Source organism: Oncorhynchus nerka, linkage group LG20, assembly GCF_034236695.1.
Source record: "Oncorhynchus nerka isolate Pitt River linkage group LG20, Oner_Uvic_2.0, whole genome shotgun sequence".
Taxonomy (NCBI): domain Eukaryota; kingdom Metazoa; phylum Chordata; class Actinopteri; order Salmoniformes; family Salmonidae; genus Oncorhynchus; species Oncorhynchus nerka.
In genome coordinates this window covers 65,800,222-65,872,310 of record NC_088415.1, presented here as the reverse complement: position 1 = coordinate 65,872,310, position 72,089 = coordinate 65,800,222, and the positions used below count along the sequence as shown (strand labels likewise).

Sequence of the window (72,089 nt, the reverse complement as noted above, 5' to 3'; positions counted from 1 at the left end):
AATTAATTCCCTTTCAGTGAATCAAAGAGCTCTCTCCTAATTTGTAATAGCATAACTCTACTTTACACATCTTAGATATACTTGATATGTTTTCTTTCTAAGTGTGATATAGCTTACATTATGTTTGTCTTTATAGCTCTATCTGCCTATTGGAAGTGAGGCAGACAGGGAGTTCCCGTGGTGGTTTGTATTTCTCCCTCTAGCTAAACTTGAAAGACAAGTGAGCCATTAGTTTACCAGGCTTGATATTACACACAAACATGCTAGGTTGTTTGGCTGGGTTAAAAAGACGTGACTCAGCAGGTCAGATCAGAAGACTGGAGGCGTGGCTTAGTAGGGGCCACCCGTGAGATTAACTGTCATTCCTGATCAGCTGTTCTATTGTATTGTTAGTAGCATGGTTTTTAAGCTTTTATGAGGTTAACAGAAGTAAGACTCATAAAAGTGTATGCACTTCTTAAGAGCCTGTGCAATTCCCAATGTTAGGAAAGTTACCACTTCATTACAATATGTAATGAATCATGTTAATATTATATAAGAATATTTAGGGAAAATGTCAAATTGCAGTATACAATCTTAACATGTGAAAAAAAAAGAATGATCTGAAAGCCACGCCCCTAATAAGCCACGCCTGAAAATAAACCACATTTAAATTAACCCATTTTTGGGTAATCCCAACAACCTAACAAATTGGGTTAATCACGCAACTCAACGGGCTGGGCCAAAATAACCCAGCGTGTGTTCTGTCCATTATTTACCTAATGCTGGGTTAACAAAAAACTAATTGGGTTGTTTTAAAGCAAGCTTTTTTTGTTGTTGACTGTACTCACGGTAGGGACAAGGTTCATTCGAACAACCCAGATGACTGGTAAAAAAAAACTATCAAAACACTGGGGGATAAAGTCACTGATGGGAAAATGGTTTCTCGGAGGACATTAAAACATGAAAATGTATTATTCATTTTATAATTGTTTTATTTTATACGTCTGATTTGTCTCTGGAGACCACTGTGTAACAAGTTTGCTTTTAAACTCAATCAGAGAGTTACTAAAATGGTAACACTTTGCAGTAAAATATAGTGTAAAATATACTTACAGTATCTATATCATTAAGGACATTATGAGAAAAATGTTTTTAATTTCAGTCTCGGGTTTGACAGGTACATATCACTATTATGAGCTACATCACAATTAGCTAGAGATGAATTGCTTGAACAGTCTTCAATCTAATCATACACCGTGGTAAAGTGCAATGTGCTGTAACTGTTCAGGAGTTCACTTGCCAGCACTGACACCCCCTCACCCATCTCAGGCCAAAGCCTCCTCCTCTGCTTCCCACTAATCTCAGTCTCAGTGTGGCCCTTTTTGTGTGCGAGCACTGAATCTGTGGGCTTTGCCGGCTTTCCACTCCACAACCAGGCAGGCTGCTGACTCCACACTCTCATCCCTCCATCCCCCAGCATCCTGTTGACTCTGTGTAGCCGTGCCACCTCAGAGTCACTCCAGACCACCAAGGTCCTAACGGATGCGTGGGATTGGCCGGTTTAGCGACCGTCGCCACGGGAACGGTAGAGAGAGGTGCTGGAGTGGGCAGATGAGTGGCACTGATGGTCGCTTAGCGGTGAGGATGTTTTACGCTTTGGACCAGGGCGAGAACCAGGGCGGGAGGAAATGTATGATTAAACTAAGACCAGTCACTGACGTCAAAAAAACATTGGGGTTGGTATGTGAGTAGAGCGTGTGGCGGGTGGGGTGAACTCTACAGTTTCACTATGGGTCTTTGTCTTCAGAACGTGGCAGAGACACAATACAAGTTCTAGAATGAATTGTTGAAAGACATAAGTTAACATTGAAATGATTGCCACTGTCCTGTCAATCTAACACGGCCATTTCTTGAAACACATTTAGTGGTTCTCTCTCTCTCACACAATCCTTCAATATGAGACGTTTTTATTCCCGGCCTCTGCAGTTACATTTTATTACAGCTCTTTACTTGGCTGGCGAAAAGTGTTCATACCTCCCTGCTTCAATTTCCTCTTTTAGGTATGAACGTAATTGGAGATGTTGTTTTTTGAGGGAAAACAAGAGCTCATGATGGCCTCTGATATCATGGCAGTTATTGTTCCAGAGCTTTTGTCACCCTCTCGTGGTAGGAGTCGCCTCTGCCCTCTTCTCAATCTGTCAGCATTTCAGTGTTTTCTCAGAGAGCTGCCACAAATGGGACCACAGCTTGCTCCATCGCATCTATGTTTGCCTATATGGACACAGTCATGGGTGGTCCTGCTGCTTCTTTACATTGTTGAACTCCTGACAGCAGCAAACATCTTAAGAAAGCTCCCGTTCAGTCTTCTGAGTCTGCATTTCAGGCTTCAGTCTTCTGCAGTGAAAATAGTTCTGCCAGGGTCAGTCTGTCAATGACTCATCAAAGCAAACAGCCCTGGCCATGGCAAAGCAAACGGAGCATGAAAATGTAGAGGACAACGCTTCATTGCCAGAACATTCTATTCTCAACCAGAAGTTCTGCTGCCATTGTGGAACTGACGAATGAATGGTGCTGCTAGAGTAGGAGGGGTGTTTAGCTTTCTGTTTTGGAATGAGTTGTCCTGGATATGAGGTGTTTGTGGCTAGTTTGAGGAAAAGGGGCCAGATTTCCAGGCAGACAGAGATGCTGGATGAAAGGTTGAAAGGGGGTTTTTGGGGAGGGATACAGGTGTGGGTGCATTAGCCCCTGGTCGGAAAGCAACCACTCTGCACTAATTTTTGCTGAGTTTCTGGAAAGTGGGTTTGAGAGAGAGAGAGAGAGAGAGAGAGAGAGAGAGAGAGACAGAGAGAGAGACAGAGAGAGAGAGAGAGAGAGAGAGAGAATCAGCGGAGAGTTTCCCCTTCTGCGCTGATGTGTGCTCCAGTACTTGGGCCTGCAGGTCCTGATGGCCTCCTGATGGTCTGCCAGATTGGGGAGAGGAGAGAGAGGGCTCTGCTGAGACAGTGCTGGGGGGTGAGGGGGATGGGGAGGCAAGTGCCACAAGGTGGAGAGAACATAGAGGAGGGAGGTCAGAAGCAGAAGGAGCCTGTTTTCCAACATAGAAACCCTGCTTGTGTTTTACATACTTTCTGTGAGTACAGTACAAGCATTAACCGACTGAGAAAGAGTCCCAATGGGGTCCATCTGTCTGTACAAGTGGACTTTATTCCCATTGTTGATATTCTCAGAATATTCAACATTCCATGCATGGCTCCCCCGATATCCTGAGATTCTAGACAGGAAGCCTTGAGTATACTTCTACTTGTTATTTTGGTTGTCCTCTACACAGCCTGGATGCTCTCACCCCGACTCTGACAAACTGGGGCGGGGGCATGACATTTTAAAAATCTGCTACAAAAAAATAAATCAGACACTTTCATGGAAAGAAAAGCATTTGAGCCAAAGAGACAAGCCCAGCCAGTAACAAAACCTGGAACAGTGGGAAAAAGGGGGGAATTGTGTGTCCTGACTCAGAAGTGTTTGTGTAGGGTATTCCAGGCTGACTGTGAGTGTGACAGCCACAGGATCAGGATGTGTGTGGGCTATTGTTCCCCACTTCTACCTCAGCGCTACGGCTTCACTTACTTCCTCCTCTCCCACGGGCCGCGTGGTAGACGTCCTGGCCCACACACACGCACACACTCAAATGTGATTGTGCAAACATAAATATGATAGTTCACTCTAATTCTGTTGCATCTGTAGATGTGAGGGGAGGCGATGTAGTGTACAAAATAGATTTTCAATCGCAAATAAATGTATCATTGTTTTTGTGTTATGCAAAGACAACTTCTAGAACTTGTAAAATGATGTATCTTATGTAACTCACTTTTGTGTGTGATTTGAGCCTACTTTAATAAACTGGGGGAAAAAAGTGATCCTACATAGTATAAGAACAGATTATTCAATCACTTAATCAAATGTAAAATGTAAAAATGTAATGCATTGTTTCATCCCAATCCCAACCTATTGAGAAGTGTTTGATGAATGCAATTAAGTATTATCATATGTGTGATGAGACTTCTTTGACATACCAATAATGAAGAACTTGTCATTTTGACATGGCGGAATGGCAATAAGTAATACATAATGGCAATAAGTAATACATAATGGAAATAAGTAATACATAATGGAAATATGTAATACATAATGGAAATAAGTAATACATGATGGAAATAAGTAATACATAATGGCAATAAGTAATACATAATGGCAATAAGTAATACATAATGGAAATAAGTAATACATAATGGAAATATGTAATACATAATGGCAATAAGTAATACATAATGGAAATAAGTCATACATAATGGCAATAAGTAATACATAATGGAAATAAGTAATACATAATGGAAATATGTAATACATAATGGAAATAAGTAATAATGTCTCATCCTTTACAGTTTACTAATGTTGAACAAGCTGTAATTTCATTACAACTGCTGCTCATGTGTAAGAACATGTCGTAATAAAAACAGCATTTCCCAACAATACCAAACCTCTCAACCTGTAAGTACCAATAACAGTAATATCATCGACAACGCCACGGAACAGACACACAGAACACTACATCTTTATGTCTGTTCTGCCACACACAACACATAAATGTCTCTCTCACACAGGCTGCCTTTGTGTGGTCAAGTGTATATGGTCAAAAGAATGAACCACAGAACTGTGTTGCTCTTTTCCTGTTTTCCTTGTCTAAAAGGAGGTTAGACCCTGGTCTGACCAGGAATGCCAATCCAAGAAAAGACCGTGAATCGTGAACCCGCTCTGCCTCTGACAGGAGAGCATAGCCAAAGATCAGTGATTCCACCCAAGACCAAGAGGCCAGGACCCACACTAACCTATCTACCCACTATTTCTGTGTGTGTGTGTGTGTGTGTGTGTGTGTGTGTGTGTGTGTGTGTGTGTGTGTGTGTGTGTGTGTGTGTGTGTGTGTGTGTGTGTGTGTGTGTGTGTGTGTGTGTGTGTGTGTGTGTGTGTGTGTGTGTGTGTGTGTGTGTGTGGTTTGTGTTTGTGTATGTGTCGTTTGTGTTTGTGTATGTGTGTCCCAGAAAATAGTTATTTGGTTGCCCAATAGAATTGCAGGGTACAGCGCTTTAGTAACAAAAGCTGCAGTCTGCGGTGCAAAAGGTTGCATTCCAGTCAGATTTCACGCTGGGCATTTTAATGCCGCAGCACCAACAAGGGACAAATTGGACTGAGTGAAAACCAATTAAAACCAGTGATCCCTGATGTCACATCTCTCCACTTCACCTCAGCCGCTTCTCTCTCTGACCATGTCTCGACTTGTGTCGTCTGTACGTCTGACTGTCCATCCTAGCTATTTGGAGAATCCTTCTCTCCTCTCCTGTCTGACTTTCTTTGTGGGAAACCTTTTACACCACAATAGCTGCGGCCGGGCCGGTCGGTCAGCTTGGGCCTGCCATTGGTTGCCTTACAGGACATGGTGTTTGTGTTGGCAGGGGGAGCTATTTTTGGGAGTCATACAGACAGAAAACAGGATAGGAGCTGGAGTTTTTTCCCCCCTGCGTACTTACGGTCCCGGCAGCAGAGGGACCGTCCAGGCTTCAGCTCATCAATCACTCAGCACTGGGAGGGAGGACAGTCTCTGTGGGTGGGATGGGAGGACATAGCAGAGAGATGGATGTGTATGTACTTTATGTATGTAGCCTATGTACCAGTGTGTGTGTGTGTGTGTGTGTGTGTGTGTGTGTGTGTGTGTGTGTGTGTGTGTGTGTGTGTGTGTGTGTGTGTGTGTGTACACGTGTGCATTTGTGTGTTTGTGTGTGCAATTAAACATAACAGAGGGGTATGTTCGTGGGCAGGATAATTGGACATGTGCGTGGGTAGGAGGTCAGAGATATGAGAGATGACCACTTTAAATGTCTGGTTCAGAGGTTCTGAGCTGACCAAACCTGAACCTCAGCCCACATAACATGCCTTGATGGTTTGAACCATCCCTCCCTGCAGTGGTGCTGCCCAGAGACCTCTCAGCAGGGCTGGCTGGCTTAACAGAGACCCCGTGCAGGCCCAGGGGTGAGCCAGGTTGATGGATAAACACAAGGCTGATGGAGAGGGCCCTATTGTGGGGAGCCCCTGACCAGCGGTAGGTCCCAGCCTGGAGATGATATGGAGCCACACCGCTGGGTGACCCAGCAGCAGGGATCCTCCGAGATCATTAAAGGGAACCTCGGCCTGGTCATTTGATCAGCGCTCTGAAAACACTGGACACAGCAAGCCGCTGTGTTTCCCCTACGACTGCAAATCAATCTGTGTGTGGGTGGGAGGAGGCGCTTGTTTTCATTTCATAAGTCATGTTTTAACCGTTCTTGAAAGGCGGCTCGAGCACTCGTAAAAGTAACGCACATGTACTCACCACATGATTCTTAAAAAATCCATACGGATAATGATGGTTAAACAAATATAACCATAAGCAATCATTGCAAGTTCAAAGGTTGGCCTATTTTTTCTTTTAACTTCTGCTCTCATGCAAAATCGCAATTGACTGAGTAGTGTGGTAGAATGTCATGACTCAAAAAGTTCTATCTTCATGAGAACACGGTGCTTGGACAGAGCAGACATCGTCACTGGGAGATATCCAGGTAAAAGGTGATAAATTAGGTTGTGATTGAAAGGGTTAATGAGATAGTTCCGTCTCATTGGTGGCGAACCTCAGCGGTGTTAAAAACAGATCAGTCACCAAGCGCTGGACGTTCCCAGCGCTGGACCTGACGACACGTGTTCTGCCATTAACTGAGCATAAACGCTGTTCGGTCTGTTCCTCTCCCCCTCCCCTCACGCCACGCAAATCTGAACCACCTGCCCTACGGCCCTGAGAACCACAAGGCTCTCCTTTTCACCGGATCTCCACAGAGCAGAGAGAGAGAATATAAGAGATCGGGAGAGAGAGAAGAGAGAGAGAGAGAGAGAGACTACCTCCAGGGATATTCTTTGAACAGAACAGAGAATCTTCCCCTTGACATCCAACCCCCTCTTGGCCTCCCAGTCTCTCCTCCCTTATGAAGAGTGCAAGATAGCCAATATATTTTATTACGTACAGGAAACTCCTGTTACAAAGGACACTTTGTTAGCCGATCCCATGTGGGGTTGAGACTTGTCCTCTCTTTCTCTTTCGCTCTTATACTCCATCTTTTTCTCTCTCTCTCTTCACTGTTTCCCTCCCTCTACTCCCTCTGTCTGCTCTCTATGTATGTGGGTGGGTGGTAGGCATATCGGCTGACCGACTGTGGAGCGCACCACGCAAGGGCCTTGGGTGCTTTCTCAGAGCCAAGATGGCACCTGGGTCTCCCAGCGCCTCCACCTCCAACCAGCTCCCATTGCCTGCCCTGCACCCTCACCACAACCATGCCCTGCCCTGACGTAACAAACCCCCTCCAGTCTCTGCAACCAGTCTACACACACACACCCGCTATACGGCAGCAGTTCAGTTGAACAGCCACCAGGAGACCAGGGGCCTGGACAAAATGAGCCACTCATATTATTCCCCATCCCTCCCTCTGCTCCAGTGAATACTTTCAGACTAACTTATTCACAGGAATGCATTTTGTTATTTAACAAACAGCGAGAAAGGGGCAGACATCATGTCAGTAAAGCTGCTTTTTTTCACCTTTTGTGTCTTTGCTCCGGTGGTCTGTAACTGACAGGAACTCAGGCACTATTTGTTATCTTTAGGCCCAATATGTACATCTGGTTCTGGTTTGGTTCCTCCACATCGCCCCTGGAGATGTGGATGGAGGGGACGCAGGGGTGGGGGAGGGTGGCGGGGAGGAGAGAGGGATTTCTGTGTGGGAGCGTGGGTCTTTTTTTTCTCCTCAGTCTTAAATTGATTTTCTCACCATCCCAAGCTGGGCCTTGGACCAGGGATCTAGGGCTTCTCAAGCCTATCACACAAAACTCTCTGTTTAGCTAGCTCCCAGGCCCTCAGGCTCTCAAATACAACGTGAAGGGAAAAAAAACCTGGAACGAAATCAGTTTCACCTGTTTAGCCAAACGATTGCATGTTCAAAGGAATAAGACATATTAGCTAGATCACATGAGGTAAGAATGGCTCAACTCTTTCTGAACCCTCCCTGTCATGAAACCATTTTTGTCTGTTGTTGGTGATACGCAGTGCCTGATGGTGAAACAATAATATTCAGTTCCCAGCTAGCCAAGATGAAAAGAAGAGATGCACTGATATTTTGTTGAATTATACTTTTGATTGCGTCTCTCATTTCAATCAGGAGGTAGGCCTACTTGTTTCCAAGCCAGTATCACCGTTTTCTCATACTTTGAAAGAGAAAACTATGTAAAGGTTCTTGTGTTCTGGAGCGAGAGCAGTCATATACTGGGAAGACCAACTTTACCTGAGGGCCTCACACTGTCTTGGTAGGAAGATTCACATTGGAAGAATGGTGAAGATGGCCTCTCCTGGGGTTTAGCTGGCTAGCAGGCAGCTATAGCAGAAGGTAGCTAGCAAGTCCAGTTAGCCAGGAGGTGATCTTGCTAGCAGTTACGCAGGAAGTCATCTGTCCCTGCTAATGTTTCATGTTTACCATATGTTAAGTAGCTTGTTCTACCATAGAATATTGTTATAAAATGCAGTAACGTGTTGGAATCACGGGTTTATGCACTGCTGTTTCGTTTTTAGATTTTAAAATGGCGGGAGTTACTGCCGGTTTGAGAGTGGCAACATGGGTAATGTTTAAACATTGTTTCTACTTGTTATTACTTGGTTTTTAAAAAAATGTATTCTTTATTCAGCATTTACTAACACTAACTGTTACTGTCTGAAATGTTAGGCTAACTGTTGAAGATGTTAAGAATAAAACCATTAGCTTAATCAGTAGTGAGCGCCATGAGGTCTTGGTGGGGGACTCTAACTTGTTTCAATAATTGCAAGCTGAGGCTCATAAAAATGCCACTCTCATGCACAGTCACTACAAATCTCTCATACTAATAAAGGCATTTTAATTAGTTATATGAAGAGTGCCTTGGTCCTCCTTTCTTTTTGATGACCAATTTACCCCTTTTACCAAAGAGCACCTTCTATCTACCAAAATGTACTATTGCGTACCTTAGTAGTGCTTACCTTCCTCCTCTTTCTGCCTCATTTGTTAAGTTTGACATTGTGTATCAGAACAGCAGGCTTATACACGATACCAATTTTAGCTCAAGGCGCCCGCCAATAAAATTTATTGGCACATCGAACCTTAACTCTTAACAGACACCGAAAAAGACGGCTTAGAATCCAGACTACATCCAGATGATAACAGTAAGTACTACATTACCAATAACAAAATCACTACCTTTTTTATTTCTTCCTTAGCTACCGGAGTATGACTAGTTGCCATTATCAGCATCTTTCCCACTGTCCAGACAGCAGCCAACCAAAGGAAGCCTCATACAGGAAGTAATAAACACAGACCAGACCAGACTAATCAATTCATAACAACCCCAGTTAACCAGTCACTAGCATTTCTCTCTCCTGGGCCATCCTCCTAATTCAATCATCTTTCTCATGACATCATCAGGACAGACGGGCCAATCAGAGCTGGACGGGCTAGCAGGCTAAGTGTTGGAGCTGACAGGGTTGATTGTTGTCCTTTGATTAGCTCTCCTTGTGTGGTATGGCCCGGCCGAGACGAGGCGCATAACATTGGGCTACAGTAAGTGCCAAGTCCAGCCCAACACAGGCATGGTTGTTATAAGCTCAATTGAAATGCTGACGGTGGTAAAATGGAGAGAGAGATAACAGAACTAGACAGGGGGATAAGGAGGTGGTTGTGTGGATTAGATTAGATGGCAGCGATCAGGACGGGAGAGCTGAGATACCCTAAAGAACCCCTTTGTCCCTCTGACCTCACATGCGCATGCACGCACACACACACACACGCGCGCACACACACACACACGCACACACACAAACACACACACGCACACACACAAACACACACACGCGCACACACCCGTGGTTTTCCTTTTTCTTCACTTTCTGACAAATTGTGTGTGTGTCTTGACAGTGAAAACATGACCATACATATTTGAAGGGCTAGAGCTTTCTGGAAACAAAACATCTTAATAAGTGGAAATGAACAACACAAATTCCTTACCAGGTGCTTTCACACACATACACTCACACAGACACAAACGCACATACAGTCCCGTGAAAAAGTATTTGCCCCCTTTCTGATTTTCTCTATTTTTGCATATTTATGATAGTGGATGTTATCAGATCTTCAACCAAAACCTAATATTAGATAAAGGGAACCTGTGTTTACAAATGACAAAATTAACAAAAATATCAAATTGATACTTGTTTTATTTATTTAATTAACAAAATTATGCAACACCCAATTCCACTGTGTGAAAAATCAATTGCCCCCTTACACTCAGTACCTGGTTGTGCCACCTTCAGCTGCAATGACTGCAACCAAATGCTTCCGGTTGATCGGTCTCGCACGTCGCTGTGAAGGAATTTTGGCCCACTCTTGCATGCAGAACTGCTTTAACTCAGCAACATTTGGGGGTTTTCAAGCATGAACTGCTCGTTTTAAGTCCTTCTACAACATCTCAATTGGGAGCTGAGGTGCAGCTGGGTCAAGACTATGATGCATGAAAATGGCTAAAAAGCAACAAATTGGACATTTTGGAATGGCCTAGTCAAAGTATAGACCTATTCCCAATTAAGATGTTGTGGCAGGATTTGAAACGAGAAGTTCTTGCTTGAAAACCCACAAATGTCGCTGAGTTGCAGCAGTTCTGCATGGGAGAGTTGCTGAAAATTCCTCTACAGCGACATGAGAGACCGATCAACAACTGTAGGAAGTGTTTGTTTGGAATTCATTGCAGCTAAAAGTGACACAACCAGTTATTGAGTCAAAGGGCGCAATTACTTTTTCACACAGGGCCATTGGGTGTTGCATACATTTCTTTATGAAATCAATTAAATAAGTATGTAATTGTTGTTTTATTTGTTCCCTAAGTTTCCCTTTATCTAATATTAGGTTTTGGTTGAAGGTTTGATAACAGTTTGTATCAAAAAATATGTAAAAGTAGATGAAATTAGAAAGGGGACAAACACTTATTCAGGGCACTGAACACATCCACTTTCTCTTTCCCTCTCTTTCTGTTCATTCTGTGTTTCTCAGCCCTTCCTCTGGCCCCTGTTAAAAATCCCTGATTCCCACTTTTTCCCAACATAGCTCAGCTAAACCCCATCCACCAGCAGCACCAGCACCCCACCCCACACACTGTAGTCCTCTGTTTATTTTTTCAGGTGAACAAACTGTATCCCACACACTGGCTCCCTCAGTTGCTTTTAATTAGGCTTCTGGAATCTTCTGTGCTTTCATCTGATTTCCACGGGTGTGTGTGTGTGTGTGTGTGTGTGTGTGTGTGTGTGTGTGTGTGTGTGTGTGTGTGTGTGCGTGCGTGCGTGCGTGCGCGCGCGCGTGCGTGCGCGCGTGCGCGCGCTTGAGTGCATGTGTGGTGACTCCTGGCTGAGGTAAATAAAAGTTAGAACAGAAATAGCTTGAGACAAGATTGTGTCAGAGGCAGCAGGGTTAACGAGAGGTTGAACTGCCAAGCCAAGGAACATTTTGCTCACATCAGTGGATTCTAACAATAGTTATCTTTAATTGATCAAATCCATTTACGTAATAGAGATGTGCATGTGGTCTGTCTGTGGGTGCGTTAGTCCTTCTGACACTTTTTCACCCCCTCAAATACAACCTTGCAAAGCCTGAACACTCAACTCATCACAAACAACAAGGCTGTTTTCATTCCAACCCTAAATCGAAACAGATCTCACTCAAGGATTGCTTTCGCCTAAGCTTCTAATGCGAGAGACCATAGATGGACTTCACTTACTGGGGTCTGCCCTAGGGTATTATGGGGCAAAGGTGTTAGGCTAATCCACACCATCCAATATCATTCATCTATAAAGGGCCATGACCCTTGATTTTCTTGGCCAAAGCATTACTAGGCCTAAGGTTAGGTTGAGAGTTCAGGAGGATTTGGTTTGACCATGGTGGCCAACCTGGTCTCAGAGCAATTCGTATTCTTCTGTACGTAAATCAGAGTCACTGCATCTAGTATGAAAGATTGCGTTTCGTATTGTACAGTAGGTATTCATTTGTGGATGTCCATCGCCCATTTCATATGATATGTTTTACGAATTACAATTCATATCATATCTTAGCTAGGCTAGGAGTTAGGGGTTAAGTTAGGGTTACGTTTAGGAGTTAGGTTAAAGGGTTGCAATTAGGGTCAGGGGAAGGGTTAGCTAACATGCTAAGTAGCTGCAAAGTAACAAGAAAAATAGTGCCTTTGATATTTTAAGTAGAAAACGTGCTAATTAACTCAATTCTAAAGTTGTCTGTGATGAGATTCGAACTCGCATCCCTTGGGTTGCTAGATGTTCTCGTTATACACCCACCCATACACCCACCCATCCTACTTTAGTTTTTAGCTTTAAGTAACCATCTGCCTTATGTAACCGTAACAAATGTAACATATCATACTAATTGTCCCGTATTGACATGTATTATGTTTAGTCTATAAGACCAGGCTAAGGTGGCATTCTCTGTGTGTAGCTGTCGCTTGCAAACCTACGACAAGTTAACTAAATGGCATCAAAACAACAATGAGTTATATTTTACATGAACTTTCATGAGGCCATTCTTAATTAAACATGTTTACAAATAATTAAATAGCTAGTCATGCTTAAAAATACGATTTATTAATGCTTATTCGTGAAATGTATTTTATGCGTCACCCAATAACAATCCTAGTCATATAATCAGAACTCAGGAATGATCCCGTGATCCAAACCATCAATTTATTCATTTCAAATTTGTTCAGAGATTTTATCTAACACCCAAGAAGCGTTTTATAATGAAATTGGCCCCAACTTCCAAATGTTCATTGTGTCCCCCAAATCAGGTAGGGACATTCCTTCATATGACGTGGGAGTGCCCTGCAGTTAAATGCTTTTGGGACAAAGTCACAAAATTCATTTCAAAGAGAATGAATGTAAATTTCAAAGCTCCCCTGCTGTTATGTTACTTAATGATAATAGCCCTTTGAATCTCTCATTTAATCAGAGAAGATTACTGCTGGCAGGCAGCACTGCTGCAAAACATGATGGGGCTCTAAGATGGCAGCCACCTCACTGTCTCCCATTTAACCAGTTAGAAATAATAACATCACAATTATCCACAACGACAATGAATGGTGCTAGTCAAGGAACAATTGAGGCATTGACAAATATACTTACCTCTGTAAAAAAAAAACGATGTCAACTAAAGCCTCAACATACAAACCAACGATATACTGTATATTTAATGAGACTCTGGTCATTGTGGGGGGGGGGGAGGGTTGATTAGGGGAATATAAGGGGAAACTCAGGGTATGGATGGGTGGGAGGGGACCTCGGTTGCCTGGTGGGACAGGAGGGGGTGGGAGGCATGCTTTCTTTGGGTCGGGATGTGGGGGGTAGGGGAGATGAAGATGAAGATGCGGGAGGAGGGGAGCTAGGCATGGTGGGAAGGGGTGGGGAACATGGTTTTCGGGTGGGGGTTGGAGGATGCGGGTGGATGGGGACTGAGGGGGTTGGGGGTTTGGGGGGGGCTTGGGAAGGGGGAGCCTTTTTTCATTTTCATTTTCATTGCATAAGGAATATTTCTGTTGATGCTGTTCTTTTGTCTTTGTATGCATTTCTTTGATTGTTTCTTAAATGATTCTTTCAGGTGGCAGCCCACAGGAACAGGAAAGTCGGTTATATGAAATACAAATATCATAACTGAATGTATGAATATATCTGAATTAAAATGATGTTGAATGTTCTACCTGTATCTGTAACCACCTTCTGAAAAAAATGACAAACTCAATTTGAAAACTTGGTAATGAAGAGGCAGATCGACAAATGCTACAGCAGCTACAGCCATGAACACTTGCAGCAAATGGCTATTGACAACCCATTAAACCAAGGAGATATACTGTACCATCAGACCTGGTCTTAAAAGTACCTGGGTCGTTCCATGAAAAGAGTGCCTTTGATATTTTAAGTAGAAATTGTGCACCGATATTGCATTTTTAAGAGCCTGTTATATTCATCGATATAGACCACATGGAGAATTCAATAAATCCCTTGGTCAACCCTGCGTCACTTCTAGGACGATTTTAACCCACTTAATCCCAACATGTATCCAAGTTTCACAATCAAAGCCCTACTTATGTTGTAGCCATTTCTGAAGATGATTAGACATTTAAAGTGATTAGTGAATCATTTCTGAAGATGATTCGTTATGTAATGTGATTCGTGAATCATTTTACGCCTGTACATCATTTTAAGTTGAACCCTATACGTGAACTGAACTCTCATTTTAATATGGTGGAACTATTCCTTTATTTTATTATTCTAAAGAAACATTGAACATTTAATAGTCAAATCATAGAGTCAAACCAGGTAAGCTGGTTCTACTCCTTTTGGCCATTTTCTGATGTTTTGTGGTGGTGAAAACTGAGTGGGTTGAGCGTAAAACATCAACCCTGTTACACACAGATAAACAGGCTAGCAATGTTTGAATTGAATTTGCATTCAATTGCCACTCACTGTTGCTTAAAACAATCTTCCATTTTCCCTGTAACAAGGGAATTTATGGATGATTTAAGAACAAATCGTCAACCCTGTTACTTTATTTGGCACTTATTTGGTACTTGCTATAGTCCATTTTTTATTTCACCAAATGAGATGGGGGGGGGGATTTTTTATTTTTTATGACTGAATGTTAAAATTAGGTCGACTAAATTACACTGCTCAAAAGACACCAAATTGGTTGAACGACCCACCTGCTGCAACTTTTGAACATTGCTTTTGTTTAAAAGGAGAGCCTAATGAGCATGACTGAGTAGACCTACACGGAGCGTACAAAACATTAGGAACACCATCTTAATATTTCGTGGCACCCACTTTTGCCCTCAGTACAGCCTCAATTTGTCGGGGGGCATGGACCCTACAAGGTGCAAAAAGCACTCCACAGGGATGCTGGTCCATGTTGACTCCAATGCTTCCCACAGTTGTGTCAAGTTGGCTGGATGTCCTTTGGTTGGTGGCCCATTCTTGATACCCATGGGAAGCTGTGCAGCGTTGCAGTTCTTGACACACTCAAACCGGTGTGTCTGGCACCTACTACCATACCCCGTATAAAAGGCACCTAAATATTTTGTCTTTACCTGCTGAAACGGCACATATTTACATTCCAAGTCTCACAAATCCTTCTTTACCCTGTCTCGTCCACTTTATCTGCACTGATTGAAGTGTATTTAAAAAGTGACATCAACAAGAGATCATAGCTTTCACCTGGATTCACCTGGGCAGTTTGTCACGGAAACAGCAGGTGTTCCTAATGTTTTGTCCACTCAATATATATCTACATTGAAATCCTGAGTAGGCTACGGATTTCTTTCCTAGTTTTACTGCCCTCTACTGGACACATGTGGTCAATGGAATTAAAAACCCATTGGGATTGGTTGAGCCTCGAAGCTACAGGAGCTACAGCCAGGAAACCAACAAAACACCAACACTGTGATTGACAGAAACTCAGAACTAAAGATTTGTTCTTACTTTATGTTGGGAATACAACACAATTAGATTTTAAAATTAAAAGAGAATTTCAATGAAAAGACACGTGTGATAATGTAGGCTGTCATTGTAAATAAGAATTTGTCCTTAACTGACTAGTTAAATAAAAGGTAGAATACAAAAATACAAAACTTAAATGTTAATAAAGGTGATTTTTCTTTCGCTGTAATATTTATTTAAGTTTTAATGCTCCAAAACTTCAAAAGACACATTGAATTCAAAATGTGTTTCACTCCATTGCTGAGATCAGATTATTATTGTATTTTTTTATTGTACTCTATCCTTCAAAACAATGACAATCAGTGTCCAACGGACTAAAAAGACAGCAGTTTTACTGTTTACACAACTGTAAACCTAAGATAGATATACACCATAGAGGAAAAGTGTAATATATGAAATACTAGCCTTATTTAATTATAATAGCTAGTATACTTTCCAATAGCCAACATTCATGGAAGGTAATAAAGTAGTTTTATTTTTAATTACAAAATGATAACATGTGGACAAGCATTGAGAAAAAGTTTGAACAAGTAACAATAGTAGCTATGGAAACATTTATGCACAACCCTACACATTGAAATAATGATGTATAATGTGTCATGTATGTACTATAATTGGTTTTACTGAGCACATGAAAGCAAAAAGCATGCTTTCATTAAATAAAAAGTAACAAAGGCAACATTTTAAAAAATCCAAAGAAAACAAAGAAAATACTAATACAATAAGATTATTTGAATACAAAGTAAAACTGTTGGGGATATATATACATATACACACACACATTAACAAAATAGAATGAAATAATGCAGGGTATGACTACAGGCATAAAAACATAATTTCTAACATGGTATTTTCTCTTAAGTGCCAGGATTAGTTTTGATAAATTCATCTGATTTAAACAAATAGCAATTTAAAGTACACATCCTAAAGCTTATAAAACCTGACCAGACAAGATCCATTCAACCCTTTTCATACTGTAGATTTACAAATATACTAGAACATAGATAAAACATCCCGAACATTGTCAGATTATTTGAGATTTAAATGTATTAATATCCTTGCTTGAATTTAGGCCTTTTTTCTTCTGTCTGTGTGAAATCAAAAAATGAGTATTCCTGCGCAACTATTTCCATTTTCTTTACTGAAAGTACATCTTTTTCCAAAATACAATATAAATTATCAACAGCAATTTATATTCTATAATTCTATAATGGATCGAACGATTTCAAGAAAATGAAAACTGTATAACAATGCTTTCCCAGACTCATTACTAAGTACCCCAGGTCTGCATTAAAAGTTTAAGCAAAGCATCAACACATTTGATCTATTTACACCCAATATCAAGAGAGCACAAAACAAACAGCAAGCATCAACACATTTGATCTATTTACACCCAATATCAAGAGAGCACAAAACAAACAGCAAGCATCAACACATTTGATCTATTTACACCCAATATCAAGAGAGCACAAAACAAACAGCAAGCACATGACATGTGTCTGTCTATCAGTCAAGTTGAACGGAAAAATCCTTTGGTTTGATAAATACGCACACAGTCCGAGGAAAAGTGGGGTACAGTACTCAACACGGAACTATTTTACGTGAACAGAAAATGAGATGAAATGGAGAGCAGCATCACAGCATAAACGTTGAGATGCATTGTGGATAACTGAGATGGAAATAAAGCTAATGAAAATGGATTCACACATGAGGGAAGAGAACAGTACAACTGTACGACAGGGAAACAACATTGGCTAAAAGTTAAAAATAAAAATACATCTGGAATCTAGTTTGTCTGACAAAATCAAACCCCCAAAGTATTTACAAGATACGAGGTTAGAGTTTGGTGTTATGTCATACTAACCTTGCGTTGCAGATGAAATTCACATACTGTACCTAGCATACTATCTGTCACGACACCCTCCAGTCTTCTAAGCTTTGGCATCACACTGAAATAGCACTTTTACAGTACATGACAACCCACTCAAAAAAGTACAGTATGACTGTCAGGTAATGTTTCCACTAAAACCAATTCCTTATTTTTGTCTAATTTTTGAACTATCCTTGGATATACGTACAAAAACCAACAAAACAGCATATCTAGTGAGCTAACAGTTGTTCAGGTAACATGTATCGTCCAACCATCACACAGCTACGGTAGTTCTACAGGTTGTAGTTCTACAGGTTGTAGTTCTACAGGTGTACAGACAGGTAAGCTCCAGTAATTCTACAGGTTGTAGTTTTGCAGGTTGTAGTTCTATAGGTGTACAGACAGGTAAGCTCCAGTAGTTCTACAGCTGTACTTCTACAGGTGTTTAGATAGGTAAGCGCTGGTAAACATGCAGGTGTACAGCAGGTTTGGTCCAGGTGGCCACAGCTGGCGCCGTCTAGTCATCATGCTCCTCAAAACATAACGGGATGGGAAACACTTCAGTTTCAGCAATGTCAACATTTTTGGGCTGTTTTGCTCTAATCTGAATTTTTTACTGCCTTTATGCACAAACATTGAGAAAATGCTTCCCCCTGGTGGTTCCTAGGAGGACATTACTTTATTGTGGAGATTGAGAGCTGAATCCTGACTTGAGACGTAGCATTTTGGGAAAGAAATGTGCAGTAGGAAGTAGATATAATTTGTGATGAGGAAGGTTTTAGCGTCTTACCTCAACTCTCTGTAATGGGTACGCATGAAGATCGCCGGGAACAGTGGCACATGTTCTTCTATAAAACACAAAGTTAAGTCCAATACTCCATAACAATTAGAAACAAAAACACTTCCTAACCTCAGCAAACCAATCAGTGCCTGTTTGAAAAATAGAACTACACCACTTCATAATATAGCAATATTCTCTAAGGTAGTAAGCTGTTTCAAGTTAATGTCACATGCACAAGTTACGGTGAAATGCCTTTTTTGAAAACTCAAAAACCCAACAATGCAATAATCAATAACAATGCAATTGTAGAAAAACATAAACACACGAGAAATCAGAAATCTGAAGAACACAATGCGTAAGCCTACTATATACAGCAGGGGTCGGCAACCTAAGGCACGTGTGCCAGCCTTCGATACATTCATTTCAAATTTGCGTTGGTATTCACTGCAATGTCATAGTTTCCAAGGTATGTCAATCCTGATTAGCCAATGGGCTTTCACGATTTTGCAGGAGTTTCATATTATTAGTTCAGTGCAAGACAACCCACCTCACCTCTCCCACAAAATTCAAAACCAAGGCAGCACTGAAGATGAGAGATTCGTTTTCACATGGCTAGCGGCAAGCACGCCTTCTTTTCTTATTTCAAAAAGTGCAGGGCACAAAATGTCATCAGCAAAGAAAAACAAGGCAGATGTCCACTCATTTATTGCCTCGTGGACAAATGAATAATGATTCGTTTTACTGATGCGCCGGTCTATTTGCTCTCTTTGTTGTAAAACTGTTGTTTTTGTCGGACATCAAGTGTGCGGCATCATATTTGGAACGAGACATGTGCATATTTACAATGTGCAGGGATACTGGAGTGATGGAGGTAGATATCTATAGGGATAAGGACTAGGCAACAGGATATAAGATTAACAGAGTAGAAGCAGCTTGCACAGTGCCTTCGGAAAGTATTCAGACCCTTTCACTTGGTCCACATTTTGTGGCGTTACAGCCTTCTTCTAAAAACCGATTAAAGAAATAAAACATCTCAGCAATCTACATACAATGCCACATAATTACAAAGTGAAAACAGGTTTTTAGAAACTGTTGCAAATATATGTAAAAACTGAAATGACTTATAACATAGTATTCAGACCCTTTGCTATGAGTCTCGAATTGAGCACAGGTGCATCCTGTTTCCATTGATCATCCTTAAGATGTTTCTAGTCCACCTGTGCTAAATTCAATTGATTGGACATGATTTGGAAAGGCACACAACCGTCTATATAAGGTCCCACAGTTGACAGTGCACGTCAGAGCAAAAGCCAAGCAATGAGGTCTTAGGAATTGTCCATAGCGCTCCGAGACAGGATTGTGTCGAGGTACAGTTCTGGGGAAAGGTACCAAAAAATGTCTGCAGAATTGAAGGTCCCCTAAGAACACAGTGGAATCCATCATACTTAAATGAATGAAGTTTGGAACCACCAAGACACTTCCTATAGCTGGCCGGCCAGGCCAAACTAAACAATTGGGGAGAAGGGCCTTGGTCAGGAAGGTTACCTATAACCCAATGGTCTAGGTAAGAGCTCTAGAGCTCTAGAGTTCCAATGTGGAGATGGGAGAACCTTCCAGGTGGACAACCATCTCTGCAGCACTCCACCAATCAGGCCTTTGTGGTAGAGTGGCAAGACAGAAGCCAGTCCTCAGTAAAAGGCACATGACAGCCCCCTTGGAGTAAGCCAAAAGGCACCTGAAGACTCTCAGACCATGAGAAACAGGATTCTATGGTCAGATGGAATCAAGATTGAACTCTTTTGCCTGAATGCTAAACGTCTCGTCTGGAGGAAACCAGGGACCATCCCTACGGTGAAGCATGGTGGTGGCAGCATCATTCTGTGGGGGTGCTTTTCAGAGGCAGGGACTGGGAGATTGATCAGAATCGAGGGAAAGATGAACAGAGAGATCCTTGATGAAAATCTGCTCCAGAGCGCTCAGGACCTTAGACTGGTGCGAAGGTTCACCTTCTAACAGGACAACAACCCCAAGCACACAGCCAGAACAATGCAGGAGTGGCTTGTGGAGAACTCTCTGAATGTCCTTGAGTGGCCCAGCCAGAGCCCGTACTTGAACCCGATCGAACATCTCTGGAGAGACCTGAAAATAGCTGTGCAGCAATGCTCCCCATCCAATGACAGAGCTTGAGAGGATCTACAGAGAAGAATGGGAGAAACTCCCCAAATGTTACCTTTATTTAACTAGGCAAGAACAAATTCTTATCTTCAATGACGGCCTAGGAACAGTGGGTTAACTGCCTTGTTCAGTGGCAGAACGCCAGATTTTTACCTTGTCAGCTCAGACATTCAAACTTGCAACCTTTCGGTTACTAGTCCAACACTCTAACCACTAGGCTTCCTGCCGCTCCATAAATACAGGTGTGCCAAGCTTGCAGCGTTATACTCAAGAATACTCGAGGCTGCAATCGCTGCCAAAGGTGCTTCAACAGGGTAGTGAGTAAAGGGTCTGAATACTTACGTAAATAACATATTTTTTATATATTTTTTTGTAATAAATTAGCAAAAATATCTAGAAACCTGCTTTTGCTTTGTCATTATAGGGTATTGTTTTATAGATTGATGGGGGGGGGAATAATTGTATCCATTTTAGAATATGGCTGTAACCTAACAAAATGTGTCAAGGGTTCTGAATACTTTCCGAACGAACGTATGTGAGTGGGTGTGCGTGTGTGTAGAGTCCGTATAAATGTATGTGCATATTATGTATTAAGTGATCAGATGATGGAGTGAGTGTGTAGGGTCCTGTAAGTGTGCATAGAGACAGTGCAGAAATAAAAGGTTGATGCTATTGTTCTCTATAAGGAGTGAGTAGGTGTCCTGTAAGTGTGCATAGAGACAGTGCGGAAATAAAAGGTTGATGCTACTGTTCTCTATAAGGAGTGAGTAGGTGTCCTGTAAGTGTGCATAGAGACAGTGCGGAAATAAAAGGTTGATGATATTGTTCTCTATAAGGAGTGAGTAGGTGTCCTGTAAGTGTGCATAGAGACAGTGCGGAAATAAAAGGTTGATGATATTGTTCTCTATAAGGAGTGAGTAGGTGTCCTGTACCTTTTCATGAAGTCGGTGATGGAGGACTGGGTCAGAGAGCCAAGGATGCCTCAATGCTTCAGAGGCACCTATCCTCCAACTGCACAATAACACACAAACACAAGCAGTGAGATAAATGTAGAAACAGATGTAAAGCTCTGTCTCTTGGCAGACATTCCCCTGAGAGATAGATTTTAATATATTGTGGAATGAGGCAGATGTATGCAGGGGAGAACGTAAGGTGGTGCGGTCCGGTACGGCGTCCTGGCAAAATAAATACTGTGAGCCCTTTGACGTGATTGTTTGACAATCAGATGAAAACATCATGACTGGTTGTGTTTATGCCACAAGAAAAGCTAACACGGTGTAAAAGTTCAATGAAAAATCTTTATAATTAGGACCATAGAGATGCTATAGAATTTATAGGGATTCTAAATGTAATTCTTTGATTTAGGTCCCCACGGCCGGCCCGCCCATTAGGTAGGATTAGGCAGCCGCCTAGAGCTGCAGTTTGACGAGGGAGGTATTTTCCGAGCTAAACTGACCAAGACGCACCTCCAACAACACATAACACCTCACATTACTCTGTCTAAAAACAATGATAACTTCTCTCACCCAGTGGCATGAGGGCTATTTAGGTGAGCGGTGATGCCGCCCCATGAAATCAGTGTCCACTTTGTCCATGCCCAGCGCGCCTCTCCAGGGTGCTGTTAGAGAGACACAGTGCTGCGGTGCTCCACCAACGCTCCATCAGATTAATTTGACATAAATGATGTAGCCTACAATGGAAAGAGTAGTAGCCTATGTGGTTTTTCTGTAGCTCATAGACTGGAGACTAAAATGTATAACAATGTCATGAGACAGACACTTTTTAAATCATTAACTCATTAATGAGGAAGTCAAAGAAAAAGGCAGTTTTTGATTGGCTGCGACATAATCAAACAGCGGTGGACAGCAAACGGAGATGAAAGTAATTAATTTTAACAATTGTCTTCATTTAATTCGACTTCACTAACAACAATAGGGTTTTGCTAGAGTCTATTTTCCTATATAAAAAGAGGTAAGCCTACCTGATTGACAGACGTAATTATGCTGCCCTTAGATTTATCGGTATAGCCAAATCCTCCAATACCGTCACCATGCATTCCTTAAATACCTCCGTGTCTGGGAAGGGCTTGGTGGGTTTGGTTAAAACCAGGGCTTGAATTTAGTGAGGGTACAGTGGCTTGCGAAAGTATTCACCCCCCTTGGCATTTTCCCTGTTTTGTTGCCTTACAACCTGGAATTATAATGGATTTTTTGGGGGGGGGTTGAATCATTTGAAGTTACAAAATATTTTTCATTGTGAAACAAACAAGAAATAAGACAAAAAAACAAACAGAAAACTTGAGGGTGCATAACTATTCACCCCTCCAAAGGCAATACTTTGTAGAGCCACCTTTTGCAGCAATTACAGCTTTAAATCTCTTGGGGTATGTCTCTATAAGCTTGGCACATCTAGCCACTGGGATTTTTGCCCATTCTTCAAGGCAAATCTGCTCCAGCTCCTTCAAGTTGGATGGGTTCCGCTGGTGTACAGCAATCCTTAAGTCATACCACAGATTCTCAATTGGATTGAGGTCTGGGCTTTGACTAGGCCATTCCAAGACATTTAAATGTTTCCCCTTAGACCACTCAAGTGTTGCTTTAGCAGTATGCTTAGGGCCATTGTCCTGCTGGAAGGTGAACCTCCGTCCCAGTCTCAAATCTCTGAATGACTGAAACAGGTTTCCCTCAAGAATTTCCCTGCATTTAGCATTCCTTCAATTCTAACCAGTTTACCAGTCCCTGCTGATGAAAAACATCCCCACAGCACGATGCTGCCACCCCCATGCTTCACTGTGGGGATGGTGTTCTCGGGTGGTGAGAGGTGTTGGGTTTGCGCTAGACATAGCGTTTTCCATGATGGCCAAAAAGCTCATTTTTAGTCTCATCTGACCAGAGTGCCTTCTTCCATATGTTTGGGAAGTCTCCCACATGCCTTTTTGTTTGCTTATTTTTTTCTTTAAGCATTGGATTTTTTTGGGCCCCTCTTCCACAAAGCCCAGCTCTGTGGAGTGTACGGCTTAAGGTGGTCCTATGGACAGATATTCCAATCTCCGCTGTGGAGCTTTGCAGCTCCTTCAGGGTTATCTTTGGTCTCTTTTTTGCCTCTCTGATTAATGCCCTCCTTGCCTGGTCCGTGAGTTTTGGTGGGCGGCCCTCTCTTGGCAGGTTTGTTGTGGTGCCATATTCTTTCAATTTTTTTATATAGATTTAATGGTGCTCTGTGGGATGTTCAAAGTTTTGGATACTTTTTTATAACCCAACCCTGATTTGTACCCCTACACAACTTTTTCCTGACCTGTTTGGAGAGCTCCTTGGTCTTCATAGTGCTGCTTGCTTGCTGGTGCCCCTTGCTTTGTGGTGTTGCGACTCTGGGGCCTTTCAGAACAGGTGTATGTATACTGAGATCATGTAACAGATCATGTGACACTTAAATAAAGTCCCCCTGTGTGCAATCTAACTAATTATGTGACTTCTGAAGGTAATTGGTTGCACCAGATCTTATTTAGTGGCTTCATAGCAAAGTTGGTGAATACATATGCACACACCACTTTTCCGTTTAAAAAAATATATACAAAAAATTGAAACAAGTTATTTTTTTCGTTTCACTTCATCAATTTTGACTATTTTGTGTATGTCCATTACATGAAATCCAAATAAAAATCCATTTAAATTACAGGTTGTAAGGCAACAAAATAGGAAAAATGCCAAGAGGGGTGAATACTTTTGCAAGGCACTGTATGCCATACCCTTTGTTAAAGAAAAGGGCAAAAAGGATACCTATTGTCAGCTTTATATTTTGAAATAAATAAATAAAAAGTATCCAGATAATATAAAGTGTTCCATAACAACTTCATGATGCCTTATTCTAGAACCAAGCGTTAAAATGCCCACAAAATATGTGACTGTGATGACATTCTGAATGCTGAGCTGTGGCATTCAATATTCAAGGAGATAAAACATTTACTTTCCTATTCTGTCCCTATTATTTGAGCCTTTCACTGTCGGAAAAGAGATGTTTAAACCCAGGCAGCTTTATGGAAGCGCTTCTGTTGTTGGGTTAAAAGGATCCTCCCCTTTTTTTAAATGTTTGCCTAAAATGACATACCCAAATCTAACTGCCTGTAGCTCAGGCCCTAAAGCAAGGATATGCATATTCGTGGTACCATTTTGAAAGGAAACACTTTGAAGTTTGGTCAAAATGTATTATTCCAGCCTAGGTGCAATTTAGATTTTGTCCACTAGATGGCAGCAGTGTGCGTGCAAAGTGTTAGACTGATCCAATTAACCATTGCATTTCTGTTAAAAAATGTGTATCAAGATTGCCCAAATGTGCCTAATTTGTTTATTAATAACTTTTCATGTTCAAAATTGTACACTCTCCTCAAACAATAGCATGGTATTATTTCACTGTAATTGTTACTGTAAATTGGACAGTGCAGTTCAATTAACAATAATTTAAGCTTTCTGACAATATCAGATATGTCTATGTCCTGGGAAATGTTCTTGTTACTTACAACCTCATGCTAATCGCATTAGCCTATGTTAGCTCAACCGTCCCGTGGAAGGGATACCGATCCCGAAGAAGTTTGCAACGGATGAGTAGCCAGCAGTTGAAAATTGAGATTTACTGCCTCGGTTGAGTGTCTGTCTGGGTGGAAAGGTAACTTTTGAAAGTGACATTCTTAGATTCATACGGATGTCTCATATTGAACTATTTGCAAAAATCAACCGATTTGTTTCCAACAAAAAGACCCTGATTTGACAATGGAGAAATATGGTAAGAATGCCTATTTCTCTGTCCATTCTTACCTGAAACTTCTATTTATTATCCACCTTTCTTGAGACGTTTTCTCTTGATTGCAAGCTGTTTTTCCCCAATCAACGCACAAATAAATATAAAAACAAATTTAATAGAGACATTGGTGATTTTATAAGTCTAATCAGAGTGAAAATATTAGGATACGTTATTGACATTGAACTGATTATATAGCTACTAACCAGATGTGTTAAACATTTTGTTTAATTTGTAGCATAGGCCTATGAATTGGCCTGCTATTATGTTCTGTTCTACCGACTATTAGCTGAGAAGAAAATTAGCCCAAGGCCAAACCTCTTGCCAACCCCTGCTGTACAGTATTCTAGTTTAGCAAGGATAGGAGGGGTTGTGGCAATTTTTTGTCTCGGTGCAGCAGAACGTCCAGAGCCACTCCAGGCCCATAAATGTTTGATGTGCATGCGCGTGCGCACATTGGAGGTCCCGTACCGGGAAGAATTTAAATCTACTTTCACCCCTGGATGTATGATACCTTTTATTGACGATGAGTAGTTTAGAGATGAAATCTTTGGCTTCCTCTGAGATGTCTGTAAATTCTTCCTCGTCAAAGTTCCACTGGCAGGCAAGGATGTTGTTCAGAGTCTCAGGGTTATTGTCGCCCAGGAAAGGACACAGACCGCTGAGACTGTAGAAGGAGAGGAAGAGCCTTCAGAATGAGTGAGTGAGTGTCTGTGTGTGTGATTCTGTGTGTGTGTGTGTGTGTGTGTGTGTGTGTGTGTGTGTGTGTGTGTGTGTGTGTGTGTGTGTGCGTGTGTGCGTGTGTGCGTGTGTGTGTGTGTGTGTGTGTGTGTGTGTGTGTGTGTGTGTGTGTGTGTGTGTGTGTGTGTGTGTGTGTGTGCTTACAGCATATATGTAATGACTCCCAGACTCCACATATCGGTGTTGAATGACACAAAGTCGTAGTTGACAACTTCTGGGGCCAGGAACTCTGGGGTGCCGAAATTCACTCGCAACTTCTCTCTGGGAATGTATCTGGGAGGAATACATGTTAATTTTGAAGAGGAATCTATCAATACAAATACCATGTTATAATACTGCATGCAGTGATACATCATATCATCTAAAATTATATGAATGAAACAAAGATCAATGTGAATTTGAAACCTACTTTCTGGCAAGTCCAAAGTCAATGATCTTGATTTTATTTGTGACTCTGCTCACACATAGAATATTCTCCGGCTGAAAGACAACAAAAAAGGAAACCTTTCAAGGTGAAAAAATATCAAGACGCAGGTAGACAAGTGTTTATCTGTTGTGCACAATCTGTGTATTGCCCTGCTCTCAATAACATCACTGCCCCTGTCAAATACAGTGTGGTTGTTTACCTTGAGGTCCAGATGAAGGATGTACATATTGTGCATGTGCTGAAGGCCCTCACAGATCTGCCTGATGAACATGACCGTGTCCAGCTCCATCAGAGTGTAGTTCTCGTCTATGATCCGGTCAAAGAGCTCCCCACCATCCACACTGCGATCACACACACACAAAGACATTGTACACTCAAAAAAGGGTATGGTTTGGGTACAGTATTATTCTCTGGGGTACAGAAATATCAAAATACGCATAATGTACCTTCAGAGGTACACATATGATCTCACATGGTGCTGTTCAGTACCTTTTAGGGTACATGTGCAGATAATCTAGTATAATGGTACATTTTTGCATCCAATATTTTTTATATAAAAAGGTACAATCACTGGAGGCGTAGCTTAGTGGAGGCATGGCTATCAGTTAGTTATTTTTGCCCACCCGTGAGTGGAAGTGTTGTACCTATGGTTATGTTATGGTTATGGTCTATGGTTATATTAGTTCAAGTTTGAGCATGTCCGCTGCATGTTCTGAAGTCTTTATTAGGGCTTACATAAGATCATGTCACCATAAAGAGCTGTAATCAATATTATAGCAACCTGAACACAACACTGAGTGACCTTGTGAAGAGGACTTCTTGGAAAAATGGATAATGTGTTGGCTTAAAGGTTGCTTGTCCCGGTCGGGGCTACCCTTTGAATTTGATACACTGGTGTCAGAAGTGGGATGGCGGAGAGGCGTGTACACATGAGGGACTTGGTATAGAGAAGAGGTTTAAAAAAAATCCACTTGAAAGAAACAGACAGCTTTGTCGCTGTGGTGGTACTCTAAAAATAAAAATGTGTATCTTATGTCTCTTTTAAGGTATGAACTGAAAGGGTGAAGGGCGTTCTGAGTCTTTCCATGAGCCGGTTCATTATTATGCTCCGTTCACATAAAAGAGACGCTGATTTGTCTCCCAAATGGCTCTTCGTTCAAAATGCTTACAAATCTACCGACAACCATGCACTTTTTTTATCTCTTATGTAAAGCTCAAAAAGTAGTCTACCATTCCGTTAGATGGTTACATTTATTAGGCACTTCTGGTGTGGACCAGAATGACGCACTCTCCCCACTATTTTTTGTTTCTGCAGTGAAGATCCACTATCTACAGATAATTATCTTGTAAATGATCTGCAGATATTCGTTGCTTGAGCTCAAAGAGCAGTAGTCGCAGTATGCAAATCAGGGAACCAAATAAACGTCTCTTTCACCGATGCGATTCGGATCCCGACATTCACCAAAAAGATGCAATCAAAAAGAGCCGTTTATTGGCGAGCGAGCCAACACTGAAGGGTACAATTATGTACCTATAACTAAGGGTACAATGGATGTACATTACAGGGTCAATATCAAACTGGGTAAACTTACTGTGATTGTTGTAATAAAAAAAGAATAATATTTCTCAAGCAAGAATTTTGCTACGACTTTCTCGGAGTGGTGAGGGACAAAAATGAAAACTAACTGTTCAACTTTCACAACACAAGAACTGTTAGATCTCTGAAACGTTTTAACAAACATGCATTTATTGATCACTTGAGTCAAGTTAATTGGGACCCGGTACTTATATGTCTAGATGTGGACAAAGCATGGGACTGTTTTAACTGTTTCTTAAGCATTGTGGATAAAGTGGCTCTATGGAAAACTGTAAGAATTCAACAACAAACGGAACCCTGGATGAATCAAGAAATCCTTGAGGCCATTAAATCACGGAATACCACATTTTGAGACACAGAACCCTAAGGAACAAAGATAGTCAGATGATTGAAGATGCCAAAAAAAATCACATTTTAATTGCAACATTTGTGAGAAAAGGAATAATCCTAGGAAGTTGTGGCGTTCCCTAAAACAGTTGGCATATAGTGATAAACAGAAACAAATGGCAAAATCTTGGGTCTTGAGGTCAAAGAACAAATTACGTTGGACAAGGAAGTGGCAGCTAAAAAATCTTAATGCCTTTTTCACAACAGTTGCCTCAGATTTCATTTAGAGGATACCTGGTTGTACTGGAGTGTATGGGGAGGGTCGGGACCCAGGCCGTTACTCCAAGATGATTGTACAAGCTGATGCATTTTCCTTTACAGCAGTGTCTCAGGATTGAGTTGGCAAGAGACTGTTTAAACTAAAGTGCTTTAAAGCTACAGGCCTCGACAATATCCCTGACAGGTTTTTAAGATATGGTGCTGAATTGATTGCCCCCTTTGTCACCCATTTAGCAGGGAAGAGTTTCCACACATACGAAACATTATAGAGCGATCCTATCCACAAGAAGGGCAGCAAAACTCACATGGGAACTATAGACCTGTATCTATTTTGTGTGTCTAAAGTGCTGGAAAAAGTTTTATACAAATTACAGTCTGGTTTATGAAAGTCCCACTCCACTGACAAGTCTATTGTTTTCAACTGACTTTATCAGGACTTTTCTGTGGAACGATAATGCTGGATCTGCAGATGGCATTTGACAAGGTTGATCATAGTATCATGCTTTTGGTTTTAACAGCAGGGCCATTGACTCGGTTAGATCCTATTTATCAAGTAGAGACAAAATGGTGGATGTTAATGAAAACGTTCTAGTGCAGTGGTCACCAATCTTTTGTGAGTCAAGATTACTTTCACAGCCAAAAAACAAGTCGAGATCTAACGTTCTTATTTTTTTTTAAACATGACTTACATTTTTTTTAAACATTAGCCTAATAAAAACAGTTCTGTCTGTCTGAGGGTTGTGCAGTAGGTCTAATACATTATCACAGCATATTGGCTATATGCCTGGCCTGCCAATAGTGTTATTCTCAGACCATATTATATTTCAAAATTCAAGCTTTGATAACAAAATAGATCAGTTGGTGTGGCACTTGCAAGGCACAGCTTTTTATTTTACTGGACTGATGGTACCTGCATCTCATGGTCATGGTGCTTTTAACTGTGACCTCGGAAAAATGGTTTTCCCCAATCGGATCTCGTTTTTTTCCCTCAGAGATCCCAATTGTCTTAAACACACTGAAGTCAAACGTCAGAGATTTTGTTTTGAACACAGCAATAGTCTCAACAGTATTCCTTTTCTCCGGTGAGACTGACCAGAGAGAGGGGACACAGTTTTCCACCTGATGAAGAAACTCGAGTCGCACCGCATCTGCCTCAGGCACAAATTCATGTTGTTCCTATGACCAGAGAAAGTGAAATACTCCCCGATATTAAAATATACTGCTAATTAAAATAGCTGCTAATAATAATAAAAATGCAGGGCTATCGATACACTTGGCTACTCATTTATTGCAGGGCGAGTGGAAGTAAAGAGAAGCGCGTTTTATTTTTTGTAATAGTGTTGAATAAAAAACAGTGTTGAAAGTGCTGATTAAAACTTAGACATGAACTCACTCCTAAAAACAGCAGCTCTTTGCTACATTGTAAATTGCTTTTGTATGTGGATGACTCTGCTCTACTGGTGTCTCATTAGAGCAAAGCCTCAATAGAAGAGATCCTTAGTACAGTTACCCAATATCAGTAAATCGCATTCAGATAACACATTTCATCTGCATCATGAAAAACAGAATCCATCTTATTTGGTTCCAGAGTAAAAGCTGTCAAGGTCCACTGGTTTTAGTTTCAAAGTAGGCAACTCAGTGGCTATACCAAAAACATCAGTTTCACCTTGGGGGTGAATTGGATACGTACCTGCCTGGTGAGACTATGACTATGGAAGGTTTTAACAAAGATAAACCACATGGTTCACCAGCATCCCTAAACATCTAACGAATACAGACAGACCAGCCAAAAACAAACTGGTGAGGTTTTTACTTAAAATCCCTCCACTCATCTGGAGGTCAAGCATTTTCATCAGCTAGAGAAAATTGTCAAATTAATTCCACTTGCTCTGGTCCATAGAATCATTACTGACTCAGCCCCTAGGTACCTATCAAATCATTTACTTATATTACCGTTGCTGTTGAGTGGAACAAACTACCCCAGCAACTTAAAGCCATGCCGACCCCAATCTCATTTAAAAAAGAATGTCAAAAGCTGGCTGATGATCGAGCAATATATATCTTTTTCAAGTCTTTATGTAATATGTCTTTATTTATGTAATGTTGTTATGCTTTCACACCATGGAATTTAGGGATTACAATGGAAATAAGTCAGACTTTTTTGTGATATCCCTTACACTTTAAAAACATGTATCTGTTGTGTGTGTTTATTTAACTGGCAAATAATATCTATCAATCAAATGTACCACCTGGTGATGTCACCAGGCAGTCCAAAACAGCTCTTACACTAAAAGGGCATTATCATTTTCACAATTTCACGGTGTTATTCAAACCTCATAGTGTAGAAATGTATATGAAACACAGGGGGGGAAAAAAATCACATTTTTGACTGCACTGGTCCTTTAAAGATGTGGGTTGAGAAAACATTATGAGAAGGAACATACAGCAAGGTAGAAAACCATAGAGATTCAGTATAATGCTGATAACGTTCCTTTTCATTTTGTGGAGGGAACGTACTATTCCAGCACCAGGATGATATCATTCCTGGACTCGTAGGCGGCGTAGAGCTGGATCAGGTTGGCGTGGTCCAACTGGTTCATGACCATGATCTCATTCTTGACCATCTCCTGCATGCCGAACACACACCAAGCACACAATGAGAAGTGTCAGATGTTCACTCACAGCTAGCAGGCAAGGTAAGGCTTCTCTTTTCTGTGTCAAATTAAAAACATCTGAGGAAATACATCCCCCATCCACGTAGACTGAAGTGTCTTTAGAGCATTATGTTCCGATGTCTACTTCCACATTTTGAATAGGAAGCGAAGTGGGTCCGCCTTCAAAAAGTAGTTTTCAAGGAAGCTACAAGGATGTGTGGAGGTTTTTACATGCATGCAAATCATGTCTAAATTTTTTTTTGACTTTGTACCTTTTCTTTCTGACTCCGGGCTTTGATGATTTTGGAAGCTAGCGTGAGACCTGAGGAGTTTTCCATGCATTTGTGCACCTGGCCAAAACGACCCCTAGGAGAGAGCAAAGATAAGTAAGGTGTCGTCAGTTCAACGGTTCTGAGTTACACCTGTCTGGGTCGTTTTATGATTTATAATGGGAACGTTTCAACGCAACCATACTCCCTCGACAGGGGTCAGAAAGACTTGCCAAAACTATCACCTGTAAGTCACAAATCCTAGAATGTTACACATCAAGATAATACATCCTCTGAATTGATTGGGATCTCACGGTCAGAACTTGAACTATCAGAACTATTTTATCAGTATGTCCTCAAATACAAAATCAGATCTCTTCCAATACAGGAAAGTAATATCATTTTGTGAAGGTATTGTATTGTTTATTGATTTCTCCTATAATATAACTTTGAAGCTATGAACCAGGGGAGAGGAGAAGAGAGGAGGGTTACACAACTCAACTTGTCGAGGACCTCTCTCTTCTTCTCTCTCGGTCTTTGATCTAGGTTAGATACGTTTTTTTTCCGTGGGTACAGTTCCAAAAGTCCCATTGGAGAATTTACTAATTTATAATAACTCAGCATGATGCAGAACAGAGTGCGATGGAGAGTAGTCGTTGATAGCCTGTGCTCCCTGAGGAGCGATAAGCCTAAGCAGGCACTATTTTACAATACTAGTTGAAACATTGCAGGAATAAATAAGAGATAATAACATTGTTTTTGTCAATCGCACACAAGGAATTAAGTAAATGTACTTCTGCTTTTAACCCAACCTGTCCGAAAGAAATACAGTACAGTAGGTTTTTGGAGAGGTATGAGCAGCTACCACGCCCGGGGAGCTGGGCGCCCAGGGAGCTGTTGTTGTGGGGGGTTAAGTACCATCCTCTGGGGAGGCAGGGTAGCCTAGTGGTTAGAGTGTTGGACTAGTAACCAAAAGGTTGCAAGTTCAAATCCCTGAGCTGACAAGGTACAAATCTGTCATTCTGCCCCTGAACAGGCTGTTAACCCACTGTTCGTAGGCTGTCATTGAAAATAAAGACTTTCTGACTTGCCTAGTTAAATAAATAAAAATGCTCACGGACACAATGGCATCTAGGATTTGATACTAGTAACGCTTCGGTTGCAGGCTCGCCTCTCTAAACCTTAGGCTACCTGCTGCCCATGTGTTATTTCACATGGATTGTTCTTGAAGATGAACAGTTGAAAAGTAATGTTTACCTCCTGGTTCAAGTCATCATGTAGGAACAGGATTGGAACACTTACCCTCCTAGAATCTCAACTCTGTTGATGGTGTAGAAGTTGTTGATCTGGTTGGGTTTGGCCGACACTATCCGATGGTTGAATGGAGCTGGTGGAGGAGGACTTTTGTCTAAAGGGAGGTATGAAATACATACAAATATATTCTTATTTATTTATCCTTCATTTAACCAGTGAAGTCATTTTGAGATTGATATCAAGCGAGCCCTGGCAAACAGTAGCATGGAGGGGAATATATAAGCTGTATTGTTAATCAGTTAACATGTGCTCTTGTAATGGTACCTCAGGATTGTCATAATCAAATTATCACCCTGTGCTTACTCACACCCTGTGGTAAACATGACAGAAGATACAAGGTTGGTTATGCAAACTTCAGTTCTCTCGTACTTTGCTACTCCGAGAGAGCATGCTTTTCTATCCAAATCCAATAAGGGTATGAATATTTTCTACAGAAATAGATAATTGCCACCATATCAGCAATCTATTGGATTTCATATTAGGCCCGAATCCTAAGATTTGTTTGCGTAATTCCAGTCTTCCACTGAGATCAATATGTGACTTATGGAATGGTGTGCACCTTTCAAATGAATAAGATTCCGCCCACTTACCACCTTTGCGCCAGACTTAAAGCCACGGTACCCCATAAAGATGCTGGTTCTCACCAATGAAGAATGTTTCCCCAGTAGACTGCTTGACTTCTGTGGCCTGATCTTTCCCCAGCCTCTTCTTCCGCTCCACACGGATATCCACCCCGTCTGCCTTGAAGACGCCCCATCCCTCATCCTCTCCTTCCTCTACCCGACTCTTCTTGTGGTCCTCTACTCCCAGGTCTTCCTCCATCACCCGACGCTTACTGCCGGTGCTGCCCTCCTCCACCTGGTCCTGTTTTGCTGCCTCCAGAGACAGAGAGGAAGCACTTTTGAAGTGGTCTTCACAGCTGGAACAGAAGGACATGTTTTAGAAATGTTTCAGAAAATGTGGAATGTTGTTTCGCATGTGTGTGTATACGTGGAAGAGAGGGATCAGCACATAAAGCACCATTGAAGTAGGGTGAGAGAAAGGTAGAGTAAGATCGTGTGAAAAGGGGGACAAAGAGAGAGAAAGATAGAAATATATAGAATGAAAGAAGTAGGAAGAGAGTGAGGGTAGAGGAGATACTGTACCTCACGGGAATGGAGTTGGTGTCTCCTGGAGCCTCAGAGGAGGTTGGGAGAGAAGGGATATCCTTTACCGACATATCAACTATTTCCGATGGGCCTTTAGAGAGTGTAGTGTCCCCCTCTTTCTCCTTCTCCCCCTCTTTTTCCTCTAGTCTTCCATCCTCCTCGGGCTTCTCTGTGGTTTTCAACAGCTCCTCCTTTCTCTCCTCTTCCTTAGATTCATTAACAGGGTGGTCTTCCTTCTCCTTTTTTACCACCTCCTCCTCCTTCCTCTCTTCCACTTTTAGTCCATCTCCTGCAGCCTCCTCCTCAGACAATGACTCCTCTTCAGTCACAGGGGCCTTGGGGCCCTCGAGGATAAGGTCCAGCAGGTTTGGGCTGAAGGAACCCTCTGAGGCCGCTCCAGACCCAGCCTCCAGGTCCAGGAAGCCTTCAGGGGTGAGGTGCTGCTGCTGCTGGTGACCTGATGATGATGATGATCTCTCTGCATTCTCCCTGTTGAGCTTCTGAACCTCCTCTAGTAGCAACACCTGCTTCCTAAGGGAGATGGTATCTGCAGAGGAACAAACAGAACGTCAGAGAGTATACAGTTCAAATTAATTCAACCACCTGCCTGAACGTCACTTTGGTAACTTTAATCAGACAATTGCACAATGCCTCAGAATGTCAACACACTCCTAGTACCCTCCTAAGAGGACGGCGAGTGGTTGTCTGATGTTTCTGTCTGAACTTTTGAGCTCTTTGATGTTTCTGTGTCATGATATACTTGTTAGTACAATACTGTTGTTTACGTCTGACAGGAAGAGTGTTGTGACTTGCCTGTTCCCTTTCCTTTGGCTAAAAAGAAAGTATCGATTTTTCCTCTCCCGCTCTCGAAGCTTTCAGAACAGGTGTTGTTTACATCTCACATGTTACATGTTGTGAGTGCTGCTGTGTGGGATTTAGGTTGTTTTGACTTATAAAGGTCACTGTGTGTGTGAGTGGTGTATGGCTGTGATGTATTGTTGACACATTTGAATGTGCTGTGATGTGAGCACCTGCTGTGTCTGGGAGCTTCTTCTTTTTCTGTGCTTTCAGACCCGACTTCTCCTTCCCATCCTTCTTCTTGTGATCTTTTGGCTAAAGGAAGGGAAGGACGCGATATAAGATCATCGTGCTCTGCATTTGGTCTGCATGTCAACATTCCTTCAAATGAGGTCAGGTATGTATATTTCCCTTAAACCACTACCAGAATGCAATTACAATATCTACTGCTCAGAAACGTCATGAAAACATGTTTTCTTTGAACAATTTAACAGTGGTGGGTTTGCTGTTTGCAAGGAAATTCTTTGGTCTGTGGAGCGTTGTTGTCTTGTGACTGTGAGTGGTCTCCGGGGAGCTGGGTTGCGTTCACATGCAGGGTTTATCATCCCTTGAGTACCTTTAGTGGCTTTAGTAGAGGTAGTTCTCTGTTAAGAAGACCGACAGCATGGCAATGTTAGTTGGACAGGGTGAATGGCATGCAACATGAGATGGATAAAGACACAGAAGGGTAAGGAGGAAGGGTGAGGGGTGGTGAGGGGGGGTAAGTTACAGCGGAACAAGACAAATGGAAACAATACATGAAAGAGTAAGGAAGAATTACATTAAAGTGACCGTCAAACATATAACATATAACTTATCAGTTGTTTTATTCAGGGCAGCACTCTGATACTGCGTTAATATGCATCAACATAAAGACAAACTTTGTTTCAGTCAAAGCATGCTGCTGATTGCACACAGCAGATGAATGGATAGGGTGTTACATACGTACGAGGCTGTGAATTTATAGCACATCACCCGTCATAGTGAGTAATAGCATGCAGTGCCAACCCTGAGCGGAAACATTTCGCGCAAGCAACCAAACAAGTCTTCTCAAACAGACTTCAGTAAGGCGGGGCTGACTAGTACCACAGAAAACGCTCCAGTCCTTTTATGAGCAGGTCAACATCTTAAAAAATGTCACTTGAGGGCCTCTTAGTTGTTGGTTGTGAGGTAAGCACTGCTCAGTAGTAAGGCAGAGAAGATATTTTGAGGAGAGGGTTTCCACAGTGACAGCAGTGTTTCTTCCTGAAGGACAAATCTAAGGATACGGGCGTTGGGTACAGTGTGTGGCTAAAGTGATACCTTGAGTTGATGGGAGCTGGCCAGAGGCTGAAGGTAGAACCTGACGAAAGCTCTGACGACAGCGAGAATTTCTGGCGATCTGAATCATACAGTAGCCAATAGCCAATCATAGAGGTATGGATGCTGCCATAACGTGTGGACTTATAAACAGTAAACATCTGGTTTTCAATGATACAGTATATTCAACCTATATTAAAAACAGATTGTAGGGACCCCGCTCAGACGTTTCTCTTACACCTACTACGTGAGGTCAAGGACTTACATGACCTCCGAGTTGCTGTTTGAGTTCTAACCTCAAATCAAGCTGAAAAGGTTATGTCTGTATCAAATGAGTCTGTTTTGTGCTGGAACTGTGTTGAAATGGAAGGACCCTTATCGAACCAAATAAGGGTCTGACTACATTAAAATGTTCCGATACCAATACCTATTTACAGTACCCCTTTCCTTATTCCCTAGTTCATCTACTTCACACTACTCTGCACCATGAAATGTGGGAACTCGTACGCTACACTGTCTATGCTTGATTTGATTTTTAAAATGAAATAGATCCTGCAGGTAATATACCCTGGGCATGAAAACAGATACCTGCCTGGCATCCACCCTTGTGCCAATGATGGAGAGTGATGGGGTACCTATAACCTGTTATAAGGCTTTAATGCCAAACACTACTACCCATTGACTTTCAGTGTCTGTGCCTAAGACCACCCCTCCGCGTGTTACTGCTATTCACATTGTATCAACAATTTCAAGTGCTTGATGAAGTTGGAAGTGACTGCCCTTTAAGCTACGAGGAATTGGGTGTAAAGTTCATCTTCCACAACACAAACAGTGCCACATATTGTGTAACCCCGTGCAGTAGACAGTATGAATCAAATTCCTCTTTTTCTGTTATATATTCAGTCCAGTACCAAATCTAGTCAACCAAATGCTTATACTAACTTCCCTAAGATAAACAAATATATTTATTGTCACATACACCAGCTAGCTTCAGCCATAGTAGTACAGCATCAATGAAGTAAAGTAGGGTTAAGTGCTTTGTTCAAGGGTAAATCAACAGATTTTCACCTTGTCATCTCAGGTATTTGAACCAGCAACCTATCAGCTACTGGCCCAATGCTCTAACCACTAGGCTCTCCCTCACCCCTGTCGCTACCTGTTGCCACCTGTTGCCAATGAGTCCTTAACCGGTTAGATCCCTATTTAAGCCACATGCCTGCTTCTAGTACAAAGGCAAATACATTCTACCGGTCCAGCACTCCATCCCCAAGCAATACTATGAATCTGAAAACAGCACCTACAGCATATAGCAACTGAAATCAAATCAAAGTGTATTAGTCACGTGCGTAGAATACAAGAGGTACCTTACAGTGACATGCTTACTTACGACAGTGCAGTTAAAAAAATACAGAATAGAACGATATAGAACCACTCCACTATTAAAAACTCTCCCCTATACAGGTCCATCCTCTTCTTCCTATTTTGAGCCAACCTCTGTGACATGTATCATACAGTGTTAAGTACAGACATTTAGATCAATGGCTGTTTGACACAAGTTACTGTGGCGGGAGGTAAGCAATGTACATGTGGGGTTGCCCTGAATCAGAGCTTGGAGAAGCCTAATTACCATGACTAAACGGTCACGTGGAATTCAACTGCCATCACAACTCCCGGTCTTGTGATAATACAGTCACAGTAACAAGCCTAGTGGTGGAAAGTTCCCCACCAATTTTATCACTGTGTATAGGCTTTGGCACCTTCCATACAGTATGGCATACTATGCATGGCACTATAAAACCAGTGAAGATCGCTATAAACCCGTGGAGATCGCTATATAAGTCATATTGGTTTGACACATCGTCCAGCACTGCATGAGGAAAAGTAGCATGAGCAAAGCCACAATCCTTCCTTAGGAAACAAAACTCAACTTGACTAGTCAGCTTTGCTGCTCTGATCATTTTCCTCTGCAGTGGCAAAGTCATAAAATGAAATCAAATCATAAACCAAACATGACAACATGGAATGCCATGTCTACCTCCGAACCTATATACAACTGTGCAAATTTGTTTAAGGACATGTAACTTGCAGGTCCATGAGGGAACAGTGAACCAATTCATCTAACCTAATTTGCCGTCACATCCATATCGTCAATCCATTCTAAAAATATGAACGCAGTTCACATTAATGTATCCAAGTGCCTTAATAAAGCAACCTTTATATAGTCTACATAGACACACCTCTTTGGTTAGTGCAGTGTCATGACGTTGGCCTGGGGGTAAGGTTTAAGACAGTCATAAATACCTCTTCCCCCCCTTTTCCCTTCTCCAACCTACTGAGGTTACATTTTAAAAAACAACTTGGTTAACATAAAGATTCTGGGAACATCAGTATGTGGGGGGAAATTAACAATATTCTGGTAATCCGAACAATTGAACATATGCAGTGGTACTTAATGAATATGATGTCAGTTCGGTTGTCATCTGAGACATTCTCATCGATGATAAGATGACAACTTTACAGTGGAAAGTCTACACATCAGAGTTATCAGATTGGAATATTAGTTCAATTTAAATGCTTGAATATGAAATTATTTGTGATGGGATGAAATGTGATTTTAGCTTCTAAAAAGTGAGATGTGGGTTTTCATAAGTTAGGGCTGCTCACTCAGTGGCCCGCCCACGTGAAGAGACAGAGATTGTAAACTATGAAACACACCCCTTTTCTCCCTTCCTATATAAGCCCTTGACGACAATAGAACTTCCTGTTCCGATGAGGTAGGATGACGATCCTATGTCAGAATGGTTCAGAAAATAACTACAGGACGAAGCCAACATCAGCAGGAGCTTTGGTTGCGAATGGTATGAACTTTGGACACTTATTCACTACAGAAGTGATACCACCTAGCTGTTGAGTTAGCGACCGCAGCTGCAAATGCAGGTTAGGAAGGAACAGACAGAGTATCCCATCTATCACACAACGACGTTACTACAACGTCTCCAATTGACAACCAGAGACATTCTTCAAAGGACAGAGGACTCGGTTTGGCCACATGGCCTTCAATCTACCACCAGCCTACTGAAGCGCAGCTCAGAGTAAATATTTATTGCATTTTCCTTTTCCAAATGGGAGGTAATTTAGAATGCATAAGATACTGTATTTACGATGGCACAGCTTCGCCTTTGTTCCTGTCTTCCCGCTCTTTCACTCGACCCAGCCCCCTTTCCGTTGTGTAACAAGTCGTCATATCTATTCCGCCCGCTAGGGACGTTTTCCTATGACGTAATTTGTAATCAAGTTATGATTTAATTATGTGTATGTGAATTATGTGTGATTAGTTAGGTATTTAGTAAGTAAATGATTAAACCCAATTTTGTATGCTGATTCAAATTGTTAGCCAGGGTTCTTGAGGAGAACCAAGAATTTACAACTTTCAGATGAGACTGAAGTAAGATGAAGATTAATGTTGACTGCTATGGATGTAAAATATTACTAGGTCTTTAAGAGTTTATTCGGAAGATAACAGCTCTATAAATATTATTTAGTGGTGCCCGACTCTCTAGTTAATTACATTTACATGATTAGCTCAATCAGGTGATATTAATTACGGAGAAATTATTTTATAGAATAGCAAGTCATATCACATAATCCGGCATAGCCAAAGAAACGACAACAGTTAGAACTCCCAGTCTTACCTTGTCGGTCTTCTTAGTAACTGAGCTCTTGCTCTTTTCTGCGGACGATTGCCTCTTAATAGCCATCTTGAGGTCTTTTGACTTGGAGGCCTTGTGTGCTGCCGGACCCATAAACATCATCTCCATAACCCGGGGGCTCTTCATCGTCTCCCCAATGAATCTGATGACCTGATGGATGCTGAGGACCAGCTTTTCCATCCCATCCAGCTTCTCAGCCTGCTTCTCCGAGCGCTGGTCCAGCACTGTCATGATGGAGCTCATCTCCTGACACATCTCTCTCACCTCGCCCCCCATGCCCGTGCCCTGGGTTTGAGCCAGGGCCGGTGGTAGAGTTCGGGCTCTGGCAGGGATATGGATCTCTTCCTTATCCACCTTCAGTGTTTCCATGTCCCTCTCTATACTGTCAATGTCCTGGGACATTCCATCCAGCCGGTTGAGGACCTTCTCCTGGAAGTTGATGAGTTTGTCCATCTTACTGTTCAGAGACTCAATGCGATTCTGAATGTGGTCCAAGCCGGCACCATTGCAATCGGTTACGTTATCCATCGTGCTTGGCTTTCTTGAGGTTGAGTTATAGTTTACTACCTTGGAACTCATGATAGAATCATGTTAGGACGCCCAATCGAAACAGAAAAAAACGGTCACGGAAAGGTTGGTGACCAATGTCCGTGAGACAGACGGGGAACCTTTTTTGGAAAATGTAGCCAGCCTTATCCCTCTGTGCTCATCTTCAAGTGTACAGACAAGCGGATCTAATGACGGAAACGGGAATGTAATGCCAATATCTTGATGAAAAATAAATAAGTGAACAAAATTCAAATCCATGAAGAGTAAAACAGAAAGATACAGCGAGTAATGGTCACGGTAATCTGTGAGATTGTCCCTATGCCCCTATGTCGCTCACCCACAGTTTGACACCTCTGCACTTCTCCCTACTGGAGGTGGTATTAAGAATGGAATAAGCTGACCTCCCTAAATGTAAACAGAACAGCCAACGTCAGCAGGGGAGCAGCAATGGGGGCGGAGGGCTGTGGGTGGCTGTGACGGGCAGGGGTTCGGCTCTGGAGGGGCTGTCAGACACATGCCCACGACCGTCATCAGTCGCTGACCCGCCTACCAAGTTTCAATATGGCCAGTGTACACAGTCCCGCTTTCTGAGGCAAAGTGAAACGTTGTCTGGGATGATGCTAAACGCTTTGGGTTTCTTTGACTTTATTTGCATGTAAATTAGTAGACTTTTCTGTCTGACTTGGTGGTTTCACAGTGATTAGGCTGAACAGGTGTCATAGATGGGGAGGGGAAAGGAGGGGGGACACTGACGAGTTTTATTTATAACCGGTAGGGGACGTTTTTAGGTCAACTCAAAATATCAAACAATTGTTAAAAGATCCACTCACAAAGAACAGCTGTGTTTGCAAAAAAAAAAACATTTAAAAAAGATCCTTATTAATGACAGGTGGATCAATTCACATCTTAGAAGTGTTTATGAGAGGCTAAAAAATAATGGTTGGGATAACAGCATGTGAGCCCTGATTTTCAGTATTTAAGACAGTCATGTACGTTGCTACGGAAATCTCTTCGCTGGCTGCGAAACAGCTGTAATGAGCGCCCACCCAGTGAGGGAGCAAGAGAAAATCAAGGCAGGTTCAGGTTGTAGCCTGTAGTCCCCTGGCTGAGAAAGCACTTAAGGTCTTTAGCCTCTGTGCTGAAATTGGAGAGGGGGTGACAGCCATGATTAATACTGTCTCTCTCTCACAAGAACATCCAGTCAGATCTTTCCCACACCATCACACACGCTTAGCCTGCTCATAGACAGATAAGACAGTTACAATTTGTTTTACTTAGGGCCTGGTAATTGGACCCCTCAACAGTGTACTCTATAAGCCTATCAACATATGCTTGATGCAGTGGTCCATCTGGGACATACAGTACTAGTCAAAACCTTGTACACCGACTCATTCAAAGGTTTTTCTTTATTTTTACTATTTTCTAGTAAAGACATCAAAACTATGAAATAATACAAATGGAATCATGTAGTAATCAAAAAAGTGTTAAACAAATCTAAATATACGTTATTTTGAGATTCTTCAAAATAGCCACCCATTGCCTCGATGACAGCTTTGCACACTCTTGACATTTTCTCAACCAGCTTCATGAGGTAGTCACCTGGAATGAATTTGAATTAACAGGTGCCTTGTTAAAAGTTCATTTGTGAAATTTCTTTCCTTCTTAATGCGTTTCAGCCAATCAGGTGTGTTGTGACAAGGAAGGGGTAATATACAGAAGATAGCCCTATTTGGTAAAAGACTAAGTCCATATTATAGCAACAACAGCTCAAATAAGCAAAGAGAAACGGCAGTCCATCATTACTTTAAGACATGAAGGTCAGTCAATCTGGAAAATTTAAAGAACTTTGAAAGTTTCTTCAAGTGCAGTTGCAATAACCAAGCGTTATGATGAAACTGGCTCTCATGAGGACCGCCACAGGAAAGGAAGACCCAGATTTACCTCTGCTGCAGAGGATAAGTTCATTAGAGTTATCGACCTCAGAAATTGCAGAACAAATAAATGCTTCACAGAGTTCAAGTAACAGACACATCTCAACATCAACTGTTCAGAGGAGACTGAGTGAATCAGGTCTTTATCGTCGAATTGCTGCAAAGAAACCACTGCTAAAGGACACCAATAAGAAGAAGATACTTGGTTGGGCCAATAAATACAAGCAATGGACATTAGACCAGTGGAAATCTGTCCTTTGGTCTGATGAATCCAAATTTGAGATCTTTGGTTCCAACTGCCGTGTCTTTGTGAGACACAGAGTAGGTGAACGGATGATCTCAGCATATGTGGTTCCCACCGTGAAGCATGGTGGAGGAGGTGTGATGGTGTGGGGCGCTTTGCTGGTGACACTGTCGATGATTAATTTAGAATTCATGGCACACTTTACTATCTGGTTTGCGTTGAGTGGGACTGTCATTTATTTATCAACAGGACAATGACCCAAAACACACCTCCAGGCTGTGTAAGGGCTATTTGACCAAGAAGGAGAGGGATGGAGTGCTGCATCAGATGACCTGGCCTCCACAATCACTCAAACTCAACCCAATTGAGATGGTTTGGGATAAGTTTGGGATGGACCGCAAAGTGAAGGAAAAGCAGTCAACAAGTTCTTAGCATATGTGGGAACTCCTTCAAGACTGTTGTAAAGAAAATCCTAATGAAGCTGGTTGAGGGAATGCCAAGAGTGTGCAAAGCTGTCATCAAGGCCAAGGATGGCTGTGAAGAATCTCAAATATAAAATATGTTTGGATTTGTTTAACACTTTTTTGGTTACTACATGATTCCATATGTGTTATTTCATAGTTTTGATGTCTTCAATATTATTCTACAATGTCGAAAATAATACAAATAAAGAAAAACTCTTGAATGAGTAGGTGTGTCCAAACTTTTGATTGGAACTCTATGTGCTTTGCATCAATGGAAAGTGTAATAAGAGACATATGCGTCATCAATACAAACACTGCTTATTGCTCCTGAACGAGGGAATGGGTTAATTCACATTGAGATATATGGTTTTCCACGCACACTTTGGAGCCAAAAACATATGGGAGAAATGTTGTACTCTACTGCAGACAGAATATGCAGTCCTTGGGTACCAACAGGTGACAGAATGGCAATTTCGACAATGTAGGTCATTCGACAACGTAGACTTAGCTTGTGTCACTTTCATAGGTGCAGAGGGTTACCTTACGCATGCAATTATTTTCATGGAATAAAAATGTTCTATTGAGCGAGGGGAAAGGAAAGTCAAGGTGGGCTGCCTCAGAGGATCATTGCACACAAATGACGCTCATAAATCAACATTGAGCTTAAATACTCACCCTACTAGTAATTCAATTACTACTAATTCAATTGAACATTGGCTGATCAACGGTTGCACTCATTGGTACAGATCTGAAAATATAGTGCTCTAAAGAATACTACAGCAGATGTCTATTTACCTGAATATTTCTGTCCTCCAATAGAGGCCTTGGATGCTATAAACTGCAGCTCTAAGAAGCAGACCACAAAACTCTGAGCACAACTGTGAAAGCTTCCCCAGATATGGGTTAAAATGTTCACATCTACCTCGAAAGTCAATGCATTTAATAGTGGTTCATATTACGCTACATTGCTGTGGGCCGGCTGGGGGGGAACTGTAAGACGATTAAACTGTGGATGAGACCGGGAGGAATAAACATGCTTCAGTAGTGGGGCTGATTACATAAACCAGAGGTCGAGTTTATATCACCAACACTTTAAAGTGAAACTGGAGCAGTGGCTGTCAGAGAGCCCAAACTCAAGTCCCTCCCTACCCACCCACCCTCTCAATATAGTATGTGTGGAGCATTTACAACTTCAGCCACACACACACACACACACAGGAGGGTGGCAGCAAAGGAATAGCATGATCAAAACGTTATTTTATTTGTGTGTGTGTATGCGTGTGTGTGTATGCGTGTGTGTGTGTGTGTGTGTGTGTGTGTGTGTGTGTGTGTGTGTGTGTGTGTGTGTGTGTGTGTGTGTGTGTGTGTGTGTTTAACTATTCTCGTGGCCGCGAGAAGTCCCCACAAGAATAGTAAACAAACAACGGGGGAAATGTTGTTTGTCCCCACGAGGTCAAATTTCTAGGGGATTTAGAGTTAAAGGTTAGAATTAGTGTTAGAATTACGTTAAGGGTTAGGAGCAAGGGTTAGTGTTAGGGTTAGGAGCAAGGTTTTAGGATTAGGGTTAAGGTTAAGGTTAGGTTAGGTTTTTGGGTTAAGGTTAAGGAAAATAGGATTTTTAATGGGACTGAATTGTGTGTCCCCACAAGGTTAGCTGTACAAGACTGTGTGCGTGCGTAAGTGTGTGTGCATGCACGTGTCCGCGCACAAGCGTGTGCGCACGTGCGTGCATGTTTGAACGTGTGTGTGTGTGTCCTGACTGACCCTGTAGGTGTGGAACACCTAATCACGGAATAATAAGAAACTGTCATTCACCTCAACAATCTTTTACTTGTTTACATTCCAAGTTCCTCAAAAGACAGGCTATTGTTAAATGCAGAAAGGCAATGACTTTCACCTACTGTTGCTAAATCACATCACGCCCCTTATTAGTGAGCATTAGCAAGTACTGTAGCACATTTGCCATGCCACTACTATTGCAAGAGTGACAGCACACTTGCATGCATACTCCCACACACACATGTTTATAATGCTAATGTCTGCGTTAACTTTAACTGTGTCTTATTCTGAACAGGATATACAGTCTCTGCCGGGGGAGTGTACTGTGTGGTATTAGAGGGGCGTTTGTTTTGTCAAGGAGACAAACTACGCTGTTATAAATGGACCTCTGCCTCTCTCACCCGGAACACGCAGCTCTGGGATGCTCCAGGGTCGTGTGCTGCCTGCTGGGGGCCTGAGGTTGGACACCTATCCCCCTACTGTCCCCTAGCCCTGTCCCCCCCATCACACCGCCTAGCCTGCCAACTCTTTGACGGCCCTGGCGGTCTCTTGGAAAGTAAGGGGGAAAAACTAACACGTGGCAGCTAAGAAACTTAACAGCTGTTAACAGCTTAGAAGCCCCCCCATCACCCCCATATTCCCTTGTTTTCTATACAGAACTTTGTGGGATGGAACACTAGGCCAGTGTTTGTGAGACAAGATGAGTACTAAGTTTAACTGAACGCACCAATTTGTAAGTCGCTCTGGATAAGAGCGTCTGCTAAATGACTTAAATGTAAAATGTAAATGTAAATAAATGGAATTAAAGAAACATGTGTGCGCGCTAGTATGTTTTTGCATATCAGTTAATAAAAAAAATGTTTGATTGGGTAACAAGAGTTTGTGTTATTCATTAGATAATTATTATGTAGGTACCATTTCCTCAAGTACATTCCTGAGAAGTAGCAGGCTAAAATGAAGATTAGCTTTAATTAATGAATTAATTAATTAATTCTACACCAGCCAAACCCAGACAACGCTGGGCCAATTGTGCACCACCCTGTGGGACTCCTAATCACGGTCGGTTGTGTTACAGCCTGGATTCGAACCAGGGTGTCTGTAGCGACGCCAATAGCACTGAGATGCGTTGCCTTAGACCGCTGCACCACTTGGGAGCCCGAGCTGCCTCCAATGTCATTTTGGAGAATTTTTGTAGTAAGTCCAACTGGCCTCACAACCACAGACCACAATCGTTGAAATTGTTGCATGTTGCATTTATATACTTTTTCAGTATAACACATGCAAGATCCTTACTGTGTATTATAACACTTACATAATGGCCAATTAGTCTGAAATGTAAGGGCATCTTCCATGGAGGACGCCGTACTATTGCATACTGTACATGTACTGTGTTGCAATCTCGTGTAACTAGCAAGTCGACTCGATGTCCCGAGTTACAAATGGAAAGCTAAGCCCCATGTATTAATAGTGCTGCAGATCTTACCAGATACCACGACAGAGAGGGGAACAGGAGAAGGTGATAGATCATCTTGTCTTTGGAGCTTTACTGATGGAACACGCTTTACTGATGGAACACATCATTGCTCAACTTCGAAACCAAAGCCAAGATGAACAATGACTCATCCGTAGTCAGCAGTTCTTTGAACCTAATAACCCGCTGAGCTATTTGTTCAGCGCGCTGCTCACAGTGTGCCAAAGGCCTGTCTACAGTGTCGACAGTGTATAGTGCTGTACAGATCCCATACCTCTGTTGTATCAAGATATCCCCATCTTTGCAATGAAAACGATCCAACTTGTGAAAAGGGTGTTCTTTTCCACACATTAATGCTTGCCTCAGACTATGGAAGCCATGAATTCTGTATTCGCCAAAACATCCTCAATATTATACAATGAGGCAGCTTCAAAATCATTCACTGCTGGGATCCTCGACTCACATTACTCTTCAACACTACCACACATACTGTAATCCCCATTCCATGTGTTGAGCTCAGTAATTGAATTGAATGTGACATTAAGCTAAATCTCATCATGTTCCAGGAGATAATACAGCCGGTAGAGCTGTGATGGTTACCTGTGATATCAGAGATGGGATCAGGACAACATAAGGGAAAATTGATATTGACTTGGGTTGACTACAATGAAAGATATTGTCTACCCTGGCCATTTCAGGACAATGGAAACGTGAAGATTCTTGGTGGCTGGATGGCAACTGTCTGGCGGTAGAGTACTGTGTTTATGATAGGGTGATTCAAAAGGAAACCCGTTCCCTGCTGCCATAAAATTCCTTATCTACTGATGGACAGTGCAGTACCCTTTGTCTGCACTGTATCACAACACCTCATGTTATAATAAGTCACATGCTCTATCCGTAGTTCCCCTCGGAGCACAGCGTCCTTTCTCCCCAATTGGGTGATCTCCAAGGCTTCACAGGCTACCCACGCTAACCAATGCCATGTCCAGGGGGTGGCCACAACACCCTCTGAAATCTGATTGGCCACCCCAGTGCCCCTACCCTGGAAATTCTGAGATCTGATAGGTCGTCTCTCAATATATTGAGAATTTTGAACAAGACACGCACCAACAGCGAGCGAAACAGCACCTCTCTGTCTTAGGAGGTGAAGCTCATGTATCTAATGCTGTCTGGCCAAAAAGAGTATGACAAGCGCGTGCATACATAGGAGGTCCCGTGAAAAAATGAAGACCCTACCGAATGCCATGGTGCAATTTGCACTCTGGATGGAATTCTCAATTGAATTTACTTCTGTATGCTGATACGCTTATATACAGTCAAATCCTGACCTTGAACGCAAACACTGTAACAAGACTTTTGGAATTGATTTCTGATTTATTTGAACAGGGAACTGTACCAAACCTAAGCTGAAGCATTTCATGCATTAAACTATCATAATTATATTGAGGTTCAAAATGTTATGGTCCCCTTAAACTGGGTCTGTGCCCCACCTTGGCCACCCCATAGTAAAGTGTTCTGGACACGCCACTGCATGCAACCCCCATTTGACAGGTGCCATTCTGACTACATGTCCACGTGGTGACCAACATGCCTTTTCCTCCTCAAACTAACATACTCTAAAGGGAGAAGAACTGAAACCACTTATTTTTTGAGGAAACACATTGAGGAAACTTATAAAGAGCTACTGAGTGATGAACTGCTTTTGTCTCCAAGTCCTGACCCATCACCCGAGTGGTCCAAACCCACTGCTGATTTGTGACCTTGTGTTTACTATTGTGACAACTGTGACACTACTGTCCTGGTCCAGTTCCAAAATGGAGATGTCTCATTACATCAATCAACAGAAGGGGTGGCTGTACAAATATGGGTACCTGGTGGGTATGAGAGAACAAATTCAGCAAGCATCTCTGTACTGTCACACAGTGTCCTGCAATTTCATTTGACGTCAATAATGACGCTGCTAGTTCAAAAACATGCCAGTCTCGGTTGGCTTGTCTAGCCACCCCACAGTAAGTATCTGTCATATCAAAACGTGATGCCAGGTTCTAACAGACGCTATTAAACTGTACTGTTACTCACTGATTTGTACTGTTCTAGATGCCTCTCAGAGAGAGAGACAGAAAGAGAGAGGGAGAGACAGAGATACAACTGTAGGCTTCTCTCTTTCGCATAGTCTTTTGCTCTTCCAAATCCCCCATTTACCTTAATGGTTATGTCCATAACGTTAAAGACATCACACCATATATTCCCCACCTAAAGTGTACAAATGAGGCCAGTTGAGGGCCATATTTAGTTCAGTTGCACTGTTACATAGCGAGGACACCACAGATCCTGTATACTGAACGAAAAATGTAGATTTCAATGATTTTACTGAGATCCAGTTCATATAAGGAAATCAGTCATTTGATATCAATTCAATAGGTCCTAATCTATGGATTTCACATGACTGGGCAAGGGCATAGCCATGGATGGGCCTGAGAGGGCATAGCCATGGATGGGCCTGAGAGGGCATAGCCATGGATGGGCCTGAGAGGGCATAGCCATGGATGGGCCTGAGAGGGCATAGCCATGGATGGGCCTGCCTCCCAAGTGGGTGGGCCTATGCCCTCTCAGGCCCATCCATGGCTGCACCGTTACACCGTTAGTCATGTGAAATACATAGATTAGGGCCGATTGAATTGATTTAAATTGACTGATTTCCTTATATGAACTGTAACTCAGTAAAATCGTTGAAATTGTTGCATGTTGAGTTTATATTTTTGTTCAGTGCATTCAGAAAGTTGTCAGACCCCTTCACTTTTGCCACATTGTGTTACTTTTTGGGGGATTCCACCTGTGATAAATTCAATTGATTGGACATGATTTGGAAAGGCACACACCTGTCTATATAAGGACCCACAGTGCATGTCAGAGCAAAAACCAAGCCACGAGGTCGCAAGAATTGTCTGTAGAGCTCCAAGACATGATTGTGTCGAGACACAGATCTGGGGAAGGGTACCAAAACATGTCTGCAGCATTGAAGGTACCCAAGAACACAGTGGTCTCCATCATTCTTAAATGGAAGAAGTTTGGAACCAGCAAGACTCTTCCTAGAGCTAGCTTCCCGGCCAAACTGAGCAATTGGGGAAGAAGGGCCTTGGTCGGGGAGGTGACCAAGAACCTGATGGTCACTCTGACAGAGCTCCAGAGTTTGGAGAAGGGAGAACCTTCCAGAACGAAAACCATCTCTGCAGCACTCCACCAATCAGACCATTATGGTAGAGTGGCCAGATGGAAGCCAGTCCTCAGTAAAAGGCACATGACAGCCCGCTTGGAGTTTTCCAAAAGGAACCTAAAGGACTCTCAGACCATTAAACAAGATTCTATGGTCTGATGAAACCAAGATTGAACTCTTTGGCCTGAATGTCATGCGTCATGTCTGGAGGAAACCAGGCACCGCTTATCAACTGGCCAATTACCATCCCTACGGTGAAGCATGGTGGTGGCAGCATTATGCTGTAGGAAATGTTTTTCAGCGGTAGGGACTGGGAGACTGGCCTGTATTGAGGGAAAGATGAACAGAGTACAGAGAGATCCTTGATGAAAACCTGTTCCAGAGCGCTCAAGACCTACATTTACATTTACATTTAAGTCATTTAGCAGACGCTCTTATCCAGAGCGACTTACAAATTGGTGCTTTCACCTTATGACATCCAGTGGAACAGCCACTTTACAATAGTGCATCTAGGTCTTTCAAATGTCTTTGAGTGGCCCAGCCAGAGCCTGGACTTGAACCCGATAGAACATCTCTGGAGAGACCTGAAGATTACTGTGCAAGCGACATTCCCTTCCAACCTGACAGAGTTTGAGAGGCTCTGCAGAGAAGAATGGAAGAAACTCCCCAAATACAGGTGTGGCAATCTTGTAGCTTCATACCCAAGAAGACTCAAGGCTTTAATCGCTGCCAAAGGTGCTTTAACAAAGTACTGAGTAAAGGTCTGAATACTTATGTAAATTTAATATTTCAGTGTTTTTTTATTATAAATTAGCAAAAATGTGATTTGTCATTGTGAGGCATTGTGTGTAGAATTTTAGAATAAGGCTGTAACATTACAAAATGTGGAAAAAGTGAAGGTGCCTGAATACTTACCGAATGCCCTGTACATGATCTGTATACATGACCCACTGGGGAGCCAAGCCCAGCCAATCAGAATGACTTTTTCCCTACAAAAGGGCTTTATTGCAGACAGAAATACGCCTCAGCACACTCTCAGACAATCTCACATGTGAAGAAGCCAGATGTGGAGATCCTGGGCTGGCGTGGTTACAGTTGTGAGGCTGGTTGGATGTACTGCCAAATTCTCTAAAACGACATTGGAGTTGGCTTATGGTAGAGAAGCTCTGGTGGACATTCCTGTAGTCAGCACGCCAATTGTACGTTCCCTCAAAACTTGAGACATCTATGACATTAAAAAAACATACTTGTCTTGTCCCCTAAATATGTTTCATACATTTAAGTTTGGGTTGAAAGTGAAAATCTACAACTATCACATAATTGCTGGCAAGTTCTTCAGTGGAAACAAACTGGTGAAACAGCACGTGGTCATTTTAAGTGTAAAGGGTCCAATGCCTAAGGCCTTCTCATGTCTTACTATGGTGATGACCAGTATCGGTGGGCTATGTTCTACTTCAAACTTGTATCCAATGGAACATCACACCTGTGCCAGAACTGTAGGGTTTTATAGTGTTTTAAAGCAACAGTAACAGCATGCCATCCTGAATGAACAAAAAGCTACGTTTCAAAGCCATGCCTTTCTAACTAAGGTCCTAGGTCACATGAACCAGGTGCTGCATGCTGTCCCGTGCTTTGGGAGATTTCAATCATTTTCACAACACCCATTGGCATAAAGCAGACGACACGCTTCTCTTATTTACAAGACATCAAAAATACTTATTTTCTAACTGCATGTTGGAGGGGGATGGATTCTGTGGGCTTACTCCTTCCTGTAGCAGAGTAAATCCCAGAGTCTGCGCCAGAGTTACGAAGCCATCAGACACATACTGCTCACTAGCCAATTGTCCCTGCCCTTGAATAAGTTACCTGTAGCTTCATCCACTCTCTGTCTTTAATCTCAGTGTCCAACAGGGTCCTCTCGAACCTCAGAGAGAGGATTCAGAGGCTTCAGAGAGGAAGGTTTAGACAGAGAGCAGAATGCTGATTAGCAGAGAGAGTGTGCCCAGTTTCCAGGGTTAGCAACGCCCAAACATTACTGCACAATTACCTCTGCTCCAACGCTCAAACTTTGTAAACTCCGTCAATCCCCACTCCTCAGCCCATCAGCTCCATGGGGTTCAAAGGACAGGTGGGTTTGTCAGCAAATGGTGTCTAAGAGACAGACCTACTGAGAGGTCGGTGCTAAGTACGTCCGAATACGTACTTAGCACCTTGGTTTGCAAGGGTAAAATCACTGGTTGTCATAGTGGAGATGATGATAATAGCACAAGGGAATGATTAATCGTGATGGGATATTATTTTTTACAATATATCGTATCATTTTGGCAAACATTTTTTATTTATTTTTTATTTCAACTTTATTTCACCAGGTAGGCAAGTTGAGAACAAGTTCTCATTTAAAATCGCGACCTGGCCAAGATAAAGCAAAGTAGTTTGACACATACAACAACACAGAGTTACAAATGGAGTAAAACAAACATAGTCAATAATACAGTAGAAAAATAAGTCTATATACAATGTGAGCAAATGAGGTGAGATAAGGGAGGTAAAGGCAAAAAAAAAGGAAAGTTAACACAATATAGCAAGTAAAACACTGGAATGGTAGATTTGCAGTGGAAGAATGTGCAACGTAGAGGAAAGGGAGCAAAATAAACAAATGTGCGAAGGAGCAAAATAAATAAATAAATACTGTACGGGGAGAGGTAGTTGTTTGGGCTCAATTTTAGATGGGCTATGTACAGGTGCAGTAATCTGTGAGCTGCTCTGACAGCTGGTGCGTAAAGCTAGTAAAAGAGATGTGTTTTTCCAGTTTCAGAGATTTTTGTAGTTCGTTCCAGTCATTGGCAGCAGAGAACTGGAAGGAGAGGCGGCCAAAGGAAGAATTGGTTTTGGGGGTGACCAGAGAGATATACCTGGAGCCAGTGGGTTTGGCGACGAGTATGAAGCGAGGGCCAGCCAACGAGAGCGTACAGGTCTCAGTGGTGGGTAGTATATGGGGCTTTGGTGACAAAACGGATGGCACTGTGATAGACTGCATCCAATTGATTGAGTAGGGTATCGGAGGCTATTTTGTAAATGACATAGCCGAAGTTGAGGATCGGTAGGATGGTCAGTTTTACAAGGGTATGTTTGGCAGCATGAGTGAAGGATGCTTTGTTGCGAAATAGGAAGCCAATTCTAGATTTAACTTTGGATTGGAGATGTTTGATGTGAGTCTGGAAAGTCTGGATATTGCAGTATTGTTTTTGCGCTAGTTGGCTGTACCTGCACCAAACCTCAAGTATTTTTCCTTCGTCGCCTGTTCTCCATCTTCTTTTTAAATAGTCTCATGGCTCTCTCTTGTCCCTCTGCTGCAGACATTTGGTGAGCAATATGTTTACAACATTAAATCGCAATAGAATCACAGTGTTGAATCGCAATACATAACAGAATCGTGGGAATCACAATACATATCGTATCGGCACCTAAGTATCGGCACAATTCCCGGCCCTAATGATTAATGGATAAAAACAACATGTCTCCGAACTCCGAATAGTAACTCTTAAAACTACCAAGAGTTGAGGGAAAACATGACATACAAGAAAGGGTATTTGTGATAATAGGGGTTTCTATAGACTGCCAGCAAGTTTGGAGACTTGGAACGGAGTGTAAATAGCCAGTACTATTGGATTCATGCTGCGCATCAATGGCTGAGCATTTGTAATGTACACTAAATTGCATATCGTTAGAAAATTCACTGTATTTAAAATGCAGAATTAATGCTTAAGGCATTGTTTCTCTCCTGTGGTGTCTACTGGTATGTCAGCAGTACTTAAAATGTTCCTCTCGATAATGTGATGCTTCAGCAGAGCAGAACTGCTCAACAATTAAACATTTGGGCTGTGAAAGGACATACTGTCCCTGGCGTCTGGCGACTGGCAACACATCATCTGGCGAAATAAGTCAAATTAAATCTGGCTCACGGTGCCAGCTTGACACTCTGGGAGGCAGCATGGTAACAGAGATACCAAAACAACAGTGGCAAATGTTTGGCATATCTGAAAAGGACCCTGGATTTCCCTTGGCAACGCCACAGCCTCTGCCAGGCAGAGTGATGAGTCCACAGGTCTGGTGAATAGCAACCTACCCTGCACAACTGTACAAACGTAAGGGTTGCTCTAAAATACTTTGGTACTGTAGACTTGTGAACCACACCACTGGTCTTTGACTACTTATAGAACGTAGACCACGGTGACGTGGGGTAACAAGCCCCCCCGTAATAATTACAGAAACCACTTTAACAAAACATTTCTATGGTAAGCTGGTCAACTATTTTGAAATAGCTACTGGTATATGTATATCATCTAATTAAGTTATTTCTACAAATGTTTTAAATGTAAAATATATACACCATATATACAAAGGTGTGTGGACACCCCTTCAAATGAGTGGATTCTCCTATTTCAGCCACACCTGTTGATGACAGGTGTATAAAATCGAGCACACAGCCATGGTATCTCCGTAGAAAAACATTGGCGGTAGAATGGCCTTACTGAAGAGCTCAGTGACTTTCAACGTGGAACCGTCATAAGATGCCACCTTTTCAACAAGTCAGTTTGTCAAAGTTCTGCCCTGCTAGAGCTGCCCCGGGCAACTGTAAGTGGAAACGTCTAGGAGCAACAATGGCTCAGCTGCAAAGCGGTAGGCCTCACAAGCTCACAGAACGGGACTGCCGAGCGCTGAAGCGCGTAGGTAAAAATCATCTGTCCCTTGGTTGCAACACTACCGTATCCCAAACTACCTCTGGAAGCAACGTAAGCACAAGAACTGCCCGTCGGGAGCTTCATAGTGTCAACTGTGTGGAGGAATGATGGTCTGGGGCTGTTTTTCATGGTTCGGCCTTGGCCCCATAGTTCCAGTGATGGGAAATCTTAACGCTACAGCACACAATGACATTCTAGACGATTCTGTGCTTATAACTTTGTGGCAACAGTTTGGAGAAGGCCCTTTCCTATTTCAGCATGACATTGACCCCGTGCACAAAGCGAGGTCCATAAATGGTTTGTTGAGATCGGTGTGGAATGACCTTCCCCAAAGTATTTTGAATGCATTGGAACGCCGAGTCAGGCTTAATCGCAGTTACTCCAGTACATGGAAAAAACGGTCCATTATTTTCATTAAATAACAAAATAAGTGTAAATTGTAGCCACTTATTTTCCTTCATAGTTTGTTTGCCTAAGCAACTTTCCCTCCGACAGCCCCACATTTTTGACAAGGCCTACTCTAGGGGGCGCTGCATAATGATTCTTATCAAGTCCAAATTAGAGTGCAGCAGAGCACGGTGTTGAGTCAATATAATGTCTTCTTTCTCAAAGTTGAGAGCGATGCCACCCAGTGGCTGAAAAACTGACTACATCTTGGTTCTGTTCTTTAATTCCATAGATTTATGGTTCTGGGGGTTCGAGTTACAGCCCTCTCTTGGGGAAGTCAGTAGACTAGAGCTCAGTAGACTCCTCGAGGACCCCCAGCCCATCCATGTATTTACACTACTCAAGAGCTGGCACACCTGATTAAATTTGTCAACTAGTTATCAAGCTGTTGATTTTGTGAAACAAGTTAGCTAGTTCAGGGCAACAACAAAATAGTGAAATGGCCAAGGGTCCCCCTGAGGAGGGGTGAAAAGATCCCTGGACTGGAGATTGCAGCATGCTGCAGGGAAGGGACTTTAACACTAGATGGTGCAAGTCAACCAGTAAATTCATGGGAGTGGCAAAGTAAAAGGACACATGAAATCTGCCATATATATTATGCCTACCTCCTCAAAACCTCCCTCCAGCTGGATGTGCTTCAGCTCCCAGAAGCAGCGCATGGTCTCCACCCTCTCCAGGGAGCAGAAGAACGCCAGCTTGGCTATGTTGTTCTAGCTGTCAGTGCGCTGGCGGCCCACCGTCAGCTTGGCCACCTTGGCTGGGGGAGAGACTCAACCATGGTGGGCGTTCTCTGTCCTCTGCAGGGGGACCTCTGGTGCCTGTCTCTCATGGCTGCTGGGTCTCTTGTCTGAGCTGAAGAGAGATCAAATATAGACAGTCAAAAATGCATGTAGTTGCAACAGAATATGTTGCTCCTGACAAGAGATGTTGATATACATTTGGATAATGGGGAAAATAAGAGTTGATTTACTTCACCTGTTCCACATTACATCTAGCCCAGAATCCCACTCTCTGCAGAGCTATAAACTACAAATCCCATAATCATGCTAAAGAAATGTGACACCCCTAAACTGAAGACACAAGTGGCTCACATGTTGCAAGAGAACTCAAGAAATATGAAGTGAGATTGTAAAAAATGATACCTGCAATAATAAATGTAAAAGAGAACACGTGGCGAGTTCACTCAGAAGCAATACCCAATACCCACCCATACACACTTTGCATCTACCTCAGATTTCTGGAAAGATACATTCATTTTGAGTGTGGAATCTCAATCTGATTCAATGATGCCATTTGAGAGATAGATTTTTCTCATAATTCTACTATTAGAATGGGGTATCTGGTATTATATCACCCAAATAACCAAGACAACTCCATAGATTTATGTTGAATGTTAATGGCCATTATCTCCTTTCACAGCTCAACACCATTGTGTGACAGTGCCCACACACCATTGTAAAAATAATACTCGCTCTTTTGGATCACGGTTTTTGTTGTACTGAGTGTTATGTTATCTGGGACAAAGTACAACATCTTTACCACTGACCAGTACATATCGCCGAAAACATATTTGATCCAAAATTTTAACAAATCTTACAGCATGCCATGATTGTTTTAACATTCATACAAAGTTGAACAAACTACAGTAGTAATAACATTGCATCGCTCCGATAACAACTGATAATAAGGATATTTATTGTTCCTATCTACATTCTGTGTAGTATAATGTGATATGATCGCTCTTCATTGTGGCACAGAACTACGCTTAATTCCTGTCTATGTAAATCCTGATCAAAATGAACAGGTAGTTAGAGCAGGGCCGGCCCTCTAGACCCTGCTCGGCTAAAGAGGTGCTAAGACGCAAAACACAGACATCATGGCATGCACGAGATAGCTTTGTCCTTTAAACATGTACCCTATAATGCTTTTACACCGCTACATTACAAACCAATGTACAATGAGGGATAGTGCCAATGGTATTTCATTTGCAGGTCATTTTAAGCACTATGACCTACCCTTCATATTGAGTCACTTTAAGGATGCTCAAGCACTTCTTTTCCTCCCATGTCTCTCTTTCTTTTCTTTTTTATCTCTCTGTCTCCGTCTCTTGTTGTCTGTCTGTATGCAGGATACCTTCCTCCCTCATATGGAGTGTGGGACAGGGACTCTGATGGGGGCGACCACGGAGAACCCTTTGTTCTAGGTGTACGCAGCTCTGCTGAGCAGGTGCAGGGTCCTGGTTCTGGAAAAGCTGTCTGTGGAGGCGCTGGGGATCAGCGTACTGGAGAAGATCTCAGCGAACTCATGGATCAAGACGAGTTAGACTCAGCCGAGTTCGGATCCGTGTAAGTAGATAATGCCTTCTCCTCCAGGAATGCGTCCCTTGTTATCACGGAGCGTGCCGGATTCCACGGGGACACGTCATCTAAAAGTCTCAGATTCCTGAAACCTGATTGGTCGAGAGTGAGGACCTCTCTCTCCTCTGTGCCTACCTTAAAATGTTTTCCTTTAGGTCATTTATGGGCTGTCTATAGGCAGACAGCCCTGGCAGTTGTGTTCTCTCTTTCTCTCTCTCTCTATCTGTTGACAGTGATGAGTGTGTGTGTGTGTGTGTGTGTGTGTGTGTGTGTGTGTGTGTGTGTGTGTGTGTGTGTGTGTGTGTGTGTGTGTGTGTGTGTGTGTGTGTGTGTGTGTGTGTGTGTGTGTGTGTGTGTGTGTGTGTGTGTGTGTGTGTGTGTGTGTGTGTATAGCGTAGCCTGTTTAAGAGAGACAGCTGTCGACTGCTGTCAGCGGATGTGGGCTCCGTTATAACAGTCTGCTGGATATATGGCAGGGAGTATTCATGGTCAAAGTGGGTGTTAGTGAGTGGTGGAGGTGATTGAGCTCATAGTGATATTAGTGTTTAAAGATGGTGGTGCTGGTGCAATAAGGGTGAGAAGCCATGGAGTGAAATGCTCTTTGGTTGTGTACAGATCTCTCAGGTGGACCAACCTTCTCTATTGCATCTCATCGTTACATCTTACCCTGTTTAGATCTTTTTCTTTTTCTGGGAGGGCCGATATGAGGCTCTGTCAAATTTTTCCGCACAATGATATGTTCCAAGGGACATTTTCCACACCGCATCAGCAACAAGTGGTGTCAGCCCTAGTTGCTATTTCTCATCCCTATCAAATTAAAAGGGTCTATCATTTGGGACAGCCAGTCGAGTTCCCTTCGTACATGTTCCTTTTGTACAGTACGTGCCCTCCCTTACTACCCTCCTGACCCCTTCTCATTTGATCGGCCCCCCCTTTTCTAAAAGTCATTCATATAATTGAAAGGATGGTAGGAAATGTAATGAGCTGTTAGGATCACAAAGCAACGGAATGCAGTTCAGATGACAAGTGGATTGAATGTAAACAGTATAGGTTATTTATCTAACCTCATATGCATTGAGTGTACAAAAATATTAGGAATGCCTTCCTAAAATTGTTGCACCCCCTTTTTCCCTCAGAACAGCCTCAATTCGTCAGGGTATGGACTCTACAAGGTGTTGAAGGCGTTCCACTGGGACGCTGGCCCATGTTGACTCAAATGCTTCCCACAGTTGTGTCAAGTTGGCTGGATGTCCTTTGGGTGGTGGACCATTCTTGATACACACAGGAAACTGTTGAGTGTTAAAAACCCACACACACTCAAATCAGTGCACCTGGCACCTACTACCATCCCCCATTCAAAGGCACTTGAATCTTTTGTCTTGCCCATTCACCCTCTGAGTGGCACACATACAAGATCCATGTCTCAATTGTCTCAAGGCTTAATAATCCTTCTTTAACCTGTCTCCTCTCATTAATCTACACGGATAGAAGTGGATTTAACAAGTGACATCAATAAGGGATCGTAGCTTGGATTTACCTGGTCAGTATACCTGGTCATGGAAAGAGCAGGTGTTCCTAATGCTTTGTACACTCAGTGTAGATGGATTGTTTTATTTAGGCACATAAATCAGAATCAGCATACTGATGCCTTAAATGATTTTTAATTCAAAAGAACTGCATACATCAACTTGAAAGATGATTGCACAATTAGACTCTGATAGATGCCAAAAGAGATAGATTTTGATAAGCCCTTATTCGTGGAGGTAAGTGAATAAATACTCTGACCCTTCTCTTCAAAAATGATGCGTTTTTCAGATGGGAAGTCCTTGGCATGGTGGGTTAAGTGTGAGTTCATGAGGGTCAGTATTAAAGGGGTCGGTATTGGTGACAAGAGAAGTTGACATGTCCTGACTCACTTGGAGCTGATGGAGTGCGTGTGCATCATTCCCGGGACCAGGGGCCGTTTTCAACACTCCCCGCTCAGTCTCATGGTGTCACCGCCGACTCGACACTGTCAGCTCAACACTGTCCTGTATGTCTGTCGTCTCACCTGACACACAGGCAAGAAGAACCATCAGATCAAGGCTAACTTCTCTCCAGCTTTTCCAATGACATTGTCACCCAGGCCTGTTAAAGATGCTCCCCTGTATCGATGTCAAGTGGAAATCTGACTCCTGCTGACTCCATAAAGTTGTTTTTGGTAAGGGTTTGAAATTGTATTTGTCACCTTAGTGGCCAAGTGGAACAAATCTCTGATGTGTACTTGTGTTGGAGACCCTATTTATTTGAGATTACAGAGAATACCTTTGGATGACAGAGAAGACCTTAAATGGCTTTGAAATTTGCATAGTTTACTAATTTGCCTTTAAAGGGATACTTTGGGATTTTGGCAACTAATTTTCCCTTGTATCTACTTCCCCAGAGTCAGATGGACTTGTGGATAACATTTCTATGTCTCTGTGTCCAGTATGAAGGAAATTAGAGGTAGTTTCACGAGCCAATACTAACTACCATTAGGGTAATGACTGGAGGTCTATACAGTAAGTATCTCCTAGCATGCTAGCAGTTCCACAAGTTCATCTGACTATGGGGATGTAGATAAAGGGCATCATTGCCAAAATCCTTAAGTGCCCCTTTAAAGGTACTGTATCTTGGTCAAATAGGGGAGAGGCCTTGTGCTGTGATGTTGCTTTATCTGTTTTTTTAAACCAGGTCTGCTGTTCATTTGAGCAATATGAGATGGAAGGAAGTTCCATGCAATAATGGCCATATATAATACTGTACCGCTTTCTTGAATTTGTTCTGGATTTGGGGACTATAATTTAATCTGTTACTGTTTTCATGTTTTGTAAACCAAAGGTCTATATTCCTGTGTGACGGCGACGCCTGTGTGGGGCTCAACAGGCTCCAGTTAGCTGTCCATGCCCGGGTGGGTGAGGCCCGTCCTGGCCAATCAGCACCCGGCAGCGACCCTCCTCGGGACATCAGGCCTTAGGAGGAGCATGTGAAAGAGGGCCTTCAGAGGTCCGACATCCGTCTATGTCTACGCAAAGCAGGTGAGCTAAATGATTCAATAGGAAAAAAAAGTATAACTAGTCGCATAGCTATTGTTTTATCCAGGTGCATGGAAAACAACTGTACACTAAATTGAAATTCCAGCACACTGATGATCTTGATGCTCCACAATGGTTCAACCATAACATTAGAATACATTATATTCTATTGATTCATCTGCAGTCAGTGGACATTGACTTTTTATGTTGTACTTCTGCACGGCTCCTGAACTGGAATGACACAGACATTTAGATGACAAATTATGTTGTCATGATGTTGTCAAATGATGTGGCGACATCTTGTCTGGTTGCCTTCAGAGCAGCTGTACAGAAAGAATGACCCAAGCAGTCTGTCTCTCAGCCCATGGGAATGGATAGCAGAATAAACCTGTGAATAGTTTAGTTGTGTTTCAGAGGTCTATGGTGGTATGGTGAATGTGCTGTTGTGTCCAGAGAAGTAACTTTCTCTTTGCTCTGATTCTAAGAGATGCAGTCAGATCCAGCCAAGGAACACAGTGCGTTCTAGCACGTACAGTATCCTCTTTCAATATGCCATGCATTAGCTGAATCAGGTCAGGCCAAGCGGCTGGCGCTAATTAGGTTCAAGTCCTCACACAGTGACTGTATCAGTGATGTCAATGTGGTGTCAGCCTGCTAGGCGCTATGGTGCCATCTGCACTTTATTGGTGCTTTGGAAGCATGGGCTGATTGTTGTCACTGTCATCTTCCTGGAATCAATGAATAACCAGAATACCTTAGTCAGACACTTAGGAAATTAGTAGATTCTTTGGAGTGGTCATTAGGGCTGGGAATTGCCAGGGATCTCACAAGACAATATTATTATGATACTTAGGTGCCGATGTGCTATGTATTGCGATTCTCACAATTCTATACAGTACGTATTGCGATTCAATACGATATTCAATATTGCGATTTGATGTTCCAAACATATTGCTCACTATATGTCTGCTGCAGAGAGACGAGAGCGCAAGAGAAAATCTGTTTTGATCAGTCATGGAATAAAAGTACTGAAAACATTTTTGCTGGCTCACTATTAAAAAAGAAGATGGAGAAAAGGCTATAGGATGAAAATACCAGAGTTTTGGTGTAGGTACAGCCGACTAGCGCAAGCTAACACTACCTACCAAAAATATGAATGATATATATATATATATATATATATATATATATATATATATATATATATATATATATATATATACAGTACCAGTCAAAAGTTTGGACACACATACTCATTCAAAGGTTTTTCTTTATTTTTACTATTTTCTACATTGTAGAATAATAGTGAAGATGGAAAAACTATGAAATAACACATATGGAATCATGTAGCAACAAAAAAGTTTTAAACAAATCAAAATATATTTTAGTTGTTAGATTCTTAAAAGTAGCGACCCTTTGCCATGATGACAGATGTGCACACTCTTTGAATTCTCTCAACCAGCTTAACCTGCAATGCTTTTCCAACAGTCTTGAAGGAGTTCCCACATATGCTGAGCACTTGTTGGCTGCTTTTCCTTCACTCTGCGGTCCAATTCATCCAAAACCATCTCAATTGGTTTGAGGTCGGGTGATTGTGGAGGCCAGGTCATCTGATGCAGCACTCCATCACTCTCCTTCTTGGTCAAATTACCCTTACACAGCCTGGGGGTGTGTTGGGTCAATGTCCTGTTGAAAAACTAACTATAGTCCCGCTAAGTGCAAATCCGATAGGATGGCGAATCGCTGCAGAATGCGGTGGGCCTTGAATTCTAAATAAATCACAGACAGTGTCACCAGCAAAGCACCCCACACCATCACACCTCCTCCTCCATGCTTCATGGTGGGAACCACATATGCGGAGATCATCCGTTCACCTACTCTGCATCTCACAAAGACACAGCGGTTGAAACCAAAAATCTCATATTTGGACTCATCAGACCAAAGGACAGATTTCCACCATTCTAATGTCCATTGTGAGTTTCTTGGCCCAAGCAGGTCTCTTCTTATTATTGGTGTCCTTTAATAGTGTTTTTTTTAACTAGGCAAGTCAGTTACGAACAAATTCTTATTTAAAATGACAGCCAATGAACAACTGCCTTGTTCAGGGGCAGAACAACAGATGTTTACCTTGTCAGCTCGGGGATTCAATCTAGCAACCTTTTGGTTACTGGTCCAGCGCTCTAACCACAATGCTACCTGCCACCCCCACTGTACATGCTAGAATGCACTGTGTTCCTTGGCTGGATCTGACTGCATCTCTTAGAATCAGAGCAAAGGAAAGTTACTTCTGTGGACCCAACAGCACTTTCACCATACCACCGGTTTTTTTTCTGCAATTCGACCATGAAGGCCTGATTCACGCAGTCTCCTCTGAACAGTTGATGTTGAGATGTGTCTGTTACTTGAACTCTGTGAAGCATTTATTTGGGCTGCAATTTCTGAGGCTGGTAACTCTAACTTATCTAGCAGAGGTAACTCTGGGTCTTCCTTTCCTGTGGCAGTCCTCATGAGAGGCTTTTGTGAAAGCACTTGAAAAAACTTTCAAAGTTCTTGAAATGTTCAGGATTGACTGACCTTCATGTCTTCAAATTATGATATACTGTAATTTCTCTTTGCTTATTTGAGCTGTTCTTGCCATAATATGGACTTGGTCTTTAACCAAATAGGGTTATCTTCTGTACACCACCCCTTTCTTGTCACAACACAACTGATTGGCTCAAAAGCATTAAGAAGGAAAGAAATTTCACAAATTAACTTTTAACAAGGCACACTTGTTAATTGAAATGCATTTCAGGTGACTAACTCATGAAGCTGGTTGAGAGAATGCCAAGAGGGTGCAAAGCTGTCAAGGCAAAGGGTGGCGACTTTGAAGAATCTCAAATATAACATGTATTTTGATTTGTTTAATAATTTTTTGGTTACTACATGATTCCATATGTGTTATTTCATCATTTTGATGTCTTCACTATTATTCTACAATGTAGAAAATAGTGAAAATAAAGAAAAACCCTTGAATGACTAGGTGTGTCCAAACTTTTGATTGGTACTGTATATAAAATAATTTTTTACAAATTGATACTTGGAATTAAGGTATTGATACAATATCAACAAGAATAATTGTCACGGCCGTCAAAGTGACAAAGTGGTGAGCGTACATTTTCCTTTCATTTTAAATGTCACCATCAAAACAACCGTGAAGCTCACAGGGCTATATTGCCACTAACAAAAGTCAACTACCCACACTGAAAGGAGGGGGGAAAAAATGGCTACCTAAGTATGATTCCCAATCAGAGACAACGATAGACAGCTGTCCCTGATTGAGAACAATACCCGGCCAAAACATAGAAATAAAGAATCATAGAAAACAAAACATAGAATGACCAACCCACATCACACACTGACCTAACCAAATAGATAGATAAATAGATCAATGAAATATGTAACTGGATAGATTTTTTTTTTTTGTATATGGTACCCGCCATTACACTTATATTATATGCATTAGTGACTGAAAAGGGAACGTGAGGGGACTTGATCCTTTTAAGCTCTGGTTCTCAGCTTTACTTTTTCTGTCAACCTCAGTTGAGGATGGATATGGGGTCGGATGACCATTCCGGGTGTCTGTTCTCAATATTCCTAGTATTTTATTTCTCAGTGCATAACACCCTGTCATGATGTCACTTAGTAAGTCAATCCAACACTACAAACAAGGCATACAACAAGAAAGGATCATTGAGTTTTGGAGGGAATCCTGATGACAGAGGGATGCCCCTGTCTGCCATGCACCATGACAAGTGTTTTCCAGCTGGCATGGGAGTTTATTATCAGAGCCCCTGACATCCATCATCCTCCATGGCCTGGCGGATATTACAAAATGCCTCCACCCCCTATTTTGAAGCCCTATCCAAAATAGCTGTGTCAACACACTAATGCCTTATGATTTGGGCTTGGATATGGAGGGTTGGGGAGGCGGGGGAGTCATCCATCTTGGACAGATGGGAGAGAGGGGAACCCTGAGTGACAAATGAGACCGTGTTGGTCCAGATTAGAGGACGGCTGTCTCATAATGGGATTTTGTCAAGGCATGGGGCCGACTGGAGGCAGGGGATAGACCCTCACTTGCCTGCAGGGCTGGGGTCAATTCCAATGACATTCCAGTGAATTCAGGCAGTACAGGTAACTGACAAAATAAAGGAAACACTTGAGTAAATGAGAGATACAAAGTATTTTGAAAGTGGGTGCTTCCACACAGGTGTAGTTCCTGAGTTAATTAAGCAATTAACATCCCATCATGCTTAGGCTCATGTACAGTATAACAATGCCCAAATGCCCATCATTTTGTCTACCATGGCCATAAGAAGAGATCTCAGTGACTTTGAAAGAGAGGTCTCAAAGGCACATGGGGGGTTTAAAGGGTGTGTGTGTGTGTGTGTGTGTGTGTGTGTGTGTGTGTGTGTGTGTGTGTGTGTGTGTGTGTGTGTGTGTGTCTCAGTCACCAGATCTCAACCCAATTGAACACTTATGAGAGATTCTGGAGCGGCAATTGATACAGGGTTTTCCACCAGAATCAGCAAAACACCAAATTATGGAATTTCTCGTGGAAGAATGGTTTCGCATCCCTGTACATTGAAATTCCAATTATCTTTAATGCTTTGAAATTGAAGTTGTAATTTGGCTTACTTTCTGAACTGACTGGAATTGAAATGGATCCCAACCCTGCTAGCCTGGTCCCATACCTGTTTTGTGTTGTCTTGCCAACTTATATGGTCATTGTCACACCATAACACGTTGATAAGGCAGGAAAAACAGACTAGGGACTAGGCTAGAACGTCACCACAACGGTGGGTTCATTAGGCTGGGGGTGCCGGGGTACTGACTGAGGTCCTCAAAAGAATCCAGATCTTAAGTTAGCCTATGGAGTTAAAAGAGCTAGACTTTCCTCTGAAGGCGCCCCAGAAAGTATTTAAATATCTTAGCTTAACAACAGGAACACAAACGTAGCCTAGACCCAGCTCTGCAGCAGCTCGACTTTTATCTCACAACTTGCAAGACAATGCAGGAAGGATGTTTTTACCATCTATAGCCCTAATGGTAAATGTAGTGTATTTAATGTTTTGTCATGACAAAAACATGGCTGAAATTCATTCATTATTGCATGTAGACCTACGTAGATCACTATTCTCTTATGTGAACACAATCGGATACTGCTCTATTAAGTGTTGTTAGTGTGAAGGATATTTTAATGAAGCCATTTTTTTAAATATGAAACTAAAAACAAGCGACTTTGGTCAACCAAGCTTTTGTCTGGATTTGTTTCGCAGTTTGGCATTTATTGGGATGACTCATGTGCCGAAGGCAGCTCTGCAGGGTAGTCATTAGCTGACTGAGCAACAAAGACATACAATCTGATTTTAAACCTAACCTTAACCGCAATGCTAACCTTATGCCTAACCCTAACCTTAAATTAAGAAGAAAAAGTGAATTTTTGTTTTCATCGATTTTTCCCGATATTACTCCAATTTTGACTTTGCCGCTGGCAGATCTAGTAGAAATCGCTTTGCCTCCAAGACAAGATTCATCCCAATAAACACTAACCTACATTTGTTTCTAAGCCCTCTACAGTTAGCCAGTAACCTCTGTTTATTGCTCTTTGCCTTGGAAAGCCGCCAGTGAAGCTCTGGACAATTTAGGCCTCATGTCACAATGAGTACAGGCTATCTCTGTGTTTCAGATGGATGAAGAATGGGTGTGGATTGAAGGGGTATGGATGGAAAACAGTAGGGACAGCTTGGCAACCCCCCTCACATGGATCACAAGGGCACAAACCTGGGTTCAAACAGTAATTGTTTTCTCTCAGATACGTTGACAGTCGGTAGAGTTTGTATGTTTAGAACTATTCCATTGGCTTCATTGCGCCAGGAAAACTCCAATAATGCGCTACTTTCAAAGAAAAGGAATACTATTTCAACCAAGGTCCACTACGCCAGGGAGAAACACAAGACTTAAAGACATTAACATTCCTTCCACTGGCCCTTTAATGAGATTCAGCTGTTGGTCAGTCGGGGGGCAGGGCAGAGATTTACTGTACCCTGCATCTCTATGGGGCTTTACCAGGGGTGATGAAATTTCCCCTCAGCTTGACTAATGAAACGGATATGTGTGTGATGACGTCGGGAATTGGCCTAGGGGGTTTGGTGTCACAAAAAAATGGTGATGACATGCCACCTTGACAATGATCTGTCCAAGGATATGGAATGATCTGTCCATAGAATAATTTTGCTATTTGATTTTGAATTGTAAGACCCCTTGACGTACGTGTATATACAATGAGCTCCAAAGGTATTGGGACAGGGACATGTTTTGTTGTTGTTTTGGCTCTGTACTCCAGCACTTTGGATTTGAAATGATACAAATGACTATGTCGTTAAAGTGCAGACTGTCAGCTTTAATTTGAGGGTATTTTTATCCATATTAGGTGACCATGTAGAAATTACTGCACTTTTTGTACATATTCCCACCGTTTTAAGAGAAAAAAAGTATATGTGTATTAAAGTAGTCAAAAGTTAAGTATTTGGTCCCATTTTTGGTCCCATATTCATACGTAGCATGCAATGATCAAGCTTGTGACTACACGTTTGTTGGATGCATTTGCTGTTTGGTTTGGTTGTTTCAGATTATTTTATGCCCAATAGAAATGGTAAATAATGTATTGTGATTTAGGAGTCACTTTTATTGTAAATAAGAATAGAATATGTTTCTAAACACTTCTACATTAATGTGGATGCTACCATGATTATGGATAGTACTTATTGAATCATGAATAATGATGAGTGAGAAAGTTACAGAGGCATTAATACTTTGACATAATGCTAACCTCCCCTGTTAATGTAATGGTGTCACGCCCTGACCAAACCAGAATAGAGACATAAAAAGGATCTCTAAGGTCAGGGCGTGAGTTGGGGTTGGCATTCTATGTTTTTGTGGTCTATGTTTTCTATTTCTGTGTGTTTGGCCGGTGTGGTTCTCAATCAGAGGCAGCTGTCTATCGTTGTCTCTGATTGAGAACTATACTTAGGTAGCCTTTTCCCACCTGTGTTTTGTGTCTGCACCAGACAGAACTGTTTCGGTTTCGTTTGTTCTCTTTGTTATTTCAGTGTTCAGTTTAAATAAAAGAATGAACACTTACCACGCTGCATCTTGGTCCTCTCCAACAGCCGTTACAGATATTTGGGAACACTTACTTTGGCCTGTGGCAGCTCATACTTTGGCCTGTGGCAGCTCATACTTTGGCCTGTGGCAGCTCATAGTTTGGCCTGTGGCAGCTCATAGTTTGGCCTGTGGCAGCTCATAGTTTGGCCTGTGGCAGCTCATACTGACTCATAATTTTTGTCATGCTCTGCCACGACCACTCTGCATGTGTGGAACCTGGATCTGATCAGAGGGAAGGACACGGGTGAAAAATATGCAGCAATACAGGTGAAGTAACCTGGTCGGCCCAGATCTGTTTGTGCTGTATAGCCAGCTCCCAACAGCCTTAGTTCTCTACACAGCACAAACGGGCCTGGGGCGACAAGGCTACAGGTGAAAGAGTTTGTTTTTCTCCACTGACGAGTGCAGCATTTGGTCTTACAGTGCCACATGCTGGCAGGGCAGAAAGAGTATCAGTGTTATGCCCTAGTTTGGGGATGGCTAAGGAGTATGTAAGAGAGAGCTTCTCAGGGAACATTATGGGAGCAGTTTTTGGCAGGGTTTCATAGAGCAGCAGGATAGACTATATATATAAAGGTGTTCAATGTTTCTGTCATAACCCAGCCCTATTTACGTGTTGGATGCCTATTATGATACTAGCTATATTTGATAGAATCATACAGCCAGCGGCATGGCATATTGTATGCTGGACTCACGTAATGCAGTGTGCAGCCGTCATGACCCAGTTATCAGCGATGAGCGTACCTCTGCAGGTGGGGAAGAACGACTCCAGAGAAACCTAAGAAGAAATGGCAAACCCATACATGGGTCTAAACAGTAACATAATTGTGTGCATGTGCATGTGTGCGTGTGAGTCTATATTAATAAACCAGGAATGTAAAGTATGCATTATGTGCTCTCATCGGGGAAGTTACAAATCGAAAAACAGACGGGTCCCTAATCAGCAATTCAGGTCATATAAAGGGACTTGTAGGTCAAAATGTGGTATAATTAGTTCATGACTGGAGACATTTGTGAAATTATGCTAAAATACTGTGTGTCTACGTATGTCTCCAAAACCGTATGTTATGTCTCCAAAACCGTATGCCAATTTGTCTATTTACAGTATGACACTTTTTATTGTAAACTATTTGTAATAACTCATTAACAACGCAATCAATGTAAGCTTACCATTACACTGTACTCTTATTCATACTGTAATTCCCAGTCTTACCTGCCATGGCCAGCTGTAGGGCTGAGCTTCTTCCCCGTTCACAACCCTGCCACAACCTAAGACTAATGGATACATAGCGTCCGCTCAGGTTCATTACGGGTAGTGAGAAAATCCACATATGCCCTATCTTATGAGCTGCAATCCATGTTTTGTAAACCACCTAGGAGTCAATATCTGACAAAGTCATGTTAAACAGTGCATTCAGAAAGTATTCAGACCCCTTGACTTTTTCACACATTTTGTTATGTGACAGCCTTGTTGTAAGATGGATTTTTTTTAAATCCTCATCAATCTACACACAATACCACATAAAGACAAAGCAAAAACAGCTTACCGTTTTTTGGCACTGAAATATGACATTTACATGAGTATTCAGACCCTGTACTTTGTTGAAGCATCTTTGGCAGCGATTACAGCCTCGAGTCTTCTTGGGTATGACGCTACCAGCTTGGCACACCTGTATTTGGGGAGTTTTCCCCCAGTTTTGCAGATCCTCTCAAACTCTGTCCGGCTGGATGGGGGGCGTCGCTGCACAGCTATTTTCAGGTCTCTCCAGAGATGTTCAGACTTGTCCCGAAGCCCGTCCTGCTTTGTCTTGGCTGTGTGCTTAGGGTCGTTGTCCTATTGGAAGGTGAACCTTCGCCCCAGTCTGAGGTCCTGACCGATCTGAATCAGGTTTTCATCAAGGATCTTTCTGTACTTTGCTCCGTTCATCTTTCCCTCGATCCTGACTAGTCTCCCAGTCCCTGCCACTGAAAAACATCCCCACAGCATGATGCTGTCACCACCATGCTTCAGGTTTCCTCCAGATGTGTCGCTTGGCATTCAGCCCAAAAAGTAACATAAAGTTCTGATTGGTGGAGTGCTGCAGAGACGGGAGTAAAAACTAATGGGGGCATGGTTTAATGCGTTTCACAGGACAAAACATTCCAAGCATTCCAATGTACGTAAGCGGGGGGGGGGGGGGGGTACTAAAGGGACAAACTAGAATATCAATACACAACATATTCCTCCCCCTTTACTTTTGATGAAGAATAACAAGTAAAGTAAAAGTAAATATTGACTGTTTTGCATATTATTTTCCTTTTTAACTAACTGTTCTCTTAATGTAAATAAAGGACGTTTTCAGAATAACCTTTACTGAGCTAGGGAAAGACGGTAGACTGCCTGAGTTCCCAGACTTAACCCTGGAGTGTATTCTGCCCCAATGTCGGAGGTTAGTCTGAACTAAATATTCAGCCTTTCAGGGGGTCGTCTTTCTCTTGAAGGATAATGACGTTGTACAGGTGAGTCTACAGTCACTTTGTCTCTGAGTCTGATTGGTGATGGTGTATGCCCACACTGGGGTGCAACAGTACCCTGAGTAGGCACTTTGGCTGGTTCAGGTGAGTCAGTGCATGTTCAGGTGATGGCTCATAGTCATGGTAGGTCTCCAGTAGCTGATCTTGGTTTGTCATTTGACAAGAGTCATCTCTGAGGTCGATTCCTGGCAACAGTTGATCCAAGTGTCTCTTCCATATGATGTTCTCTGGTCTGTGAAATGTGTAGGACAAAGAGCCCATTTGTGTGATCACTGTTGTTGGTTTCCACTTTGGACCTTTGCTGGCGGTTCCGAGCAAGAACTCTCTCTCCAGGTCTGAAGCAATGAAAAGCCAATTAACCTATTGAACGATAAGCATGGCTGGTCAAATGCATTTTCGGCAGGGAACCGATTGGTACTGTTGAGAAATCACCATTCACCAACTGCACATACACTTGCAGTGACACTTAACATATGTTGTTGAGGGCCTCAGTAGCTTTATCAATACCAATGTCAACTGAGAGTGGAATTATACAGTTAAATTCCACATTGGTAAAAAGGCTGCAAGAAGCCAGTCGAATAGCCAGTGTTCAATGTACATAGGGCAGAAGTCTCTAAGGTGCCGCCTCTAAGATAGAGTAGCGGGTGGTAGCGGGCTAGTGTTTAAGGTGCAGGGCCGGGTACCAGGCGGAGGCCGGCTAGTGTTTAAGGTGCAGGGCCGGGTACCAGGCGGAGGCCGGCTAGTGATGGCTGTTTAACAGTCCGTTGACATGGAGAAAGAAGCTGTTTTTCATCCTCAGCGTTGATGCACCTTCACTGACTATTGATGGAAGCAGGGTGAAAAGGCTGTGACCCGGGTGGCTGAGGTCCTTGATGATTTCCTTGGCCTTCCTGTGACATAGGGTGCTGTAGATGCCCTGTAGGGCAGGCAGTGTGGCCCTGGTGATGCGTTGGGCTGACCGCACCCCCCTCTGGAGAGCCCTGTGGTTGCGGGCAGTGCAGTTGCTGTACCAGGGGGTGATACAGCCCGACAGAATTTTCTCTATGATGCATCTGTAGAAGTTTATGAGGGTCTTAGGGGCCAAACCAATTTTATTCCACCTCCAGAGGTTGAATACGTGCTGTTAACTGGTATCTCTGTTAATTGGGGGCGCGGCTCTGTTGCATCCTGCAGTGTGTGTGACATTTGGCGTGGCGTTCTTTTATGTTTTTAATTTGCACACTTTGTTTGTAAACAATCCTCCAACCATGGATTCACAGTGGTGGGGTGTTGGACTGATCTTGTTGATCGTGTACATACCCGCTACAAACTGACTAAATTATAAAAACAATGCTGGCAGCGGAATCCAATACAGCAGGGAGTTCTTACTACAATGCAACTCAAACACAAACGCGATGGATATCCCAATGGCCCATCTATTCTGTGATTGTCTGCGAGTGGACTACAAACCCAAATGCATGGGAAACGGGGAGGGAAATCAGACAAAGACTTAAAAACTGTAAGAACAAACTTCCCTTACCCACCACCTTGCTGATTAATGCCAGGTCACTGAGAGGGAAAGAGGATGAGCTATCACAAATATCGGGAGGCCTGTTTGCTGGCATTTACTGAGACTCGGCTGGATGACAGAGTCCCGGACAGAGAAGTGGAGCCGGCCGGCTTCACTCTGGTCAGAGCTGACCGTGATCTGACAGTCACAGGGAAACTATACGGTGGGGGCGTCGGCCTGCTTGTCAGGGACCAGTGGTGTAAATGGATCCTGGTAAGAGAGAGACTCTGTACCCCCGACATTGAACTGCTTTCTGTGTCACTGCGACCCTACTATCTGCCCCGTGAGTTCCCCCAATTGTTTCTTACTGTTGTGTACATTCAACCTTAAGCTAATATAACAACGGCATCAGAGATTATTTATAATCTGTCACAGAAACTGGAATCCAACTCCCCCGATGCACCCAAATGTATTTTAGGGGATTTTAACAACTGTACCTTGCACAAAGTCCTGTGCACATACCACCAGTATGTGAAATGTCACACTAGGAAAGATAGGACCCTTGACTTGTGCTATGGGACAATACCAAATGTGTTTTCTGCCACCACCAGACCTCCTCTGGGCACATCAGACCACAATGTGGTCTACCTCAGGCTAACCTACTGTCGGCTCCTGGAGAGGGAGAAATCCACATTTAAAACTGTCCAGATCTGGAAGGACCACAGTATCACTTGTCT

General features: G+C 42.4%; 1 protein-coding gene across 2 annotated transcripts; it reads right to left on the bottom strand.

Annotated features, from left to right (window-relative positions):
- Window positions 1–15,905: 15,905 nt before the first annotated feature.
- LOC115102984 (myosin light chain kinase 3-like) lies at window positions 15,906–40,840 on the bottom strand. 2 transcript variants are annotated; one of them, XM_029623495.2, is made up of 14 exons: window positions 39,872–40,840; window positions 35,075–35,156; window positions 34,041–34,590; window positions 33,540–33,814; window positions 32,884–32,989; window positions 31,585–31,678; window positions 31,176–31,285; window positions 26,655–26,796; window positions 26,438–26,508; window positions 26,173–26,301; window positions 25,802–25,954; window positions 21,429–21,507; window positions 18,331–18,388; window positions 15,906–18,072 (listed from the first exon to the last, which is right to left on the bottom strand). In XM_029623495.2, exons 1-13 carry the CDS (start codon window positions 40,466–40,468, stop codon window positions 18,332–18,334), a joined length of 2,445 nt encoding a protein of 814 aa, XP_029479355.2. In that variant the 5' UTR covers window positions 40,469–40,840; the 3' UTR covers window positions 15,906–18,072; window position 18,331. The 2 variants fall into 2 exon arrangements, with proteins under 2 accessions (XP_029479355.2, XP_029479356.2); XM_029623496.2 differs by having other exon boundaries at window positions 15,906–18,069.
- Between the last annotated feature and the right edge of the window lie 31,249 nt (window positions 40,841–72,089).

Bases quoted from the DNA above. Each gene is read 5' to 3' on its own strand.
- LOC115102984 (XM_029623495.2), bottom strand. From the start codon at position 40,468: ATGAGTTCCAAGGTAGTAAACTATAACTCAACCTCAAGAAAGCCAAGC. The intron at 35,157-39,871 runs GTAAGACTGGGA...CCCTTCCTTTAG, and splicing joins TTACTAAGAAGACCGACAAG to CCAAAAGATCACAAGAAGAA. The intron at 26,509-26,654 runs GTAAACAACCAC...GTTGTCTTTCAG, and splicing joins TCCTTCATCTGGACCTCAAG to CCGGAGAATATTCTATGTGT.